Here is a 71,030-nt window from a genome sequence, read left to right as displayed (position 1 = left end):
GATCCAAATGGTTTAACCATTAAAATGTTTGACATGGTTAACGGTTCTCAAGTTGCTTTCAAACTAATTCCAAATATTTTTATTTATTTTAAAATAGAAATTGTAAAATTAAAAAAAAATGATAAGGGAAACTTTCATGTCTCAAAATCTTGGTTGATTATTCCCAATAGCCAAAATTTGTTAAGGTTTTAGTTATTCCACTTTGATTTTGAGTTTTCTTATTTATGTGATTCTTTTTAAGTTGTAACAACAAAAAAAATGCAAATCCAATGAAGAAATTAAAAAATCGATGCAAGAGGTGAAAGATTAAACATCGATCTTATATTAAGATTTGAGATACTCCAATGAAGCAAATGATCTAGGATTTGGGAGATATTTAGAAATATTAAGAAAAGGGCAAACGGTGTTGTAGCCGCAATGATAATAAACAAGGAGATAGCCTTGCCACCGATTCCTTCTTCTTTTTCTTAGGGCGAACAACTCTACAACAATGCTTGCTGAACATGGTGACAATCACCATTGGCAATGCTTCCTTATCTTTCTTTTTTTCTCACTTCTCAACTTTAACTAGGTGCCTCCTTAGGGTTGATCATTTTAGCTCATCCCACCCTGGAAAATTCTGTGTTTGGGCCAGGGTTTTGTTCAGCCCAGACCTGACCCACATATATGTAAACATACACATTTTGTGCATAATGTGTTTGTGTGTATATATATATATATACACACACATTATTTTATATTATAATATAACATGTATAATTTATATTATAATATTATATAATGTATAAAATAAGTTGATATGCATGTTACATGTCATTTAATATAAAATGTTATATATATGCAATATTTTATATATGAACCTGGCCCATGCCCATATATACTTGAGCTAGGGCTTTTGTTTCAGGCTTGGAACCCCAGGCCAACTCGGGCCTGGGCGTAGGCTATAGCCCTTATCATAAGTGCAAACCCAACCTAGCTCAACCCGACCCATGATCACCCCTACTCCTCAAAGTTTCACACTCCCCTCTCATAATAATGTATATATATGGTGGACTTTAACCTAATGGTCAAAATAAAAAATTACATTATATTTTACATATTACTATTTTGACCCACTCAAACCGGACGGTTGAACCATTGACTTGGAAACCAGAAACCAAAGTGGTTCTGTTTCTGGGTCAGTTTTTAAAATATTGTTTATTGCACTTATTTTTTTAATTTGATTAATAAAATATCATAATGTGTATATTTTTTCTACATTTTTTGTATTTTTCTATATTTATTTATATTTTAATTTTTTTTATCTAACTATGACTTCATAGGTTAACCAATTTGATTTAGATGGTTGAATTGCTTAGCCTCCACTTGAATAAAGAATGATTTTGTTTTTAAGTCCGTTTTAAAATATATGGGTTTATATTGTTGACATAGATCTAATTAGTAGCATTTATTAGTGAAAAATAACTTAAAATATAGGGTTTAATAATAGAAAATGGGATTTAATACTTTAAGTATAAGACTAAATGAGAGGGGATTAAATGAGGTGGAAAGTAATAATTGAAGTTACATTTTCAACCCTTATAATTAGAGATGGATTAAATACACAAATATAATCATTATATTAACCATTAAAGTTATAATAAAATAACTTTTATACCCTTTCTCAAACAAAGAATTAGAGGGTAATTTTAGCACAAAAAAAGTTTCACACTTTTATATATAGTATAGATAAGGCATGGAAATTATTTTCGAGTCATTTTATTCGGATGGTTTTTTTTTATCATATTTTGTTAATAAATTCAAACATTTTAATTATTTTAATTAAATTTAATATTGGCATTCAATATCCAAAATTGATTTGATTATGGCCTAAATCCGATGAATGAGATTCAATGCAAATTTAATTGTTGGAAATCAATTTTCATTTATTAAAAAAAGAATTAAATAAATTAAAATAAATAAATCCGATGAATCAGCTTGTTTCCCATGCTTCAAAAAAAATTACAATAAATAAAATAAGCTGATTCCACTGTTTCCCATTTTTAAAGCATTAAAAACGACCCATAATGGTAGAAAAAGGGTTGTTTTGGGAATTTCGTGGTGAAAATCGACCTCTCTAAAGCTTATGATCACAAGGGATGGCCTTTCTTTCTTACTTCAAGTGTTATACCTCCGAAGGTTCTCTTCCAATTTTTTGTCAGTTGGTTTATCATTGCATATTTGCATGGCAACTAAGTTGTACTTTATCCTTATAAATGGCCAACCATCACAACATTTTACACCCCAATGAAGGTTGCCCTTTGTCCCTTTATCTCTTCATCTTGGGGGTTGATGTTCTTTTTGTTGGAGAAGATGGGGTCACTGTAACTTTGGAGGAGAAGCTCTGAGGTGCGTCTGAAGACACTATTTTTAGAATATTATTTGCCCTCACTCAGTTTTACTGAGTTTGCTGTTGGGTTACAGGCAAATTCGTTCCCAGGGTACAACAGAGCCTTGGGCGAGAATCTGCAACCAGCAAAGTTGAAGAGTCTCCAAAGAAACCTTCTGTGAGACTGTAGCAGACCGGACTGAGAGAGAGAGAGAGAGAGTGTGTGTGAATTTCGAAATTGTGTGTTTTGGAGTCTGATTCATGCTCCTTAAATAATTTGTGAAGAGGTATAAAAAAAAGGTAGGTGCTGGTTTAGAGAAAACACCTTGAACAGTCACAATTTTGTGACTGTTTAAAAAGTAGTTAACAGTTGGTGACTATTAGCTTTGAATTGTGCCTCTTGATCACACCCGATTGAATTGTGACCGTTGTTGTCAACAACGCACCAACACATGCATGTGCGCGCGTTGCGCGGTATCAAATCCCCATACTCTCATCTACTAATTCTAAGGAATGTAAATCAGCTCCTATTGAAATATTGAAAACAAAACTTATAATTTTCCAATGTGGGACAAGTTCAAAACTGGGTTTTGTAAGAGAAAAACTGATTTTTTTCAATCAAGTGTGCAGATGCAATTTCTCATGTAATTGACCAATCAAACCCATTGGATTTAATCTCTTATGAGATTAAAATCCAACACTTTCTAGAATGCTTATGGAGATCGAGCCTACGACAGCATCAACTCAAGGGCATTAGACTGGGTGCAGGAGGTTTATCCACCGACCACACAATGTACGTTGATGACATTCTACCTTGCGATCAAAGCTCTACGTGAGAGATTCACAAAATTAAAAATATTCTTCATCAGTTTAATTTGTTTTGCTATATATATGGCCAACAAATCGGTTTTGAAAAGTCTTCCATATTTTTAGCAGAAATGTTCATCGTAGAGGGTTGTGCGCACGGATCCTAAATTTCTTGGGGATGAAACTAATGAAAGGTGATGAGATTTACCTGGGATGTCCTTTTCATGAATTCAGATCAAGCTGAGAGGACGCTAAGCTGGTCCAATCTAAGGTTCGTAGCATTGGATAGTTGGAAAGGCAGTCTTTTATCTCATGCTGGCCATTCGGTTTTGCTCTAGAGCGTGGTTCAGTCTCTACCAACTTACAGATGGTGTCTACTAAGTTATTTGCTCGTAGCCATTGTGACCAGCTTACTCAACTAACCAGAAAATTTTGGTGGGGTTTTCTAATGACCAACACCATCTGTACCTTAAAAAATTGGAGCTCTTTTTGTCAACATTAAGTCTTGGGATGGACTGGGGTTTAAAGACTTTCAAAAGTTAAACCGGGCCTTACTAATGAAATTATGCTAGAGGTTTATTCTAACAAATTAAATGGGAATAATCTATGGATTCAAGTCTTGTCTTCCAAATATCTAGGGACGAGAAACTCTTTCTGGACGGTCCCTTTTGGAGCTTCATCAACAAACACTTGGAATATCATGCTGAAGTGTCGAGACTTATTACGCAAAGGCTGTACGTAGACGGCTTGTTGGCAATAGCTGGTCCATTGACTGTCTAGTGAACCCTTGGCTTCCTAATGGCACAACACCAGAACTTTTACCAACAACCCCTCATCTTGATCTTCTCATTCTTCGAGTGGGTAACTTCATTGATCCCACCTCTCATCTTTGGATGCCATCTCGACTTTCTAAGTTTTTTGATGATTATCCTCAACCGCTGATTGCATCCATTCCTCTTCCTGAATACTCTCATGAGACTGAAGACCCTCTAGTTTGGACAGGGGCCCATAATGGATATGCTTAACATTAGTTGAAGCTTATAAATTCCTCTTATCTCAATTTACTCAGTCTTCTTCATAAAGTTTTGCCTTTGGAGAAGTGGCCTGGAGTTTATTTTGGAAGATCAAGCACCTTCCACCAAGTATTCATGTATTCTTATGGAGATCTTTAGTTGGAGCATTACCTATTGCATCATCCTTGGCGAGGCACTGTCAGCTCTAATTCATGCACAGGAATTACAAAGAAACCATGCACAAGAAAAAAAATAATTTTTTTTTTAAGAAAAGATGTCTAATAGAAGGTAGGGATGCAAGTTGGGCTGGGTTAGGTCGGGTTGAGGCCAACCCTAGCCCAACCCTAAGTTCTAAACTCCCAACCCTAACCCTAACCCAACCCGACCTTCAACTCGACTTACCCAACCCAACCTTCTTCCCATCCCTTATAATCTTGTAGAACTTCTGAATCTCATATCTTAACTCAACTTTCACTACATATATTAATCATATGTTTTATTAGTATTTGTTTGTTAATGTTTTTATTGGTTCTTTAAATACAAAATTCATAAAAAAAAAGTGTTTGAAATGACTATAGTTTATTATGAGTTATGACTTATAATAGATCTTTTATGGGCAACAAGCTATGGGTGGTAAAACAACAGAGAGGGGATAAAGAATAAAATATTCAAAAACATAAAATATATATTAAAGTTTTAGTATTTCTAATTAGGATTAAGTGAAGTGATTATCTTAAAAGAAATAAATGATAGTATGTGGTGGAGGCTATACAATTATCATGCTTACAAAAAATTCAATATATCATATATCATATATATAATATATTTATATATGATATGTACTATAGTCGGGTTCAGGTTGGGTCGGATTGCCCAAGGGGTTAACCCTAACCCAACCCGAAGTAAAGTTGGGTTCATAAATTTCAACCCTAACCCTAACCCTAACCCAAGCATCAACCCGACCCAACTCAACATGACTTTTTCGGGTTGGGTTTGGGCCAACCCAACCCAAGTTGTAGCCTTAATAGAATGGCAATAACAATCGTTAACTATTTGCACAAGTTACGACTCTAAAACATATTTAGAAACAGGTGGCATTGTTTTATTGTGTTAGTAGAGAAGATTGTAGAATTGAGTAAGTAGGAAATGCGGACTAGTTGTTCAGAGTTTGTTGCAACCTAACACTCGACTCATTGGAGGATCAGACATCTTATTGAAGATTGCAAACTCCTAATGTCAAGCATCCCTCACTGCTCGGTTCATTGGACCCCTCGTGGGTCTAACCATGCAGCGCACAAACGGGCCAAGCATGCACTCTCTATTTCTTCTCTTTTTACTTGGTTTTTTTCCTCCTGATTTTTCTCATTAATACTCTATCTTCAGATTGTAATACCGAGCAGGTTTCTCAGTGAAAGTAAGCTGTCATCTCTCTGATGACAAGCTTGTTTGCCATAAAAGAATACAGCCTAGAGGTTCAAAAAGATTGATATAGTGTGTCATACTAGCAAGCATGGATATGAATATGGATATATTTAAATACATTAGGGGAACTCTTACAAATGACATAAATAAATCAGTAACATTAAATATAACGTTGAAATAACTATGGATATATAAAATGAATAAGAAATGCATGCTTTAAATAGTTTTTATTAAGTGATATATTACAATCAACAGCACTAGGAAATAGAAAATGTCAATATCGTACAATAAATTTACTAATAATACACCAAACAGTGTGTGCACTTTCAATCTACTGAAAATTGAAAATTCTTTACAAGACACGTCAAATTATTGTTAGATCAATGAGTTTGATAAACACATTTTTTTTTTGTTTTCCTAAAATCTAAGAGAAAATTCATTTTTAACAAAAGTTATTTTTAGACCAATAAGTTTAATAGATCATAGATCCATATTATTGTTAGTTCCTGTTCGTGCAATAGATTTTTGGACTCTTAGTGGCGGTCATGACGAGAGAGAGATGAACAAAAAATTGGATAGTGGTCTTCACATGGGGCCAAGACTAGTGTTAGGGGTGATTATGGAGATTTGGATAGTGGTTTTGACTTTTGACATGAGGCCGAAGCTAATGCTTGGGGTGATTATGGGCTGGGCCTTGGCCGGGCTTTGCACTTGTGATAAAAAGGCTATATATCCTAGGCCTGGGCCAAGCCCTCCCTGAGTTCCGGGCCTGAATAGAAAGCCTGGACCGAGCTATCATATTATAATATTTACACAAAATAAAAAATATAACATAAAATAATTAACATATATTTATATAAATACATGTACTGATGAAAGCATGATCATATTTAAAATTATTATTGCATGTCGGTTTGAGTGGAGTTGAATTGGCAACCGCCTCAACCTGAAGTAAAATTGAGTTCATGTATCTGTTTAATTCTAATCTTAACTTAAACTTCAACCGGTCCATCCATCTCACCCCGATTTTTCAGTTATGTTTAAACCAACCCAGTTCAAGTTGTTTGTCACCATATCAAGGTTTTAAATATCGATATATTTGATATATCGGTTAAGGACATATTGAATATTAGCGATATTTCTTTTTTTACTTTTTTTTTTATTTTTGAAAATTGATTCAAGGAACGGTTTAAGGTTCCTCCACCTTCAGAACCAATCAGAACTCTGATACGCGATACTTCCAAAATGATATATATCAATTGATACGAGTATCCCATTTAACATAGTCTCAATCTCGACATAAACAACAGCGCTCACACAAACGATCTTGCCTCAACACTTCCCTTTCTAAAAATATTAAAATATTGGAGAACCATGCCCGCCATGGCCTATTCTCTGAAATTAAGACAAGATAATCGTAGAGGGGGCTGTACCCATCAGAGTCCTTATCCTCTCCACGTGAATTCAGCCATTTTGGGACTAACAACTGTTTTATTTTATCTATGATCCTGTTGCCACAAATCACTGCAACAAAGCTAATAGTATCCGATTGCCTTAAAAATAGAATATTCGCCTGATCGGATTGGAATTTTAATCTCATGAACAATACATGCATTTATGTCATATGGTTGAATTGTAGTCCCTACAACACAGTCTTCAAGATGTGTGGGCGTACACTATTAAGGAAACAAGATAACAGATTTCTTAGTTAAGACTACACCTCTCCTGAAGTATGGTTCTAAGTAGATTTCCTTTGTTAGAATTCTCTAGTAAGTGGTATTAAAATGTTTAAAATATTCATGTAATTATTATTGAAATTAATTTCTATAGAAAAAAAAATAAATTTTATGAGCAAGAAAATAAAAAAAAAATTGGAATTGCAACTTTACTTTTAAGTGATTGATATAAAGGGTAAATTGAAAAATAAATATTTTGATCGAAAGTAACTGCATAAGTATTTTGGACACTTTCATACCTCTTTTTATAAGATTCTAGCAGTGGGGGCCTACTTGCAATTATATTATAAAGTTAAGGAGAGATGATTATAATTACCAAATTTTAGGGGAGGTTTTAACAACAATTAAATTCTTAATAAGAGGTTCAGCACTTTACCCAAAAAATAAATATCAACCTTGATTGCAGGGATGCAAATGGATATGATCAAATTGAGGTATTTTTGAACCTGATCCGATAATATAGATATTACATCTGATTCGATCCGAAGACCCAAGTGAACCATAAAAAAGCAGATTCGAATCCGAATCTGATTTAATTTCTTTAAAATATAACAAATTGTTAACGAAAAAAAAGCATAGCAGTGTCTATAAACAAAAACAAAAAAAAATACAAAAATGTAGTATATATAGAGGGTGATCCGAGTTCGATTAATCGGATCCAATTATACGTCCCGATCCATCCCAAGAATTTGACTTGAAACATCCGAACCTGACAAAATAGAGTGGGATTCAAATTCGGATCGAATCATGATCCGGTCCATTTCGCATCACTTTGGACATGGCCATTCGTCAAGTCGTCGTCGTCAGTCGCTACCCGTCAAACAAAAAGAAAAGAATTGGAAAAAAAAACACCTATCAGCTTCCATTTTCTGAATCGCGAGTCGCGACGCTCGCCACCCAAAATACAGATGTGGAACCTGACAAATTGTACCAAGTGGAGACGACAGAGCCTAAATGGATTAACTGGCGTTGCTGAGCTGGCATCTTTATCCCCTAATTAAATAGCAAATATCCAATACAATATAACATTTTAGGTAGGACCCATTTATAAACAACATTCTCGGGTGAATAATGCAGATTTGGTCTTTGATGTATGCACCCCATCCGCCTACCATCCGTTATTTCGGATGGACCCTACACGACAACTGAAAAGTGAGAAAAGGTTCACACTATCACAGAACCTTTCAACTTCCATGCTGACCAGACTATTTATTGGATACATACGCGGCCATTGTAGTACGGTGTAATGTGTAATTTGAAAATGAGTTATTTCCCAATCTGGAGGAAAAAAGATCAAAATCCAAATTTAAAGGCCAGGAGCAGAGGAACCTAGTACTCCACAGTCTAACAGTGTTGCAGGCTTGAAGCAGAACTACTGGAACTGGATTGTCGTCGTCAGTTAGGATAATTTCGCAATTGCACTAAAAAGTTCGGTGGCGATAAGCCGATATAATGATTTCTTGCCCTTGCCACTTGTGTAAAGGTGACGGAAAAAGTGGATTCTTCGCTGGGAGAGCGTCGTCGACTCGTCGTGTCGGTGACGACCGTTGATGCGGAAAGTGACGCCGACGGTGCGATTACAGGCCTTGTCTCCAATGTGATTAAGACACGTGTCAACTGGTAAACCAACTACTATTTCGATCGAACCGGACTATGGTCTAGTGTATGTGGTTCCAGGTAGGCGTTTTTGGGGGAATGTTGAGCGACAACGACGTGATGGCACGAGATCCAACAAACTAATGTTTTTGACTGAAGACTCAGGTAGTACATTAGCCAACAGACTTGCGGAATAGCGGAAGGCCGCACCCACTATTTAATTCGATCTCACCAAACAATACATCTGGAAGGTGTAGTTGGGCTGTTGGGGTTGGGTGGGTCATGTTCATGGATGGGGAGATCGATACAAATGTTTTCTGAAGCCCATGCGCCACGACGCACGAAATGGGCCTGTGGTAGGGCTTCGTGGGCCTAGTGTCTTACCAATTTTTCTTGGGCTCAGCTGCATTCAGCGTCTTGAGAATTGAGATCCATGAAATCTGGGACAGCCGTCCCTTACAGCAGCTACAGCTATCTGTCATGAGCAATGCCAGAAGCTGTGCTATTATAACGTGCTAAAGACATATTCAGCCCTTTAATATTATCAAATCGTCTTATTTTATTAGTCTTCTCTTTGATGTGCCCGAATCAAAAATTGGATTTGCCCAATCACGTGCCTCAAAAAGGACAGGATCCAGCCTCCCTGAGTCCCTGACGATGACTTCCCCCTTCCTGTATCCTGTGCTTCGATTCTATGCAATTCACTTTCAGCATCACTTTCGCGCCACCGATTTTGGCGTCCTTCCGCCCTTCTCGTAGTCTAAAAAAGACAAAAGTACCCCAGTTATGCTCCGAAAAGCAGTTATCTAACAGGGGTACTTGTGGTCAGTACACTAGATATGTGATGACTTTATTGATCTTTTCATTGGGATGGGAAGGGCCGGAATGCCTCAATTTGATAAACTGGGACGATACAACAACTCACTTTTGACAAAGAGTAACAATGGGCCCATCACCATTTCATCCTTTAAAGGTAGCCCCATTAAACAACGGTAAATGAAAAAGCCCATACACGAGTTTGGTGGCACTGAGCATCCATAGCCGTCAGATCTGTTTCAACCCAGAGATACATGATCTCTAAATCCACATTACTAATGCTTAGAGGTTTACACGTGGCGAACCACCTACCTCGTGATGCGTACCAGCTAATCTACAGCAGCGCATCTGACGTATGTAATTAATAAGTATCTCGCGCTATGCAGATTCCGAGAGAAGATTTCTCCGTCCATCTGCTGGTGGATTGTGGCTCACACGAATTGGAATCTGTTCCTCACGGAGCGCGCTTCACAGCCTCAAATCACTCTGAAATCGGAGAACATCTCCTATCAATAATAAATACAAATACGAGAGATGTTTCCGATGTACGACCAAATCACTGTAAAGTCGGTGTGAAGTGCAGTTGGTAAGGAGCAGATCCGGACTCGGCCCAAACCTGGGTTAGCCAACATTTGAACGGTTGAACGAAGGATAGCATGTAATCTCGCAGAAATAGATATACAACGCAACGAGCGGAATAAATAGACTAGGAGAGGGTTATTTAGACAATTTAATGGGTTAAATTGAAGTTTTAGGTGAGGTGTCAAGTCTCTGATGATGTGTAAGGAAAGTAACCGGGAATTACCGGTCAGTTTCGGCCACCGACAGTTTTTCTAAGCTCAGCTGAAACCGAACGCACCAACATGTGGGTATTTTAAAGAGTAATCAAGCAGTCGAACTGGCCAAACGTCAGAGGTTCTCAGAGAAATAAATTCACTCGTCGCAGAAATAATTAGAGTGAGGCTGGCAGAGAGCTTCCGGCTTCCCTGCGACCTGCTCTAGTGCTCTAGACTCTAGTATATTCAGATTTCAAAAGCAGCAATTAAATTTGGTTTATAAAATTCTGCAACTTAAAACAGAGAAAAATGGCGGAGAATGAGGCTCGTATTTGAAGCTTCGAAGATTAAAGGAGCTTAAACAAAGATTTGGTGAGTTATATTTTTCTTCTTCTTCTTTTCTTCTTCTTCTGTTTTTATTATATTTTTTGATTAACAAGGCTGCAGCATTTTTTACTTGTCGGTAACTTTTTGTCGTCGTTAGGTGGCTTATCTTTCTTGATTCTACATTCGATAGAATTCAGATGAAGTGTGTTGGTTGTGCTATGAAATCTTCTGCTCGGAATCTCTGTAAAGCAGAACCATGGCGTTACTATAGAAATTCTTTTTGATGCTAATTTAGATATATAGATACCTGTGGTTATAATTTATACAGGTCTTTGTTGTTTTACTTCTGTTTCATAACTCTGCTTGTTCGATTCGAGTGGAGGAAGTCAGAACTTGCTGAGTTTCTCTCTCAAGAAATGCTTGGTTGGTGCGTTTACGATTAATTTAATATCTTGATGCCGATTTGCCGGTGATCCAAATGGCACATTTGTTATTATATACCGTTTAGTTAGAATTGGAGTTCTTTGTATTCGCACTAGGTGAAACTAGACTATAGTCTCTTTGCTAACAAATTTATATGATTCTATTTGGTTTGTTGGTTTCGTAATCTAAATTCACAGTTTTAGTTGCTTCGATCTTGCTTACTCTCGTTGAATTCAGTAAATTCCAATCAGATCCGTTTTGCGTTGCACTTCATTTGACATTAGGGAGAGTTTTGTTGTCAATGCTCCAGTCCATGAAGTTGATCTTCAAGATTGGATTAAGGGAGGTGGTCATAACTAGCAGTCTGGCCATTGACTGAACTCAGTCAGAGATTTGTAAATGCGGGATGACTATGATATTTGCTTAGTTCTTTCATCAGGTATTGCATGATTAAATGAACCTAAGGATTCCAATTGGTCAATAAGACTGTTAGATCTTGCAATTCTATGACTATCGATTGGTTTCTTTAACTGGCCACTCATTAAATGATTTTCTATGATTGTGATTTTCCATCTGAAGTTAAAGCTAATATTATGCATGCCCTCAGATTATTATTATTATTATTTGTGACAGAATCAATGCTAATTTACACTCTAGGTTTACCTCACTCAAATGAATTTGGCTAACAATGATATCTTTTTTCTCTCTCTTGCTGCAGAATTCATCAACATATTTCCAGAAACCAGGGGAAGGGTCTAGGAACTTGATTTTGAATGTTGATGTGTTTTTTTCCCATTAAGCAATTTAACAGCAGTTGAATTTTGTGAGTGCAACTGTCTGTTATTCCTCTCCTTCATCAATAGCATCTTATTTTAATTCTACAGTTGGAAATTAAGAAATCATGAGGGAAACAGATAAAAAGAAATCTATACCAAATAATAGCCACAGAAAACGCTCCAACAGAGGCAACAGGAAAGAACAAAAAGTGCAAGAGAATGAACGCAACAAGTTGAATGCAAAAGAAGCTGAATCTGGATCTTTGGATGATGGACCAGAATCCACTGTCTTAGCAAGTGATTCAAATGCAGGAACAGAGTCTACTGAAGTTTATGAAAACCTGGTTATACATTATGTGGATGACATGGACAGGCCCGAAGGGACAGCTGCAGATTTAAAATCTGGTCAAATGGCTGCTAGAGAGAATAAGGATGAGGTAGAAGATCATTCAAGTGATTTGGAGAAGGATTCTAAGCAAGGAAAGGAAGATGAATCTGATTGTGAGACGGCAAAAGATTCTGTATCATCTCAAGGGGAAGCACAGGCAATAGAAGATGACAAGATAGAAAGGGTATCAAGAGTTCCCAAGGTGCTTGCAAAAAAGGACTCTGCTGAAAGCAGTCCTCGTTCATCAAGAGTAAGAACAGATCGCCGGGAAGCAAGTAAACTGCAAAATAATGTGTCAAATAATGCTTCAAAGAGATCTGCTAAATCCAACCGAGAATCTTCTAAGGTGAACTCTAAAGGTATCTCTGAAAACAAATCTACTGGTATGAAAGTTCCTCCAAAACCTTCATCAGAAACATCTGAAGGAGTTGATGATAAGCCTATTGAAGAGATAAAGGAGATAGAGGTCTTGGATGAGGCACTCAATAGTGCCCATAGTCTTGGAAGTGATGATGAAATGGTTGATGCAGAAGAGAATGGTTTTGAAGAAGACAGGGAAATTTTTAACCAAAGGATGGAAGAAATGGAACAAAGAATTGAGAAACTTGAACAAGAACTAAGAGAAATTGCTGCTCTTGAGATTTCACTCTATTCTGTTGTACCAGAGCATGGGAGCTCAGCACATAAGGTGCATACACCTGCTCGACGCCTTTCTAGGCTATACATTCATGCTTGCAAGCATTGGACTCAAGACAAAAGAGCTACTGTTGCAAGGAACACTGCCTCAGGACTCGTCCTGATAGCCAAGTCCTGTGGTAATGATGTTCCAAGGTGACAACAACCATTGCATATATTAGTTGAATAACTTCAAATGTTTTATTCCCTATCTTGTAGAATAACCTCCCTTTTTCCTTTTGACCCTTCAGGTTAACATTCTGGTTGTCAAACACAATTGTCCTAAGAGAGATTATAGCACAAGCCTTTGGCAATTCACACCACTTGAGTCCGGTTGCAAAGGTTGTTGAATCAAATGGTGGGGTAAAGAAGAGTGAGGGGAAGTCTTTATCACTGAAGTGGAAGGGCAGTTCTGGTTCTAAGCAAGTAAAGAAACTTGGCTTCATGCAAGTTGTTGATGACTGGCAGGAGACAACCACATTTACAACTGCATTGGAGAAGATTGAATCCTGGATTTTCTCTCGCATTGTTGAATCTGTGTGGTGGCAGGTAAAAGGCTGCATTTAAGTACTTTATAACACTTTGTAAAATAGTACTAATACATTTATACATGATGGTTCTCACACAATTGAATTACTATGAACTTATTTATTGCAAAAATGAACTCTTGTTGCCTATGTAATAATGTTTCTGGTTTGTATCACTAGTCACTCTCTTAAGATTAATATTTATTTCCGTAATATCTGTTTGGTGTGATCTTCTCTTTGAGCTGACGCTAGCGATCCTGTTTCAGACCTTAACTCCACACATGCAATCTCCTCTTGATGATTTGTACACCAATAAAAGTTTTGGCAAACTATTGGGGCCTGCCCTAGGTGATCTGCAGCAAGGAAGTTTTTCAATCAACCTTTGGAAAAGTGCTTTCCAGGATGCCTTCCAAAGACTCTGTCCTGTTCGAGCAGGGGGACATGAGTGTGGTTGCTTGCCGGTGTTAGCAAGAATGGTATGCAGTTTTAACATCTATTGAGTTATTCCCAGCCTTCATCTCTCTAAAACTTCAACAGTATAAATCTCTTGTTCAATCTAGATTTGTGGTCGTACATGAATGTCTGGTATAAGTCTAATGATCCAAATGCATCTTCCTTCAGCAGACTCAAAAGGCCATTACCCTATATTGGTTATAACTTTCTGGGGTATTAGGAGGGGTAGACTGGATAATATCCTAAGCTTTGGCATTTTTTGCACCAAGTTTCCACTCTTAGATTCAAACCTGCATACTCACACTTGCCAACCCAATTTGTGTAGTTTGGATACACAAATTGACAGAAAAACTTGAATTGTGGTTTGCCTACTTTAAAAAGCAACTCTTTTTTTTTCCATTGTCAGGTAATGGAACAGTGTGTAGCCAGGCTAGATGTTGCAATGTTCAATGCCATCCTGCGAGAGTCAGCTCATGAGATCCCCACTGATCCTGTATCTGACCCAATTGTTGATTCAAAGGTTTTGCCAATTCCAGCTGGAGATTTGAGTTTCGGGTCTGGTGCACAACTCAAAAATTCTGTATGTATCAAATTCAGTTTCATGTTCTTTACTAAGCTCAGGTTTCTGATTTTTGTATTCCTCAAGTGTGAAAATTGCATGTTTTTCTTGCATGATTTGTTTTTTTAGTTGTTGGCATTTCCTTCTCCCTTACAAGTTAAGAACTATTCATACTTGATACTTGTACGCTTCCTGAAATGTTGATGGTTTGTGAAGCATTTTTTTTTATAAAATTTGTTTAATTGACCTTTTACATACATGCTGGTTGACATATTGGATCAAAAAAAAAAAAAAAAACAAATAATAATTGGGAAGACTATACATGCCAGGTTGGCAACTGGTCTAGATGGCTCACTGATCTGTTTGGCATGGACACTGATGACTCCCCGAAAGATGATCAGACGAGTACTGAGGATGATTTCAGAAGAGGTGGAAATGCTGAACCGAAATCCTTCCGTCTACTTAATGAATTGAGTGATCTATTAATGCTCCCAAAAGACATGCTTATGGAAAGATCCATCAGAGAAGAGGTCAAGCTTGCCATTAATCAAACTATTTATCATGATATGTTTTCTTGAATAACCTTACCATACAAGTACATTACTAAAACTCCTAATTTCATGTTTTAGGTATGCCCCTCGATTAGTCTTCCCTTGCTTAAGCGCATACTCTGCAATTTTACTCCGGACGAATTCTGCCCTGATCCTGTTCCGGGGGCAGTCCTTGAGGCCCTGAATGCTGAGGTATGGTTTTGACCATCTTTATATTTCAGTAATCCTAAGAAATTTCCATGTTGTTCATAGAAGTACCTAGAAGTGAAGTAAATATAAAGTTTACTTTTTGATGGTGATTTACCCAAATATTTCAATGCAGAGTATAGTGGAACGGAGGTTATCAAACGGGGACTCAAATAGCAGCTTCCCATTCCCTGCTGCCCCAGTTGTTTACACCCCTCCTAGCCATTCTGATGTAGCTGAGAAAGTTGCAGATGCCGGATGGAAATCTCAGTTGGAGAGGAATGTGTCGATTGTCCAGAGAAAAGGGTATACCAGCGATGAGGAATTGGATGAACTGGATTCTCCTCTGACATCCATCATCGACAAAATGCCACGCACTCCAACTTTTGCAAATGGTAAAGTAGGAAATGGTAATGGAAAGCACAAGGAAACCACGGGTTATGGTGGAGGGAATGCGAGGTATGAACTCCTTCGTGAAGTCTGGTCTATATGAATGCTACCATGCGCTGTATGCTATCTATTTCTTTTTGTTTGTACAAAAGAAGAGAGAACGAGAATGGAAAACAAAGGCAATATAGAATGCAGGCGATCGTGAATAACTGCTGAGAGGAAAATTTTACAGTCGGGAGCGCTCAGATCTGTCTCGCACCATTGGCTTTTCTTGTAAATTAAACAGCATGTTCATCATAAACGATGTTCTGAGCAATTTCCTTCCTTTCGATTAATGGCCAAGAGTTCATCATAAAAAGCGTGTTCTGGTGTTCATCATAATTACTGAAAATATGGTAATGCACCTAGAATTTCCTTTTTTACCCATTCCATCCGTTGCTGACTAAGATTTGATTTCATTGACAAACATCACCAGAATTTAATCAATCGGAAGTAGTTTCAGTGTAACTGGATGGAGTCATGGAGTAGCTTGTTAATACAAACTTTCTTGCCTAGCTTGTTAATTACTGAATGGAGTCGTGGGAAAAGAAGAGGAGTCGAGACTGAGATTCAATAAATAAATCAAATAAACAAAGCATGCAATTTTTCTCAACAATTAAGAGAGTCAATAAATAAACAAGGCATGGAACAAAACAAAGCAGGAAGGGGAAAAACAAATCATAGATGTTTTCTCCAAACAGGATTCAGTCAGAATAATGTCCATTCCAACAGCAATCATAGAAGTACAAAAATATTCCCGATGCAAAGTTATAAAGGCTGTTTGAACGGACTTTGCTCTTATTGAAGCCCATCTCTGTTTTCTCAACATTTAAGAGATTCAATAAACAAATCAAAAAATTTACAGTTTTTATATAATTATTAACAAACTTAAGAAATTCAATAGTTAAAGGTAAGCAAACCAAACAAATCAATCAACTGTAAATAGGAAAGAAGGAAGATACCTTTGCTAGGTGTCTGGCGTAACTATAACCCCGAAGAGAAATCCAACGTTTGACAAAGAAGCAAACATGAGAGAAAAGGTCTTGTGGCCATACCTAGAACAATCTTTACGAGTGGAGATTTCTTTCACATCTAAAACAAAAATGGGCTATGTTTTTTGGTTTGGGGACATCAGCGTGTCATTTTTAAATGTTAGGTGTAATTTCGACTTTTTATTAAATCTAAAATGCATCTGAATGCCTTAAAAGTTAGGCCACATGCTTTGAGTTTCAGATTTGAAAACAAAATTCAGATAATTTTTCAGATGCGTCATAAAACAGGTTTCAGACACCAAGTCATAAAACAGGACTGGTGTCTTAAAAGTGTATCAAACATGCCCCAAGTCATTTGACTTTTAACCAGTTAGAATGAGATTCTCATTTCCAAGGGGGAGGCCAGGATGACCATTCCCTAAACGGGGAATGCCATTCTGAAAAGAATAGGGATCAAAATCCCATCCCACCCAACCAAATAGTCGGATTCTGGTTCCAAACCTCTATTCCTACAAACCAAGCGTACCCTTAGTTTATTGACATTGCATTCCCCGGAAGAATTGATAACCAAATATCTTATCTTCAGACACACTTGAGGGACCAAAAGGAATAATAAATCATGATTTTAAACATCAGACCAAACTAGACGGTTTCACTGACTAACCTAGAAACTGATCATAGATCTGGATCCAGTTCTGGATGTCAAAACCATCCAACCTGGGTTTGGACCAGATAATTGGACCATTTGACCTAAGAACCGATGGTCAAAGTGATTCTGTTTCTAGTCTGGTTTTCAAAACCATGTAATAAAGCCCCATAAAGACTTAGGCCATGTATGAGAGTGTTTAAGTTGAAAATAAGTGCTTAAAAACAAGTGTTTATTCAAATATGCACTTATTTGCATTAGGCACCCAACTTTTAAAATAAGCGCTTATTTCATATTGGGTGTTTGATAGTCTTTTTTCTCTAATAAGAACTTAATAAGCATTTGTCACTATTTTGTCCTTCATTTTCTTTCAAATTTTTAAAATATATCATTTGAAAGCACTTTTAAGAAAGTACTTTTATGACAGCATTTTTACGAAAATACTTTTATGAAAATACTTTTTGTAAAAGTAATTTCATAAAGTGCTTTTATAAAAGTACTTTCATAAAAGTTTTTATTGTATAAGCACTTTAAAAAAACTAAAAATTTGGACTAAAAAAATAATCCCTTATTTTTAAAATAAACACTTATTTTAGACTCATTTCCCAAATATCAATAAGTGCTTAATGACCCAAAGAAGCACTTATTTTAAATAAGCACTCTCAAAGACATCTTTTATTATTTGCCTATGTCACTTGTGAGAAAACGGGAAGAGATACATTTACAGTACATTTTCTCCTCAATCTTTCGATCAGGCCTAAAATTAAAATGATCAAGATAAAGTGATCAACAACGAGACAACCCCTTCCTATTCTATTAGATTGATTGGGGCATCCAACAATCTCAGGTATTTTGTTAGGTTTCGTTTAGATCACTGCTGGAAATAGAGGCATCTGAAATGTAACCTCTATTTGGCATTACGAAAATGAATAATGTAAAACTTTGAAATGAGCTTTGCAGTAGGTTTCTGAATACAAGTTACATAGATGATAGATCTCGCAAAACTCGCTTCCCGTTTCTGGGTTCTGGTTTGTCAAATCTGGAGTAATACTGCAATTATAAAAGTATTTGGAATAAGGTCTTAAAGACTCTAAACAGTGCATTAATGGTGATCCTGTTTATGTTATGTGGAGCTGGTCAATAAGACATGTACAAGTTGGTTTTGAAAATTAAGTAATTTTTCAAATGTATAGGATACATACAAGTAATTAACCCCATAAAATATTACAAAAATGACAAGAAAACTAAGAAAATTTTAAATACAATCAAGTATATAATCAGTTTGGAACGGCAAGAACAAACCTCGACTCAATGACTATGTTAGGTTAATTTAGTTGTGTAGTAACTTCACACTTGTGAGAGATTTTTAATTTTTTTTCTACCTTGGCTCCATGGGGGCACACAAAAGGGGTAGACCATCTTCCAAACTCAAACCCCCCGCTCCCCAACCCTCATGCAGAAATCTCCTTTTCTATCAGCGTTCTGGGTCCCCCTCACGGATTTTTCTTGTGCAAGTGAAAGTAAGAAACAGATATCGTACCAAACACAACCTGGCTACACTTTGAAGCCAAAAGGTTATATAGGCCATTACTGGTCTAGCATCCAATCCAGGATTTTTGGAGGGGTGGGAAGGTACAGACCTAATTTTCACCATTTTTTCCAAATGTGGGCGCTCCCAGTCTTAAACATGATTTCATGGGCCGTCAGCCTGCCCATATTCCCAAGGCTTCCTTGTGTCCAAATTATTTATAACAAACAAGGATATAATTAGTAGAAACTTGGCAAAACCCTCGTTAAACCAAGATTGGGACCGGGAGTGAGACAAAGAGTGGCAGGGTTTGAATTCACAAGAAACTATTCCCCTTCTTTCGGGCAATATAATGATACTAGGCCCCATTTGTATCTCTTGGAAACTGTTCAGTTTTACAGGGAATATGAATGAACGATAAAGCAGAAGCTAATTACACTCCATAATCGATATTCAAATTGTTAAGTACCAAAGGTACAGATAAACAGTTCTCAATAAAGGGGAAAAACTAAACAAGATAGAGTTCTCACAATACTCCAAGTTACATTCATTTGGCGGCAGAAAACCCTAATGTATTAATAAACAAAACCAGAGTCCCTGAATTGAACAAAAATAAGATCAAAAATTTAATTTACCTAAAAAACCCTATAGTGCGGTAGTGCCAGCAAGTTCAATCTTCTCCTTCAATGACCTTGGTACACAAACCCTTGAGTCCTTCAGGTGGAACTTCTGCTACTGTTACCAATGAGTAGAGCTCCTCCTTGGCATCTTCTTCATCATTCCTCTTTCGAGCAATGCGCACCCTGACACGCCTTGGTACGCTCCGAATCCCACGACTCCATATTAACTTGTTCAGCTTCACATCCACTCTAACATCTGTTGTCCCCATTGCCTTCTGGGCAAACTTCCTGATTTCCTTTATGGCCTTGGGAGCCATCTTCTTGAAAGTGCTGTGGACAGAAACTAGTTCATTATCAACACTAATGTCATTGGGAAAGCACATGTCAAGTAAAGGGTATCTAACATGTGTCTGAATGTCCAGAAATTCAGGCCATACCATCAACACGTCCATAAGCAAAATACTACATATAGGAACTTAAAATGTTTAAGATGGATCAGAATGAATCAGATTATTATGCTTAAACAATAATGATCGGTAGGGGTGTCCAAGGTTCGGTTAACCAAACCATGGACAATTTTTGCAAACCAAACCAGTCCTGCCGGTTTTTCAATTTCTCCAAACTGAAACTGAACCGGTACCACTGGTTAACCGGTCCATCAGTTTTGGTTTTGACCGGTTTGGTTCTTCGATTTTTCAGTTTTTTATATTTATAATATATATTATATAAATATATGTATAATATTATATATTTATAAATATAATATATGTATATTATTTATATATAATGCATATATATTTATATATATAATATAAAAAATATGTGACATATATTTAAAATATATATAAAATATACATATAAATATATACATACTGATTGGTTTGGTTAACCGTCAGTTTTTTTCTAGGGTAACCAAAAACTGAACAGGTCCTTCGTTTTTTCAAAAATACTAAACTGAAACCAAACTGATCAGTTCGGTTAACCGCATTTTCTGGTTTGGTTCTTGGCTTAGTTCGGATTTTCAGTTTTTCATGGACACCCCTAATGAATGGTCAGTTCATAACACATCCACCTCATCATGACTCTTGCCAAGGGCCCGTTTGGTAAGTCTTTTTGGGAAGATCTTCTAGTAGCTCTGACAGTCAAAAGACGCAATGAGCTTTTGCATGAAGATCTGAGCAGCCCGAAGCTAGTTTGGTAAATACAAGTTTGTGTCTTTCCACACGAGAATAAAACGCGAAAGACATGAAAAGCTTCATTTGGAGCTTCTCTAAATCAGCCCAAAATGGCCTTCTTGTGTCTTTTCGGTGCTCCGGCTTTTGGCGGCTAGATCTTCCACGAATCAAATGGGAATAGACCAAAAATTAGTTTGCCTGACTTGTAAACAGCCGAAAGACCATGTGGAAAGGAACGCCAAACGGGCCCTAAGTTGCTGACTATACCCGTGGATAATGGAACAAAACACAAATACAGACAATGATTAAAATATCAATACAATAACCATATTGGGTGCACAAATAGGTCCAAAAAGTAAATCATTCTGAAAGAAGGAAACCAAATGGTTGCAGTCCACAAATAGCATTGCCACTCTACATATAACATATCTCAATGGGTCTCAGCATACCAAGGTAAAATGAATGATTTATTCATTCACTAAATGGAGTATAATACTTTCAGGAATGGAGACAGTGGACAATAGTTCATAATAGCATGTTTTCCAGAAACCTCTTGCATCTTTTTCAAGATATCCACATCTCATCAACTTTTAGTTACTTTTGTCAGTCTACATACCTCAATGGGTCTCAGAATATCAAGGTAAAATGAATTAATTATTCATTCACTAAATGGGGTATAATATCAGCAGGAATGGAGGCATTGGACAACTGTTTCCTAATAACACGTTCCCAGAAACCTCTTGTATAGTTCTATGTTTTTCAAGGGATCCACATCTCCTCAAACTTGTTACTTTACTCAGCTGCTAGCATACAGGGTATTTGAAGGGAAAGTTTAGCTAAAGGACAACAAATAAGTTTCAAAGAACTTGGGGTTGACAAAATCTCAACGAAAAACCTCCTTAGCTCCACCACACCACAACCCCCACGGCCCCACTCTAAAAAGAAGGGGAAAAAGAGAAGAAAACAAGTTCACGGGAAACAGGTCTCAGCAAGTGGGTAGAGACACAATCATCAAGTGTGATAGACTTTGTTGAATATATGATTCCATTAATTCACATAAATTGTATTATATTATTCCCAAAAATTGTCTAGCGAATATGAATTTCAAGATCAGATAGTACTACTCGCAGACAATGAAAAAAAAAAAAAAGCACTAAAGGTGCATGTTAACAAAATAGCCTTACAAATTAGTATAGAAACCAAACATTAACAGAATAATGTCATGAATCCCAATGCCTTTTAGTATAGAAACCAAACATTAACAAAGTAGCCTTACAAATTAGTACAGTTGGAACAAACCAATCATAACCAAAGCCCGTCGGGACAGTGGTAGGAGTAGCACTCTGAGTCAGTGAATGCAAAAGCTCTCCCCAACATGCTTATCGTTAAACTCAACTTTATTCAATTATAAGAACTTACAACAACCTATAAAGCTGGAACGAAAACAAATGAACTAGTAATAACAAACAACAAATGCTCGTCGTAAATGTTCCTAAGACCATTAAATAATTTACGTTCAAATAAACATTAACAGTAAACGAACAACAGTCCAATAGAAGAACAAAGTCTTATACAACTAATTCGGAAGACAATACAATTTCCTAAGTTCTTAGAACTACCAATTGACAACAAAGGATAACAGACTCAAAACATCGGGGAAAGAGCATTGTATAAACAAATATGAACAGAATCACCATCACTATGAGATTTCCGAGTTTTGGGGTAAAAAATTATATATCTAATCCAGTTATGACAGAAGAACGAGAAGAAAAAAAGGAATGGAAATGAAGATCTTCATTACCAGCCATGCAAGCGCTTGTGGAGATTAACGGTGTACTCCCTCGTAACCACCTCCTCCTTTCTTCCTTTGTTCGCCTTCTCCACCATTGTTGCAGCTCCCTTCAAGCCCAAACCCTGAATTCTTACGTCTTGGCCGCAGAAGAAACCCTAAATCTCGAGTGAAAAATATATATCAGCGAAATCAGATCATCCAAAGCAGACTGGCCTCGCTTTTCACAGGAAATGACGTAAATGCCCTTTTCTCTCTGCACGTGTCCTGATTTCTCTCCGGACTAGAACTGTTAATGGATCGGGTCTATCTTCCGAGCTTTCTGTGTAATTGTGTCCCAATTAGTAATTGGATCTAGTCCGCAATGTTTTAAAAACCGGGTGACCCGCTTTTCCTTCGCATGTGTGATTCATGACGTTTTCTATAGTTTTATTTTATTTTATGTTTATTTTATATCATGGTTTTTAAAACCGAACCGGTCAGGGGTCCGGTTATCAGGTCAAATGGTCGGCCCATTCTGACTAAAAAATAAAAAATGGTCAAAACCATTTAAACAATTAACCGCCCGAGTCAGCGATTTATTGACGAAAATCAACGGTTTTTGAAAAAAATTCAATTTTGGGGAAAATCGAAACCAGTTACCTGACTGCTTCCCACTTTTTCCGTCCGACCGGTTTTAAAAACCATGTTTTATGTTAAAATTTATTTTTTTTATAAATTCAGAAGATTAAAACTTGAAATTTGAAATTGGAATAACTTTTTCTTTGACAAAATTAACGGGTAAAAGCACCTTACTTTTGCATTGCATAATCACAAAAAGTTACCATCCCAATCTGACCATCGAGTGTGGGTTATGACCTCCAAAATTTTTCTTATAGTTATAACTTGAGACCATTAAATGGTTTAATGGTTCAACCGCTGGGGTCACCAAGTCAACGGTTTCAAATAAATTTTAGATCTTAAGTTAGGGTTGTTCATAAGAAGACCCAATCTGACCAACTTGGACCAACCCAACCCGAGTCAACCAGGTTTTCTTCAGCATCAGTCGGTTTTGGGTTATAAAACATGTGTGAAAACCGAAACCAACCTGAACCAAACTGACTTAGTAGTTAGTTCCTAGTTAGTAGTTACAACCTACTTAGTTCCTACTTAACTAAGTTGTCTCTATCCTAGTTACAACCTAATTTAATTTCTAGTCTTCTAGTTAGGAATGACATTAATGGCAAGCATTGTAAGACAACTAGACAAGGAATTTTTTTGGAAAAGTTTAAAGAAAAGAATCAAAGGATCCTATTTCTGTGGTCTTTTACACCAAATAGGCAACCAATTACAATTAGAATTAGGTGTCCTTTTTTACTTAGATTAGAAGGTTTCTTGAAATATACAAATTTCAGTATTCTTTCTCTAATACAGTTTGACTTTCTATTTTCTTGATACATAAACTCAATTTTTTATGTGCTTCACAAAGTTATTGGCCTGTTTTCTCTTAATTTATGTGCTTTCCTTGCTCGATGATGTTGCTAGCTACTTCTCTGACGTCCAATCTACCAATTTATTACCATGGTTGAACTTAGAGTCGAAACCGACCCAAACTGAACCAACCCGACTCAAATCGACCAGGTTGGTTTTGCTTAACACAGGGTCGGTTTCGATTTCAATTTCAGATAACCCGACCAGGTCGGATCGGTTGGAAAAATCTCAATAAACCGACCCAACCCGACCTGTGAACAACCCTATCTTAAGTTAATTTGATGGGTTGTTTATTAGTGTGGCTATTTATTTTAATAAACGTTATTTATTTATTTATTTTTTATCTTAAAAAACAAGAGAAGTTTCCACCAATGCCTATGTGATGCTGACCTAGCACTATTTTTTCAAATAAACAGTCACATGACCAAACACTATTTAGGTTGCAAGCTGAATGATCTTATTGACTGGATCGACAACATCGTAAAAACACTGGTTGGGTCAAGAATGGTTCTTGCCTGTTGGAACGGGTGGCCGTAGGCCCTTGATTTGGAATCCTCAATGTGTAGGAGAATCCACTAGCCATGTGAAAAGTCACATGTTGATGGAGTAGCTTAATAATATCATCCCTGTGAACACACTACAACACACACCTATTACAGTTTTTATTATATGTTATTATTTATTTTTTAGTAAAAATAAATTTATTTTCTATAAACTGTTTTTGATTTGTTCACACGGGTAGAACAATATTAATGTTGGTGAAGTTTATCATTGGTAACGGCTCTTATTTCCTCTTTCATAGGAGAGACATTGTGACAATTACCTATAAAAGGGAAAGAGTAGAAGTCTCAAATGCACCGACTGAATATCCTCTTTATTGGAAGGCTACCAAAACCTCCAAGAAGTTCAGAATTCTCTTTTTCAGACGCCAGAAGAAAGAAAAAGGCAGATTGGACAGTTCTCTATTTTCAGACGCCAAGGGAGAGAAAAAGTCAGGTTCAACATTGATTCTTCTCCAAACGTTTTTCTTCACCTACGTCATTACTTCACTTCATCACCCGGCATACAAAGTTTTTTTTCTCCTTTTAACATCTATTAGTGAGCCATTTTTGAATACGACGAAGAGCATAATACACTAGAAATTCAAGCTCTCGCATCTCCAAATTGCAGCATCAGAAAAGCATCTCCAAATCATTTTTCGGTTTCGTCTTTCATTCCTTACACTATCTTTGATTTGAGGAGCTACGGTGATCAAAACGCCCAAAGGTTTGAGATCTCTATTACAAAGATCTATCCGGGTATTTTCTAAACTTTTTTTTATTTAGGGTTCCAGCCCTTTGAGAAAACATTCAGGTAGTATTTAATAATTTTTTTAATTAATAACCTGAATTCTTGTTGCTTGGTATGATTGATATCTTTACCGAAGCCTATTATGTGCTATTGTATGCTAAGCATTTATTTTGTGCTTCTACAAATTTCTTTGCTTTATCTTGGGTAAAATATTAATATTGTTCTTATAGAGCAAAATTTAATAGAGCTGATTTCTTTTTAGGATTCTTAGTTAACTGTTAATCATAGTTACATTTCACCATTTTTTTTTTACTGAAAATAGCTTCTTGCTCATATCAGCTTGCCATTACACTATAAATTTCATTTTATTTTTGCTTGTAGCTTCCTTGTTTATTCATAGTCATAATGATTTGATCTGCAATAGCAAATGAATTAAGCAAAACCGAAAAACTTAACGGCAGTAACTTTCCTCTCTAGAAACGTTGGATCAGACTTATACTAGATCAAGAAGATGTTGAATACATATTAGAACAAGATGTTCCCTCTGTTCCTGGTGATGATGCATCATTGGCTGTTAGAAAAGCCTGTCAGAAATACCTAAAAGATAATAAAACAACCCATTCTTGCTTGTTAACTTTTATGGAACCAGACGTTGAAGTCTTGTTTGAAAAATATAGGAATGCTAAACAATTATTTGATGCAGTTAAGGAAACTTATGGAAAGGTAATTGAATCCTATGTTCAAGTGTTAATAGAAAAATATTATGCTTATAAGATGAAAGATGGAGATTCAGTGATAGATTATATTAATAAGATGAATGTTATTGCAAAAAAATTAACAGTAACTGAGAATCCTATCCCCAAAAAAATTCAGGTGTCTACTATATTGCATAGTCTTCCAGACTCTTGGGAAAATGTGGTTGTTGCCTTAAATCTTTTTAGAAGAGACATTAATATGAAAAACCTACTAACCTTGCTAGGCCTGGAAGCTGAACGAAAGAGCAAAAAGGCATAATCATCATCATTGATAGTTGCCACTAATCCAAATGAAACTAACAAAACTACTGAAAAAACTGAGAACCATAAAGGTAAAGGAAAGAATTATCATAATAAACCTAATTTTTCAAAGAAGTTCAAGAAACTAAAGGCAAATGTTTTATTTGTGGGAAAACATGCCATACCAAATATAATTGTTATCAAAACAAGAAGAATAAAGATAAGAATCATAATAAATCAGCAAAGAAAAATATCATTTGTGTGGTTTCTGAATCATTACTTACTGATATTGATTATGTTGATTGGTGCATCGATTCAGGTTCTTCTTGCCATGTATGCAAATCCAATGAACTATTTATGGAAATGAAGGACATGAAGCCTGACGAACATAGGATCTTCATGGGAAACAATACCTATTGTGATGTACTAGGTGTTGGGAAAGTGAAAATAGTCATCAATGAAAATACAAATATGATCTTAAATGATGTAATGTATGTGCCTAGTGTTAGGTAGAATCTTTTGTCTGTACCCCTCTTGGATGAAAAGGGTTTTAAGGTTCGTTTTAGAGGAGGAAAAGTGTCAATTGAAAAATATGGGAGAGTTCTATTGTTTGGAACTAAATCTGATGGTTTGTATCATTTATCTATTAATAAAGTGAATGTCTCTTCTGCTTATTTTGATTGTGTGTATAATGTGGATGAAAATGTCTATATATGCCACATGAGACTTTGTCATATTAATAAAGACAAAATGATGAGGAAGTATTCAAGTGGCTTAATACCTAAGATGGAAATTAACTTTAAATACTGTAAACCATGTCTTGGTGGAAAAATTATCTAGATTATCATTTAGTAAAGGAAGAAAATAAGAAGAATTGTTAGATATTGTGCAGTTAGATGTTTGTGGTCCACTAAATGTCAAGACACACAAGGGAATGAAATACTTTGTGACCTTTATTGATGATAGCTTTAAATTTGGATATGTTTATTTGATTAAAAGAACATCTGAGGCATTAGAAAAATTTAAAGAATACAAGTTAGAAGTAAAAAACTAATTAAAAAGAAAAATGAAGATATTAAGAAGTGATAGAGGTGGTGAGTATATATCTAATCTATTTAATGATTTTTGTATACAAAATGGAACAAAACATCAATTAACCATGAGTTATACTCCACAACAAAATGGAGTTGTCGAACGTAAGAATAAAACTCTACTTGACATGGTAAGGTCAATGTTGTCACACTCCAATCTAGGAACACTTTTATGGGGTGAAGCATTAACTACAACAATTTATATTCTTAACAAAATACCAACTAAAGTGAGTAAATTGACACATCATGAAATTTGGACTGATAGAAAACCAGACCCATATAATAATAAAATTTGGAGTTCTAGTGCCTATGTTAGAATTCCTAGTCAACTAAGAAACAAACTAGATAACAAAAGCATAAGATACACTTTTATAGGATATTCAGAAAACAACAAAGGTTACAAATTCATAAATCATAAATCTGATGGATCTATTGAATTCATAAAAAGTTGGGATGTTGTGTTCTTAGAGAACCAAATAAAAGATGAAAACGATAGTGTCTTGACTCAATTATTTGAAATAGAAAAGGAAGACGTACAAAAAGAAACATATACAACAAATAAATCACCTAAGAATGATACATTAGGAAAAAATCAAAGAGAAAGGTTTCCCTCTTCCAAATTGAAAGATTATTATACCTTTTTAAATGAAGAACCATTAGATGATCCAATAAGCTATTCGGAGGCTATGGATGCACCCGATAAAGAAAAATGGAAAGAAGCCATAAATGAAGAACTAAATTCAATAAATAAAAATCAAGTGTGGGAATTGGTAGATTTGTCTAGTAATAGAAGACCAATTGGAAGCAAATGGATCTTCAAAAAGAAATTAAAAGCAGATGGTTCTATAGAAAAATACAAGACTAGGCTTGTAGCAAAGGGATATACACAAGTTGAAGGTATAGATTATGAAGAAACTTACCCACCAGTAGCAAGGTTTACTTCCATTCGAATTTTAATGTCCTTAGTTGCACATTTTGATCTAGAATTATGTTAGATGGATGTAAAAACCGCTGTCTTAAATGGAAAGCTAAATGAAGAAATTTACATGACACTCATAGAAGGATACATAAGAGAAGGGCAGGAAAACAAAGTATATAAATTGAACAATCCTCTATATAGACTAAAGCAATCGTCTGGGATGTGGTATTATACATTTCATAATTCCATCACAAAACTTGGGTTTATCCCAAATCCATTCGATCACTATGTTTACTCTATGAATAGTGGGAGTTCATTTATTATACTCTCCTTATATGTTGATGATATTCTAATAGCTAGTAATAATATATCTATGATAAATGAAACAAAACATTGGTTGAGTATTAATTTTGAAATGAAAGACATGGAAGATGTTAGCTATGTACTTGGAATAAAAATATGAAATATAAAACATTATCTCTTTCACAAGAAAATTATTTACAGACGCTACTTAAAATGTTTAACATGACAAATTGTAATGGAATCGATACTCTATTACAAAGGAACTAAAATGTCTAAGGACATGTCACCTAGAAATGAAAGAGAAGTAAGTTATATGAATAATGTTCCTCAAGACCTGATTTGTTTTATGTTGTTAGTCTTGTTAGTAGATTCCAAAGTAATCTAAGAACTGCACATTGGTCAGCCATTTAAAGAATTTTAAGATATTTACAACAAACCAAGGATTATAGACTAACATACTCTTGTAATCAATTAGAATTGATGGGTTACTATGATGCTGATTTTGCAGGAGACTCGAATGATAGAAAATCTTCCTTCTAGGAGGAGGAGCCATTTCTTGGGCAAGCAAAAAGCAAGGTTGTGTAGCCAAATATATTATAGAAGCTAAGTTCATATCTTGCAGCACAACAACATTGGAAGGAATTTGGATAAAAATATTCTTGGAAAAATTAAAAATACCAGGTGCAACTGAAGGAGCTATCGGAATGTTCAATGATAATGAAGCGGCCATCAAGACGATAAAGAATGGAGAAATTGGTCCAAAAGGAAAGCACATTGACTTGCAATACCGGTATCTCCATAATATCTACCAATGGAATGAGATCCTGGTAGAGCATGGGCCGACAAATGAGATGGTTGTTGATCCATTGACAAAGCACATTGGAGTTAGTGATTTTAAAAGGCACGTGGTGTCAATGGGATTGAGAAGCAACCAAACATCTCGGGCCTAACTGGCCAAGTGGGAGATGTTGGAATGGGTGGTCATAGGCCCTCAATTTGGAATCCTCAACGTATAGGAGAATCCATTGGCCATGTGAAAAGCCACACGTTGATGGAGTAGCTTAATAATATCATCCCTGTGAACACACTACAACGCACACCAATTACAGTTTTTATTATATGTTATTATTTATTTTCTAGTAAAAATAAATTTGTTTTCTATAAACTGTTTTTGACTTGTTCACAAGGTGGTTGTTGGGTCTAAGTTGGATCCATTTCAGCCTTTGACTAAGTCAGCAAGAGAATGTTTGGCTTAAAATGGGCTGAGTGTTCATGTGGTTTAAAACCATGATTGAGACACTTGTCTCAATCCAAAGGGTTAGAACAAGATTAATGTTGGTGAAGTTTATTCTTAGTAACGGATCTTATGTCCTTTTCCATAGGAGAGACGTTGTGGCAATTACCTATAAAAGGGAAAGAGTAGAAGTCTCAAATGCACCACTGAATATTATTTGCATTTTATTTTGTCACTATTCTATTATTGTTTTTCATTGCCAAGGTTCAATATATCGATACACCCTGCCAAGGTTCAAACCTACTGATTATATAACATAAAATCCCAAAAAATAAAGATTATATAGTAATGATATATGAAGATCTTTCTTTTTTCTCTTGTAATTTATTGGAATTCGGATTTCCACCTCTCAGGATTGATCCTCGCAGCCTTACAGCCGCACATTGATAGCATTTGTAGTTGTATGTTTTTATCATTCACGAGAGATGTTCCTAATGCACGTCTGCAAGTGCTGAGTTTTTTAACAGCAGCATTTGATCTCAGGTCTCTGTTACAACGAGTCAAAGATCCTACCTACCAACTGAGCCATCCGTTGGTGAGCAATGATATCCATCAATCCGTTGTGAGATTTTATTCCCGAGTAAATTGTTTAGCCTTTGCATTTGGAAAGGTATTGCATTAAGCTCGTCTATGGGCTTAGATAATTTTGCTTTGTTATTTGTTTTATTTAGGATTGACAAAGCTTTGTTGATTCTGTTAATGATAAAAACAAAACATTATAGGAGTTTCAAGATCAAGGCTTCCTAAGCTCCTAGTGCTATGCATACCACTGAGTATATACAAGAAATAAACAAAACCCTTGCCTAGTTCAAGCATGAATGTTGAAATAAACAGTATAAGATTCATCTCTTAAGCTCACCAATGGTGTCAGCAAGAAATTTCTCCTTTCCCCCTTTGCCATAAAGCTGATGGGATGATACTCAGCCATGCCTCTTTTCGATATAAAGCTTGCTGCTTGCTTGAATCCAACATCGGTAGACTCTGACTGGCAGATAAGTTTAATGCTTGTACTGGCATTATAGTTCACTCCACCATACAAGAAACACCCCTTGTGGCTTTCTGATTCCAACGAAATGGTGTTGGTCTTCCCATCTAATCCTGCAACCACCCGGAACACAGATGACCCCCAGTCATTGTCATCATTTGCCACACCAAGTTTGTTATTTGGTCCTTGGTGCACCACCACCATTCCTGGGAGATCAAATGGTTCTAGCATGACTGACTTGCCAACAGCATCCATTGGTGATGAGAAATCAGAGGAATTCATGTCTTTGGGTACAAGTCTGAAGGTGGCATGAACAGCAGAATCCGTGCCAGACTCTGGCAAATTCCCCATTGTAATTGAATGATTGGAATTTGTGAAGACAAAGGTGGTATCATTGGCTTCCTGGGAAAGAGAGATCAGCTGGGAATTGTATGTGGCTGGAATTGCAGTTATCCAGTCGGAGAGAGAACTTTCTGTTCCTGTTTTGATGTCCCAGTCCCCATGGGTAAGGCCAGCTAGAAGGTAGGGGCCAAAAAGGATTGCCTGAATAGAAGCATACTCAGGTCGGTCATCTGAATTTCATAGAAAAAGGAATGTCAGTTGTATTCAAATACAGAACATGCACCTTCATCTTCTCCTAGCCTTGCATCTAGATAAATGAAAATAGTGGTTAATATAAATGTACAGCAAGAAAGTATGATAGATACACTAGTAAAGAAGGAAATATGGACATAAAGAGTCTACAGTGTGCTACCTTTTATGGCCTCTGTTCTTAAGCCAATGGGAAGTTGCAGAGTCAATTTATCACCATCACTCCATTTCCTATTAACTGACAGAAAATTACCTGCTTGTGGTTGTGGAACATTAGATGATTAAAACATTGCTTTTCTAATATGATAATGAGATCCAAATAAAATATCAGAATTAACATATCAAGGATTAAATAGGAAAATGAATGCAATGTATTATGAGAGAAAAGGAAAGAAAAGATAGTCCCTGCCTGGTACTGGTAGAGGCAAATCCTGTGCATTTAATGTTGCCTTGGCACCGTCCAAATACGTCCAAAGTGGGATCCGCAAATTTAAGATTGAGGATAGGTCTGGCCCCTACATGAAAAAGATGCAAAACGAAACTCAGTTAATGATTGCATAAGCCAACTAAATACTGGAATACTTGTGCAGAGAGAGAGAGAGAGGCAGAACCAATAAAGAAGAATAACAGCTAAATTACAGAAGAAAGAATGTGAAGAAAAATATTAAGTTCCCTTGGTGTTCTTTGTAAGAACAGTTAACCCAATAGCGTCTCAAATCTCAATTGCAATAATTAAAAGGAATAAAAGGAGAAAACTACATCAAATTCCATTGGAGTTCTTCATAGTTGAACACAAATAATTTCTCTTACTGACCCCTTTTTTAGAAACTGCAAATGTCACTCGAAGGTAAGGATCCCACGAAACAACAGGTTCTACTTTTTGATTTAGCACAATTTGTCCAGATTTCCAATCAAGAGAGCTTGATATGAATTGGATGACATATAATACTGCAGTTTTCCCCTCCTCCTCAAAGTATATGGAATCTCCCAACTTTGAGAATGACTCGGTTCCTGGAGAATAAAGGGCAAAGTAGCATCAGTAACCCTTGAAGTCCACTTACATATCAGCAGGTAAGGTGTAGTGATAGCAATCTACTCAAACTTCCTCTGTCAAAACTGAGAAGGCGAAATGGACATTGGAATTCCTTCCTTCTATTTAATAATATGTAATGTCCTAAAAGTTTAGTCCAAGGGATCCAAAATCATTTAGTTCCCTAGAAAGCAAAGTGCACCATCTCTGACCCTGTGTGGAGTAGGTGGAGCATCAGATCTGAAACTTAGGCAATCTACAGGGAATCTTCAACAACGAGCTTTAATGAAAACAAAAGCATGTAGGATGCAGATTATGAACCTGTCCCATAACAACACCAAAAAGTGTCAAACTTTGTTCCCCAACCATGATAAGTTCGGGCTTTGGAAGCCCCAGGTTCCTGAGGTAGCATGTAGATCATCACTCCAGGCTCCCTTCCTCTCTGGATGCTAAGCACACCATTTGTCAAAGCCCTTTCATAATAATCTGCATATGCCATTTCCTTTGTCCATCTAAACAGGTTGCGAGAAATCTACACAAAGAAGCAGAAATGTGCTTACTTTTATACATAAGTTAATGAGACCATGGAGAGATAAATGTAAATGTTACAATATAAGTCAAGATTGAAGACAGAATAGAGGCACCCTGAAGCAACCAATGCAGTTCTCTTGATTCGACTATTAAATTGTAGAGGATTCAAGAGGAAGTTTCACATGCTGTGTGGAACTGTGGATGCATGTTTTTCGATGTTGCAACATCAAAGCAAACTGATCAGACCAAAGTAACATTGTCACAGGGTGCTTATAAGCCAGCCCTGGCTTATAGGACAGACTGTTGGGTTATCAAGAAATAATGTAATATAATGAGCATAACCTATATTGACGATGTTGAAAAGAACAAGTGGCAAAATTAGGAAGAATAAAGTTAGAGATGAATGCATCTGGGGAAACCTTAGATGTATCCCCAATAGGTAACAGAAAGGAAAGTTGTCTCAGTGTAGTCATCTGCAGGAAAGATCAGTGTCTGCACTATCGGAAACTAGTGGCCAGATGCAAGTTAGGAAACCCTAAAAGAATAAGAAGTCTCAAAAGGATGCCAGTTAGCTCAAAAGAATAAGATGCAAGTTACAATGACCAAAAGAATTTTGCATGTGGGAAAGAAAATAGAAAGATAACGTGAATTCATATGTTTCATTTAACAGAGTTAGTATAATGAAGACAAGAGGTAATCCACCATGCAACCTATACTCTTTAGACCTCTGGCATTTCTTAATATCCCAATGGCTCATACCAAGAAACTGCGAGGTGAACACGACATCCTGACTTTCATGCTCTGAGTTCAATGTATGTCTGGTAATATCACATTGTTTACGCTTATGCAAAATAGATCAAATATATATTATGCTTTCAATCAGAAAAATTAAAATAAAATGAATTAGCACACCTTAAGCATGTTGTAGGTCGTGCAGGTCTCTTCATTTTCTTTGCCTAAAGTGGTTGCTAACCGTTTTGGGTCTCTCCTGCACGTAGTAGTGGGAATGATTCATTAAATTGAAAGCACATCTAAATGTTACAACTAATGGTTGCCACTCAATTTCCATCAGAGAACTTAATAGTAGTGCAGGTGGCAGGGAAAATTGTTTAATGAAGGAATTTGTGCTTAAGTGTGCCAACCAGAATTCACTAGCAGATGTCCCCCCTGTTGCGTAAGCATGAGAAGAATTCACAATTTCCATAAAAAATGTACCTATTGCCTGTCACAACAAATTACATAGAACATAAAAATTCAAATGCCATAACAAAAAATGGCCACGAAACTAAAAGGTTGAAAAAGAAAAAAGGAACTTCCATCAGATTCTAACTTTTGGGGAAAAAATACAGTCATAAGTTGAAAATGACTAAAGAAGATGCAGTTAAGTCCCAGTACCAGAAGGAATGAGAAAAACCTCATGGAAGCTCACATGCTTCTCATATGAAAAGACGAGTTAGGAAAGCTAAAACAAGTAAATAGGTCTGTATTACCGAAGTTAATGATATTAAAAGTAGTTAAATGAATGGCAATACCATAGTAATGATGGAACCAAGGATAGCAGTGAGGAATATGTGAATTGATAGCTACCATATAACAGCCTTAAGTACATGGTAACAAATAACAGACTAATGCTGATTATATGGTCTGTATCCAGCAGCTAAGGAAGGATTTAGTGTATATTTGTCTTTTGGTTGCCAGAGAGGCCTCTAACCGCTTGACATCACTCTAGAGACGTCCAGCATTCTCTGAACTGCAAGACTTACTGAACGAAATAAGAAATTTCACATGCAAGATCAACAAATGTTTCTATAGCATGGTCTTAGAACTACCAACTAAGGCTGCATTTGGCATTCCTTATTTTATGGACTTGTCTCCTTTTTGCAGTTAAAATGCTCCATAACACTGAGTTTTTAATTGCAAAAAGGAGATAAATCCTTATTATAAGGAATGCCAATGTAGCCCAAATCATGTTCTGTTGTGGATTGAAAGAGAACTAGCAAAATGGAACCTGTATGACAACGAAAGAGGTATTCAAAAAACATTTAGACAACAAAAAGATAATATGTAAACTACTCTAAGGTCATGTACCTTATAAAGTGGATCGCCAGTCACTTCGTATCGCATCTGAGATCCAATAACAACTGGAATATGTGTATTGGCATGAAAACCAGAAATGCTATCAACCTACAAGAAGCAATGCAGAGTTTCATAAGGTAACAAAATTAAGAAGAAAAACATTGATGGCACAGTAAATAAAAACAGGGCAGACAGCTCCTGGACTGGAAGTGGTTATATTGAAGAAAAAATCCTAATAAACACGATTATATATTGAAAAAATATATTGCATGTTTATCTTTTTAAATTGATTTATTTATTTGCCTTTCCTGTCATTAGGATCAGTTTTTTTGGTTTCTTTTTTTGTTTCGTGTTTTGTTTTTGGCCCCGGGGGGGGGTGAATGTCACATACCACGAAATTTAGTTACTTAAAAGACTAAAAATGCTGCATTGTTGACATCATTTTAAGTGGGAAAAAAACATTGGTACAGGATAGCCCTTCCTATTTGCTAAAAAGGATAAAATAACAACAGGAAACAAGAAAGGCAACAATTATAGTTTTCCTTTATGTGTTCCTCATGAACAGATTATATGGCAAGTCTGTAACACCAAGAAAATATGGTTAATGATCAAATAATTACCTCTACTGCAAGCAGACCTAGAAAGCATGGTTTGTCAAAAAGGTGAGCTAATACTAAATGCTTCTGATCTCCCTGCAGATATTACAAATAAAAAGTTACATTCAAACCCTGGAGCCTACAAGACATTGGGAACAAAGGAAAATATCAGAAAGATAAGTAAACCTACAGTACCAATAAGCCAATAAGAATACTGAATACAATAATATCAATACCTCCCTTATTGTGTCATTTAAGAACCTCGGGTGCAGCATAACATTCCTGAACTATACACTTTCCTCTAAATAGAATTGTCTCTAGTACAAGCTAGTAGAGGTTATTTTTCTAGCAAGCTACTGCAATATGAAAAAGTGACTATGCAATCTTATAACTTTTTACTTGATGATAAATCCTATTAAATCTATAGGTGGAAGAATCCAGCTGTCCGGTGGTTCCCTTATATGATGTAAAAGGCACAAAGCTAGTTAGGAGTCTACAAAACAAGAGAATAATCAAAATGAGACTTCAATGTCAGCATTATATCTATGAAGTTTTCACATGATAAAGTTTCACACAACGAACCTTCAATAACATAATATCCAACTTAATTAATTCATGTAAATTATAATCCCTTCTTCTCCTGTTAATGGTTAAGTCAAAACAGCACAGCTGATAAACTAGTAATGTTGGAAAAAGTGAAAACTCGATACAATTTCCACAGGACTAAGATGCATAAGTTTTACCGTAATGCTGTACAGTTTATAAAGGACATCATTCATGCCACCAGTTTCATCATTCATTGACCTCCAGTGCTGTTCAATAGAGTATTTTGATATGACATTTTGCACACGGTGATAGAAATACTCAGCCATCCAAACCACCATATGTAAAGCTTGATGGTTTTCCCCCAGTGAATATTGATCCAAAAGGCCCGCCATTATCTATGAAAACAAACAAGGCTAAAGCTAAACTTAAAATAATTATGGAAGTCTTCCAAATCATTGACAAAAAACTCAAATAATAATATTACATCAAGCAAAGTTGGCTCTACCTTGTGAATGGTGTAGTATGGTGCCCACACTGGTTGCAGAGATTCAAGACGATCAAATAGCTCAGTTGGAAAAGCCGAAAGGTAGCCAGTGCCCATTTTCTTCTGACAAGCATCAAGTGCAGAAACCACCATAGACATTTTCTTGTAGAGAGTATCATTGTGAGTACTAGCCCACATTTGCGCTGAAGCACTCATGTAATGTCCTTCAAGGTTAAGAAAGTAAATTATATACACCATGTACAATGACCTTCAAAAAACACAAAGGAAGCATAAAATTTTTTCCATTAAGTTGATAGCTGTGTCAAAGCTCATGCCTAAGTCTCAAATAGCAACAGTTTAGGCCAGTCCAACCAATTTTATATCCTATTCTGCTTTTAGGTGATTTCCGGAAATCTACTTAAGGACTCAATAGAAGAATGAAAGAGAAAAAAGAAGGGGGTCATAAAGAACCCCTAAGTAAGCCAATTCAAAACCTCACCACTTCAAATTTCAAAAGGTTAGAAATAAGTCTTAACCTACCCAATCCACCTCCCCCCCCCCTGCTTAACCATACACAACCCATTTGATACTCATATCAATTTTGTTTGGTTATTTGCTTGCTCCAAACCTGTTTAAATGACTTGGATTCTCTAAAGTTAAAGCCTATAATACCTAACCCAAATAATAATAAGATAAGATTTTAGTTAGGCCACTCTCTTTCCTTCCCCTTTTTATGTATTGAAGTTGAATGCTTTCCTCCCCCCCGCCTTCATCCCATTTTGCCAGACTAGTTAAGGCTTACAGTTAGATATACTATACTGGAGGTGCAATGAGAATAGTTCCTTTGCATCTAAGAAAAGCATTTGCAGTCATTTGATAACATCCGAAATGGCTGATTCCTTTAGTTAAGAAGTTTTTAAGGAGGTTATGAGCTTCTTAATGACCGAAGCTGAAGTTTGGTTGATTACTATACCCTCAAATATTGTATCCACTTAAAAGCAAAACAATAAGTCAATCAGTTCGGCCAGTTCATCCATTATCAAACAGCCCCTATGATGAAGAAAGCTAATAGAGTAGAAATTAAGGAAATTCCAGTTGTTAATAATGATCATATGAAGTTATAGTAGTACTTCAATCTATCTTATAGGATCATAATTCCACTGATTGTGGGTAGAACATTTAAAGAAATCCAGCTAGCATAATAAAACAATAAATTGATGGTAAACAATGTGGACCCATAATTGATGGGAGCAGAAACGTCAGTATGGAAATCCAAGGCTTTTGCTTTGGGAAAAGAAAAGAGTTTATTGGAGATCAAGAGTAACCAATTTAAGTAAGAGTAGTCGGTGAATTAAGAAAAATTCATTATACAATTGCACTGAACTCTGTTGGGGAAAAAACAGCTGGCATGTTCAAGACAAACGATGAAACTTAGAGGTTAGAATTGGATATGGCCTGGCTTGTCAATGGAAAGATTTCCAGGGATAAGCATTTTCTTCTCCCCTTGGAAAATGGGATTGATTTCTTTATCTTGGACTAAGATGAGCAGTTGAAAACAGTCAAGATGTTCTTGTCTTGGACTAAGATGAGCACTCTGCAGCCAAATGCAGGTTAATGCGATAAAGATGGATGAGGATTAGTAACACCCAGAATTCGAATTATTCACAAGTAAAAGGGGGTGGCAGGTACATGTGGCAATGTAAGCATCCTGGTTTGTGATAAAACGTTAGATGAATGCATCAACGATCATGGAAGCTTACTTCACCATTCTACTACCATTGTCACAATCTATTAGGCTCAAAAAGATCTACATCAAACAATAGAAACCATGAAGCAATCAGTTGTAGAAAATGAAGCAGAAAGTAAGAAAGGCTAAAGGACTAAACCAACCTACAAAATGACCCCGAAGCTCTACGTCTGCAGCCTCCCATCCTCCGTAGGGTGTCCCTGGTGTCGCCAAGCCTGCTGTCTTTCTGAAGCTCCAAACTAATCTATCAACGTCCAACATCAACAAGTACTCCAAGTTCGTCTGCTGTGCCTGCCCATGCATTGAATCTGGGTCCAATGTCACGTCGTGCAATGATAATTCCTTGAGGAAATTCCGTCCCCTATGGCCAATTTTACCCTCCGCCGTGTGCTTTCTCCGATACATCATCGCCCATCTTAACTCCTCCTCCGCTCTCAACATCTTCCGAGGAAGCAGATTCATCCATGCAGAATCATCAGTTGGGGTCAAATGGTAGTGGGAGTGGGAATACACCTCATTTTTCCATGTTTCGTTCTTCGACGATAAGAGTTCATACCGTAAAGTGTGGGACGAGAGTTCATTCAGAGTGTTCGTGCAGTACTTCCCAGCAACAGAACCAGGAATAAAGAACCCAGAAGCCATTAGCATGAAAAACACAGAGAACACCGAGCTCTCCATTTCTTTATCCAGAAACCCAATAGAACAACCCCTAATTTCCACTAAATTCAGCACCTACAATGTAAAAATCACTCACCCACCAAAAAAACACACATTTTTCTCTAGAACTCAACTGACACAAAGAAGCAAAAGCTTAGCTTGTTGTTCAATTACAACAAGAACTGCTCAGTGTCCTATTTATAGAATCTAATCAAGTAAGAACTAAGAATCACGAAAGTGAAGTTAAACTAAGCAATCTCGTGAAAGTTAAGAATGACGTCGTGTAAAATAAAAGCAAAAGAACTCAGAGAAAGGTTAACATAGAAACCCGAGTTAGAGACAAATTTGGAGTCAGGGAGGGTGGATTTATAGAGTGACTGATACAGGTTAAGGACTAAGAACGTCAGATAGAATTCACGTATTCCTCATTTCCATGTCGTTTTCTTCGTTTTGACCGAGTCCAGAACTTTTTCGCCTATTTTCGCTCCTTTAAAGAGGAAACGGTTCTGCTCACGGTGGATGCTAAAGCCACCTCTTATCCGAAAGTAGAAAAAAATTTCAGAAACAAGGAAGCATGGCCTTGTCATCCACTAGTCACCATTGACCAACAACTTAGGTCAGCTTTTCTGGTGTTTTTCAAACTCAATGGAATCCTTTTCCGTTACTGACTGCACGGCGAAACGTCGGATCGCCGTTTGGATTTTTTATCCATGAAGATCATTGGAACTGTTTTCCCCCCCCTCAAAATTCGTCCTACGAAAGCGAAATTGATTCTTTGGAGCTCAAATAGAAAATTTATTTTTTCAAGTATTGATTGTTTGATCTTCAAATTTTTTTTTAAAAAAGCCTTTAAAGAGTACAATCACATATAGTGATCTAGTCCATGATTTGTCTATTTGGATAAACATCAAAAAACATGTAGGCGTTTTCTTCGGCATTCAGCTTATGCTAGACGGGAGACTCTGACCGAATCCGTTTGGGAAAGTTCAAATTCTGGTTAACGGCCCAATTTATTGAAATGCAATATTGAAAGGTGAGGTGAAAGATAGTTTATGGAATCTTATCTTATATATATATATGTATGGAAGCTTACCGTAGCTCCACTGTATCTTGAATGATGTTGCATGATATATAACACGTGTTCATACTATTTAAATGCATGACGGACACTTATCATTCTCCATGCTTCTTTGTCTGGCTCTTACCATCTCGGCTTCAGTTTTGTTCTTTATTGGTCTCGTCTTGTTCCTGTTTTATCTCTGGTACTCCCTCGTTGACCTCTCCCGCACCAGCCCATTCGTTTCCAGCGATCCGCTGGAGTTGCAGAGGTTCTCTTATAGGGAGCTGAAGTCGGTCACGAAGGATTTCGGTGAGGCTAATTCGATCGGGAAAGGTGGGTCCGGGTCGGTGTTTCGGGGTATTCTCCGTGATGGGAAGTCCGTCGCTGTTAAGAAGCTCGATGTGTCTTCATTGCAGGCGGAGAGGGAGTTTCAGAATGAGTTGCAGATTCTCTGCGGGCTGCGGTCGCCGTTTGTTGTTTCTCTTTTGGGGTATTGTGTTGAGAAGAAGAGGAGGTTTCTTTTGTATGAGTATATGCCCAACAGGAGCTTGCAGGAATCCCTGTTTGGCGAAGGCTCTGCTCGCCCAACTTGAATTGGGATCGAGCGCTTACCTTTTTGCATCTGGAGTGTGATCCTCCGGTCATTCATGGTGATATAAAGCCGAGCAATGTTCTGCTGGGTTCAGATTACCAGGCGAAGATTTCAGATTTCGGGCTTTCGAGGATTAAGACGGAAGGTGGGGTCGAATTGTTCAGTCAGGAATTGGGTCGGAGTCAGGAGCTCTAGAAAAGCCAAGAACTCTGGAAAAGCCAAGAGCTTTCTGGGAATCCAACTTCCGTTCCTGCACAGACTCCAACAGTTTCTTCGTGATCATCAAAGACTATGACTTTTGCGTGTCTTCTCTTTCCTTCCTTCCTTCCTCTGTTTCTTTTTCCCATTTTCAAGGCTCCAAATATTTCTTCATTGCTGAATGAACAGAGCCTGCGTCACTGCATTTCGATGCTTTATTTTTCTTTTGCTTCGTTGGGATTCCGCTTCTCAATCATTTTCAACTAGAGTTCATCTCTTTGTATTACAGATGCTGCTGTTTTTCTGTCTTCTTTGAAGTCTAAAGCTTCCATTTTGCATTACATTTCCTCGAGCTAAGATTTCAATTTCCAGCTGCATGATTTTCTGGTTTCTAGCGGAATATTCGATGATCTGAACGTCAAATTCAGACTCCCATATAGTCATCTGTTGGGTCATCCACTATGTTTCATTTGAGCCTCATGTAATGGATTGCTCTACTTTGTAGTAATCACCATTTTCTAGCTTTTATGTTTTTGACGAGTATAACATTGTTCTTATTTGATCCACTGAAAAATGGTTCCCAGTTTTTTTCTCAATACTGTTTCTTGTCTGATCCCAGAAGAGAAGGATCCATTGTACTTGGACCTGTGGCATGCATGCACGGGCCCCCTCACCGCTGTTCCTCGAGTCGGTGAGAAGGTCTTCTACCTCCCACATGGACAAATCGATCAGGTTCTGTTTTCTCCTGTATCTCTTTCACTGTTTCATTCCTGTGATCTGAGAATTTAGTGCTGTACAATAATCATTTGTTTTTTCTTCAGTTTGTATTGACTATCTAAATCTTTGTAGGTTGAGGCCTTCTCAAAGCTTGATAATGATCTGAAAATGCTCATCTAACATATACCTTCCAACATTTTGTGCACAGTTGTAAATGTTGAGTTAAAGGTCTGTCTCACTGTCTGTCTGTCTGTGTATCTTTCTCTCTCTGCTCCCCACCTTCAGTTCGAGTGGGAGGCGATCGTTATTTCGTTTTCTAATAACGTTCTTGGCCGGTTTTTTCTTGGTTTACTGGCGGAAAAGGAAACAGATAGGTGTTCGCTCAAATAACACTGCTTCCTGAAACGAAGGTTGTTGGGAAAAATAACAGAAAACAAAGCCACTTGAATTCAATTTTTTTCATATCAAAAAACAGTAGAGGTCCAAATATATAGATTTACAGCTGAACCAACTTTAGCTAAAAATAAGCAACTAAATTAGAAAGTGGATAACATGGCTCACTAACTCAAAATTAGGGCTGTTCACGGGTCGGGTCGGTTTACTGGGGTTTTCCCAACCGACCCGACCTGGTCGGGTTACCTAAGGTGGAAACCGAAATCAATCTATTGATAGGCAAAATCGACTTGATTGGTTTGAGTCAGGTTGGGTTGGTTTTGGTTTGCTCCTGTACAAAAAGGATAGAGAAGCCTAGAACTAGAAGGAAATTTATTTGAGAAGATGGGAGAGTTGGGAGAGCCAAGTTCAAAAATCATATGATGTCTTGAATTGAGGACTTGAGGGGGGCGGAGCAAGTTAGAGAATAGAAGAGAAGACAAAAGTTATCAATAAAATAGAAAGTCAAACTATTTTATAGAAAGAAGGCTGAAATATTTATATTTCAAGAAACTTTCTAAATTCTAATCCATGTAAAAAAGGACACCTAATTTTAGTTGTAATTGCCTAATGGGCTGTCTATTTGGGGTAAAAGATTATAGAAACTAGGATAGATATAATTTAGGTAAAAAATGATACCTAATTCTAATAGAAGACAAAAGTTATTAATAATGGTTGCCTTGTTGTCACAAAACACTTGAGTTGCACCTTTTTGAACTTGGCAAAAATCAGTTAACAATCTCCTTAGCCAAACTGCTTGACAAACTGATGTTGTTGCAGCAACATATTCCGCTTTTGATGATGACAAGGCCACGATCTCTTGCTTCTTTGAACTCCATGAACCTGATTCTTTTGAGTACCAAATTCCAAAATTAACAGTTCCAGCAACATAACGAATGATCATCTTTGTTGCTCCGAGGTGATGCATTGTTGGGGTATGCATAAACCTAGAGACAACGCTGATAGGGAATGCTATATCAGGCCTTGTGTGAGACAAGTAATTCAAATCGCCAACCATACTTCTGAAATACTTTGCACTCGCCATTCCGGTGCCATCATTAGCTATGAGTGTCTCATTCACATTCATGGGAGTTGGAACTGTTTTGCAGTTTAACATATTGAACATTTTCAACAAATCATTAGCATATTTCCTTTGGAAAATAAAAATCCCATCTGCACTTTGGTTCACCTCCAAACCAAGAAAATAATGCAACAAACCCAAATCTGACATCTCAAATTTTTTCATCATGCAAGACATAAATTCTTCAACAAGAGACTCACAAGATTCCATATAAATTATGTCATCAACATAAAGACACACCACCAAAAAATCAGATTTACCTTGCTTCTTCACATAAAGCGTTGGCTCATTTTTACTCTTTTCAAATCCATTCTCTTGAAAGTAGGAGTCTATCTTGTTGTATCATGCTCGCGGGACTTGCTTTAGGCCATATAAAACCTTCTTTAACCTGTAAACTTTGCTGTCATCGCCACTAACAAAACCTTCAAGTTGAGAAACATACACCTCTTCATCAAGTTATCCATTCAAAAAGGCAAATTTAACATCAAACTGGTACACAATCCGATTTAATTGTGTAGCCAAGGTTAGAAAGGTTCTCACCGTTTCAAAGCAAGCAATCGGAGAAAAGGTTTCTTCGAAGTCAACACCTTGTTGCTGAGAGTACCCTTTTGTCATCAACCGAGCTTTGTGTTTCTGTATAATACCGTTAGCATAATACTTTGTTCTGTACACCCACTTGAGCCCAATAACATTCTTGCCTTCCGGTAGATTGATCAACTCCCAAGTTTCATTTCTTTCAATAGCCAACATCTCTTCTTTCATTGCATCCTGCCAAACTTTACTTTCTGCAGCTTCATCATAACAAGTGGGGTCAGAAACATACAAAGCAAAGCTACATGAAGCATAAATATCTCTCAATGATCTGAATTTCTTGGAGGTGTTTCACTAGAGGAACTTGAAGATGAGGATTGCAAGCTTTGTTGGAGTAGATGTACTACTGTTGTTGGGGGGAGATGAGTAAATGGTTGAGTTGTTGCTACCAGCATATGGACTAGCTGGTTCTGGAGGTTCTGTAACAAGAGTTATACTAGCATCTTCTGTAACTTGTGGTGTTGTTGCATTGTCGTTGTTCCAGGCCCATGTTTCTTCTTCATTGAACTTAACATCCCTACTAATAATTACTTTGCCACTCACAGGGTTATACAACCTATATGCTTTGGATAGAGGACTATAGCCAACAAAAATGTATTTTTTTTTATTTTTCATCAAGTTTGTTGCGGGTTGGAGAAGTAACCAAGGCATAGGCTATACAACCAAAAATTTTTAAGTGGCTTACCCATGGCTTCCTGCCCTTCCAAGTTTCATATGGAGTCCGGTTCATGACAGCCTTTGTAGGTGAAATATTGAGAAGATAAACTGTTGTTGCCACTGCTTCTACCCAGAATTGATTTGGAACACCACTTGCTTTCTTCATGCTTCTTGCCATTTCAACCACCGTTCGATTCTTTCGCTCAGACACACCATTTTGCTCTGGTGTATACGGTGCCGTCAACTCCCTATGAATGTCATTTTTCTCACAGAAAACATTAAATTCATTAGAGGTAAATTCACCACCCCTATCGGAGCGGAGTGCCTTTATACAACGCCCACTTTGCTTCTCTGCTAATGCTTTGAATTTTTTGAAAGTTTCAAAAGTTTCTGATTTGAATTTCAAGAAATACACCCAACTCATGTAGCTGTAATCATCAATAAATAACAAAAAATATTTGCTTCCACCAAATGATTCAATACTCATTGGTCCACACACATCATGTACCAATTCAAGACAATCAGAAGCCCTCCATGACTTGTCTACAGGAAATGAATTTTTACTTTGTTTCCCATAGACACAGCCTTCACAAAAATCAAGACCATCAATTTTTGGCAACCCAACAACCATATTTTTTTGAGCCAACAATTTCAGCCCTTTCACATTTAAATGCCCATAACGCAAATGCCATATTTTTGCTTCACTAGCTCTAGCAATCAAGGCACAATTTCTTACTTCAGAAACTTCTAAGGGAAACATTTTATTTTGTGCCATAGGAATGCTAGCTATTATATGTCCTGATTTCTTATCTTGAACAAAACAACAACCATCATCAAACAAAATAGAGTATTCCCCATCTATCAATTGCCCAACACTCAACAAATTATGAGTTAAATTAGGAACATATTACACATCATGTAGAAGTTTGACATTACCTTGTGAGGTTTTGATGGCAATTGTACATTTCCCTTCAACTTGCATTTGCTTGTTGACTCCAAGTCGAACTTCACTTTTCTGTGACTCGTCAAGTTTTTTAAAAAGAGACTTTGTTCCGGACATATGGTTGGAGCATCCACTGCCCAGAAACCAAACTCCATTGGAAGCATTATCAATAGGAGAATGAGCCATGAATAGCTTGCTCTCCTCTTCAACTTTCTCTATAAAATTGGCTTGTTTCTGCTCATCTTTCTGCTTGGTCCAACAATCTACTTCTTTGTGACCCAATTTCTTGCAATATCGGCATTGGATGGTGCTTTTGTGTTGGCGTTGATCACCAAATTGGAGTGTAGGAATGAGAAAACTCACCTCCTGTCGGTATGATCGTCGGCATCGACTAGTGGGTAACCGAAGGGGTTGTAAAGCGGTGTCAGGGGGCTCCCACTCCGGTAGGTTTAGATATGTGAATATTAGAAAACGAATGAGAAAAAACAAAAAAAAAAAGAAATGAGAAAAACTTACATTACAAACTACTTACCTCCTACCGGTATGGTCGTCGACCGACAAAACTCGACCAGTGGGTGGATGGAGAAGAATGGGGACGCCAAGGGTTTCAGGGTTAGGGTTCGAAGTGAATGGAGAAGGAAGGGAGAAGAAATCCCCCTTTAGGCGCGCATGTTTCATTAATGGGGATGCTGGAAACGGTGTCAACCTCCCCTCGCACACGTCTCGCCTAGTGCGTGTGTTTCATGACACGCATCGAATTCCGATTGCGTGGGACGTATTTGGGGGGCAAATGCAAACCCTAATTCTAGATGATTCCATTTTTTTTAGGATGACATGGCATTGAATAATAACTCTAACACAAAAAAATAATCGGCCCTTGAAAATCAATATTAAAGAGACTGAAAGCAAATTTCTCAAAAATTAGCTTACATGGCATAAATGATACCAAACAACATTTTTTCTAATTCCAAAAAATCACATTTCTGCATAGTTGGCAAGGAGGAAGCATCATCGATGCCAAACATCACCTACAACTTTTAAATAGTAATTCTCCCTACTCTTAAGGTAAAAAGGCTAAAGTTAGCTAAGGGTAAATTTTGTATTTAAAAATTAATGCATTACATTGTTATTTTTTATTTGGAATGCTAATGAAAGGAGTGCATTTTCAGGGGAGGTTTTTGTTAAGGTCAAAACATAGGGGAGTTTCATAAGATTGTTAAAAACCCAATGAGGTTCTTATATTTTTCCCTATTTTTTCAAGGAAACTTATGTTGGTTTTAAATTATTAAAAATTAATTATAATACTAGTAATTGTTAGATTGTTTTATACTACTTCTACATTACTTTAAATTGATATTGGTTTTAAATTTATTTTATCCCTTCTTATTAATTGAATTATTGTTATTATATCAATAAAAATATTTTTATCAATAACAATAATTAATAATTATTTTTTATTTTATTTAAGTAACTTACTATGTTATATTTACTATGGTTAATTAATTTTATTATTTCCAAACATAAAATATATGGATGATATTTTTTATGATGTTTTGTTCAATGTTTTCAACTAGATGTTGATTTAAACAATTAAAACATTCAAACCATCACTTGACCTTATTTCTAATAATGGGTTTCCTATAACTTGCCCTATTTGACTTTTGTGGTTGAACCATTTCACCTCTTTTACCTAGCCATTGAGTTACATGTTACAATATACAATGTATTAGAAATTTTTAGAGGATTTAATTTTGTGCTTGGTTGTTTGATCAAGGATGATCTTTTTTATTTGGACAACTTTGTGCGATCTTTGCAGCACCACCATATACAATAAAAAAAAAAAGAAAAACCTCAATTATTAGCCTCAATTTTCAATTTTTGGTTCTCATATGTATAAAGAATTAAAAGCAAAATAAACATTGTGTTCTACATATATAGATGGATGATGTGTCACGATTTGACTCGTCTAACCTGGACCATTGAACTGTGACCTATGGCCTATGACCTAAAGGCAAAAATTATTTAGCCTCCAAGTTGGTTTTTAAAACACCGATTTTATTTGTTGGGTGAAGTAATATTTATTCTGAAATGCAAATTACTTGATTAATTAACTATTTTTTAGATGGAAGTAGATTATTTAGCCTAATAATGTGTCATCAGATATCTTCATTTCAATATAATTAATCTTTATGAATAATTACAATTTAATGTATATAAAATTACAATTAAATTGAAATAGATATAGGTATAGATAAAGTTAATGAATTTTGGACAATTTAATGGAGTAACGGAGAGGAGAGAGAATTAGTGGCATGCGTAATTTAAGGAGAGAGGTAATGACATAATTAATGAGGAGAGATAATGAAATAAAGTTAATGGTGAATTAATGAAGAGAGTTAAAAGTCTTAAAGGTGATTTTGAGAAGAAACCAAAAAGCATGAAAGTGCCAATTTGGCACATTCCGTTTTAATATATATAGATATAGATGGCGCCTAATGGCATCTAATGGCCATTGGTTGTCAAAAAATGCTAAAAAATTAAATGTTTTTCAACCACATTCTCATTTTTTTCAAGAAAAAATGTCATGAAAAACATTCATTTAAATGGCAGTGGAACTAAACAGCCCCTAAGTATGACCAATTAACTAATTGGGGGGGGTTGCTTAGTTGTGTATCAAATGAAGTGTGATGTGTTTAATTCCATTAATCTTCAGTCTCCACTATGCAATCACACCATATTTAAACCACACTTTCTTAATGCATCTTGTAATACATTTTTCACGAAGTTTTACAATAAAAAAATCTCGGTCATTTATTGTAAAAGTTTATAAAAATAATTGAATGTACCATAATGTGGATTGATCCATGTAATTTAACTCTAGACGATAAATTGCAAGATAGTGTGGTTTTACACGTTATATTGTCAAATTAATGCTATTGAAGATATGATATGAATAGAAATAAGTCATCCGCAATCTAATCCATAGGTTAAAGTCTTAATTTCTTGGGCAAACAAAAAATTAAGAAATGGAATCCACTTAGGAGTAGGAGAATTATCGGACCAAGTTTCATTAGCCAAAAAAGGAGTGAACATGAACCAAGTTTTTCACAAGCTATTTGAGCTCAGCTTGTCAAAAGCTCAATTCAACTTGGTATAAAGCGAGTTTCAAACAGATCTCAAATTCAATATATAGCCTCATTTGCTAATTGAGCAAGACTTAGTTCATGAAAAACTTGATTTAACTCGGTATACAGTGATCTTCGGGTTGAGCTCAAGACCAATATATAGTCTCATTTGTTAATTGAGCTGAGTTCAAGTCCAATAAAACTTGTAAACTTAATTGAGCTCATATTATATATAATATGTTTTTTCTTTTTTTATATAATTTTTATATTTATAATTTATAATTTTTTATTTGTATTATGAATTTCGGTTCATTGTTGACCTTGGGTCAAGCTGAGCTCGAATATCAAAACTTTTAAGTCAAGTCAATTTCAAGTTTTGCTTGTGAAAAGCTTGATTCAACTCAATATAAAGCAAACTTCGAGTTGAGCTCAAGCCCAATGAAACTTGTGAGCCTAATCGAGGTTGTATTATATATTACATTTTTATATTTATAATTTTAATTTTTATATCAATTTTGGTTCATTGTTGAGCTTGGGCCAAATTTAACTCGAATATATGAGCTTTTTAGTCAAATCAAATTCGCTCAAGTTGAGCTCTGGAACTCAAATAGCCAAATATATAATATATTTCTTCTGTGACAACAAAGTAGTTTGCCTGTTTCAAAGGGGGAGGGGGCCGTTCGACGACTGTTGGTGTTGTTGATATTTGTACATTTACAATGATTTTTTTATCTTAAAAATAAAAGAAAAACATTTATTTCTGTAATGTTGATGTCAATACATTTACACTCCAACTTAATGCGCTTGGATTTTATATAAGAACAGTTACCAATTCTGGGAAAAAAATGATTAAAATATCAATATAATACATTCGTATTGGGGTGTATCAAATCGTAGATATACTTGAATACACCGATATTTTTTTTTTTTTTTTTTAACGTTTAAAAGATCTCAGATGACTTTCTTCCCAATCACCCGATCATTATAAAATAAAAAATAAATAAAATAGGAAAGGTAAAATGGTGGCTATCTCAATCATACTGATACACACGGATATTCATGTTTGGGTATTAGACATATTGATATACATTAAATGCTTTTTTCCCTCTTTTTCACCGAGTATGAAATTTCTTGTATGGAGATTTATATAGAGAGTTTTGATATGTTCTGCACGGTCTGATCTGATTAAAAGCTGTTAAACGTTGAAGACAAAAAGCAATGCTTTTGTACGCTTTAAGCACAGAAACATGTCACAAGAGATTTCCCATTCACAGCTAAGAATACATGCCACACTGTGCATAAATAATTCTCTGGGCATTAACAACTACAATATTTGGTTTGAACTTGCTTACTTCCAAAGGTACTTAGACATGTCACATGGTTCACTGAAAAATAATTTCTTGAAAGCTATAGCTTTCTTTGTCAACTTTTCATGTAATTTTCTCTCTTAAATCCTTCCATATTCCATTTAGTCATTTTTTTTACCACATTTGATTGTATACATGCATCCTTCTCATGTAAAGCACTTGGTTATGATATCATTCAGAGAAGAAAGTAGCTGATCTACAGTATGTTAAGTTGAGCTTCATGTGAATCTACCTAATGGTTTAATAACCTGGCAATGAGAACTGACTTAAAGCTGGCATTGTCTTATTGTCTTTGTTTTGTTATCTCTTGACTGAAACTTTTATACACTACCACTTTTTTATTATGAAAATTTTCATATATTTAGGATTCTCTTGGGATTTGAAATTCTTAGGATAGTTTGTTTTTAGTTAAGTTTTGTCTTGATTAACCCAAATTATGAGACTTAAGTTGCTAATTAAAAAAAAAAGTTTTCATTACTTGGTTAACATGGGATATTTTAGAAAATGGGAACCAAATGACTTATTGCTTTGTCATTTATGGGAATAAGTCATTAAGCCCCTGTTTGATTTCACTTTTAAGAAGTAGTTATTTCAACAAGTACTTCTTTTAAAACATGGAAACACACATTAAGTGGTTTTTAAGTACTTTTGGGTGTTTGGTAAAAAAGGGGGTAAGAAGTACTTATTGTTTAAAAAATTACTTAAAAAAGTGACATGGATGTAGTTTTTTTTTCAGCACTTTTTGAAGAAGTAATTCTTCATTCAAATGGGACAAACCTGTCCCTATTTTTTTCTTTAATGACAAAACTACCCTCACTCGAATTTATCATCTTCTTCCATTTGAAACCCTACAACAACAGGCTGCAGCGGCGTTTGGTTGCAGGTCCACCGGCGACGCTCGACGGTGAGCAAAAAACAGCCGGCGGACCTACCGTTTTGTTCTTACCTTTATGTTTCTTTAGTATTCCATCGATTTGTGAATTTTTTTTTGTGTTTTTCTGAAGTCTAAAACTCTCTTTTTCTCTCTGGTCACAGATCTATGTTTGGGCGATTTCAACAGCATATCCCACCGTCTAGCCACCGGCGACCAGAAAGTGAGGTCGCCCAAACTCCTTCCCTCCATGTTTGGCTTTTTTTTTTTGGATGGTTATTTCTCTGGTTCGATTTTTTTGTTGACAAATCCAATATTCTTTTCGGTGTTTTTTTTTGTTAGAAATCATGCAAACAATTTGCATGAGTTGGATGAATATTTGTGTGAAAATTTTCTGAAGTTGAATGAATATTTGTGTGAATATATTACATTCAATTATGATTGATTTTTTTTCTTTATTTGATATGAATATTTGTGTGAATATATTCTTCAAGTGTGAATATTTGTGATTTTTTCATGAATTATTGTTGGTGTTATTTTTAATATTATCTAGCCTGTTTTATTTTCTTATAATCCAAATTTAGTCATCCTATTTTTTTTTTAATTTGATATTGGTGGTGTTTTTCTTTTTTCTTGAATAATCTGAATTTCCTATTATTGATTTATATGTATAGGTAAAATTATCATATTTTAATTTTTTTTGTTGATTTATATGCATAGTTAATATTATCCTATTTTATTTTTTTTGAAAAATCTGAATTTAGTCATCCTATTTTATTTTTTTAATTTGATATTGGTGGTGTTTTTTTAATTTTCTTGAATAATCTGAATTTCCTATTATTATTATTATTATTATTATTATTTGGGCCCACATGGCAATTCACGTGTGGGTCCATGTGGACTCTCAGTTGTCATGATGTAGCATTTTTTCATTGAAATGTATAGTATAACATGTGAAAAGTATTGTATATATGTATGAGTGAAATGAGGGTTAAAATTGTCATTTGTGTCAATATAAGCACTTATGGGGAAAGTATCTTACCAAACATCCCCACCCCAATAAGTGCTTGAAAACATAATAAGTGATTTTGCAAGTAGGTCACCAAACAACCTTAAGTGATTGTTAAAATAAGTACTTCTAAAAGCTTAAAAACATAATAAGTGATTTTGCAAATAGGTCACCAAACAGCCTTAAGTGATTGTTAAAATAAGTAGTTCTAAAAAGTACTTATTTTAACAACCACTTAATCATCAAACAGGGCCTAAGTAGTTCGAGAGTCCTTAATGACTAAATAACACATAGGATAACTATTATAATCATATAATATATAGGAAAATTAGTGTGCAATGTACTATTTTCTCTTTGTATTTTTTTCCTGTTTTTCCCCAAAACTTCTAATTATGGCAGATTTGTAAATTAAAATAAAAGCAAAATCCTCTAATTTTTTTATACTGAAATGTCAATTTTGCCCTCCCAAATCCCAACTATTAGTCACATCATAAATAAATAAATAAATAAAATTGATTAGGTGGGACTCACAATAAAAGCATGCTTGGGAAAGGAAAAGGAATCATGAGAAGAATTCAGATGACCCAGCTCATCAGGAAAAAAATGGGTTAGGGTTTGGATAGAGGGGGATATTTAATAAAATCTCTCATTGTTGTACTTACCCCTAAAAGTGAACAACCAGTGGTAGTGGGTTTGTCATTCATATGTTTGTGTTGTAATGAATACTAGTACTAGCAAAACTGCAATAAAGGAAAAGCACTTCCACAATCCACATCCTATGGCTATGAACATACCATACTTACTGGTTTGTAAATGGGACCCTCAACCAGAAACGAAAAGTCCTTTTGGATCATATCTCAATTATTGTTTTTGTTTTTTTTTTCCCTTCTGTTTTGGGGTTGGGGAATTGGCCCACTTATCCCAAATGAGTCGATGAGGGCCCATGAGACGTTATTTTTTGTTTTTTTGTTTTTTGTAATATTTGATATAACTTTTAGGGATGTTAGTGGGTCGGATTAAATGGTAAACCCGGCTGAACCTGGTCTTTTAGGCTTGGGTTTTGATTATTCAACTGAGTCAGGTTTGGGTTTTGGTTGACCCAGCCACCGGGTCATGGTACCCTGCATATATACAAAATATTCTTGTAACTTTTTGACTTGTAACTCTATAGTTTTAAAGTTTAAGATTTATTTACATGATGGTTTTGATTTTTTTTTAATGGGAAGAGTGACATCTTAGATTCTATAAAATAATTTCCTAACTTAAATTAATGAATTTTATCATTTTAGGTCTTCAAAGCGTGTTAAAAAATACAATTAAAATGCTACGGGTCAGGTAGGGTTGGTATTGGATTAGGCCCTATAGGGTCGGGTCGGGTCAGGTTTGAAAAATCATGCATTTTGACACGGGTCGGGTCATGTTCGGGTTGGTGCACTATAGGGTTGGGTTAGGGTTGAGGCAACCCCGTGCCAAACCCAACCCAAAATTTTTGAACCGTTGTTGACCTGGACGGTCGGACCGTTCGGCTCGGGAACCAGCCAGGCAACCGGTTCCGTTTTACCCCAAACCCGGAATCTGGTAAAAAACTGTTGAAAAAGTCGACAAACCATTGACCTGAGCGGTCGAACCATCGACCCGTCGACCCGTTCAACGGTTTTTGACCGTTTTTTATTTTTTTAAATTATTTTTTATTTTGCTGTTAGAATGGGTTGTCGTTCAAACTGGACGGTCGGACCATTGACCCGGAAACCAGTGACCAAAACAGTTTCGTTTCTGAGTCGTTTTTTAAAACGTTGACCCAACCTGGCTTCCGTGGGCCCAAAACCCAATAATCTTCCAAAATGAAAGAAAAACTCATAGTTTTTTAATGGATTAAATATAAACATTCATTACATGAAAATGAGGATTTATATCCCAAGGCCTCAATCCAGTGTTTTCAAACCCGAACTGGACCGGATGGTCAGGTTGGAAAAATCGGGAATCGGTCACTTGATTGGTTTTGTTTTACCCCAAAATCATTTTTTGGCAATAAATTGTTGATTTCTTCAGTAAACTACAGTTTTTTTGTCATTTTTTTATTATTTTATTATTTTTTGTCAGAAGTGAGCCATCCATTCGGACTGGACGATCGGACCATTCAACCTGGAAAAAACTTAGAATGGTACCCTGTCCAATCTAGTTTTAAAAACCTTGCCTCAACCTTACCTCTTAACTTTTTTCTTGCTTTTATATTATATAATTTGCATTATAGGCTTAATTTTGAAAAGAATATAAATACAAATATATATAGTATAAATGAAAACAAAATAATACAAAATACAAGATTTTGCGTGCTCTACGTATTTATAATTTTACTCATTCTAAACTGAGTACGACTTTGAGATGAGGACAAAGCAAGGTGCATGTAAGGCCTGCTGACTAGGGGTGGATTCGAGCCGAGCCAAGCCGAATAGTACTAGGCTCGAGCTCGAGTTCAATTCGAGCCAGAACCTTGAACTTGAGCTCGGCTCGAGTAAAAAATTTATAAGCTCAAGCTCGATTTTGAGAAAAAAATATTTTATAAAAGTAAAAATTATATATAAAAATATTTTTTATTTGATATTAAAAAAATTAAGAATTATAATATTTTTATTATATATATATATTATTTTTTATTATATATTATTATATTTTATATAATATATATATATATATCTCGAGCCGGCTCGCGAGTCTCACAAGTCGAGCTCTAGTAGGCTTGAGCTCGGCTTGTTTAATAATCGAGCCAGTGAATTAGGCTCGAGCTTGAGCTCGAGCTCGATTGAAACTGAGCTGAGCTGAGCTCGAGCAGCTCATGAAAAGCTTGGTTCGTTGCCACCCCTACTGCTGACCATTTCAACTGCTAAACATCGACACCTTAACTAAATTTTCAATCAAACTCGATCCAATCCTACTTTTTTGAAATGTGTTTGGGCAAACCTAGTCCATATTGTGCCTCCTGTTTACAAGTAGATGTGTTCATGGGTTAGGCTCGGCCCTATTTTTTGCCAAAATTCTAATAGGCCAATATGAAGCCTGAGCCTAAAACAGTGTAAAGTTGAGCCAAAGCCTAGCCTGTGAACATGTTTATTCACAAGTTGTATGTTTGGTACCATTGCTATGTATCATAATAAATGTGCCACGCTGCTGCTAGAGGTGTAAATCGGGTCATGCCGCCCGTGACCTGGCACGATGGTCCATGCTGTGCTGGGCCTAGGGTTTTAGGTCCGCAGGCCGGGCTGGCACAACACGACCAAAATTCTATATATAAGCAATTGTATACATCAAAATTCATATAAAATTAAAATTTGAAGTTTTTTCAATTTTTTTTAAATAAATAGGCAAAAATAGCTTTGACTCGGTTTATGGCCCCACTTGGGTCAAAGCTTGGCCCATGGGCCAGCCCGGCCCACGACACAACACGACATGATACGGCATGGGTCGTGGGCCTTGCTAGCCTGACCCCCAAACTTTTCATTGAGGAGAGCGGCACGGCCCGTGACGGCCCATGGGCCAGTACGGCACGACCCACACTTTGCATGGACCGCCCGCAGGCCATGCCATGCCGGCCCACTTTACACCTCTAGTTGGTGCCATGTAAGTGTGGTATTACTTTTTTTTTTTTGGTTTGGTTGAACTATTTCAAGTAACATTAAACATCACAGGTTATGTGGAAAAGGAAACACCAATTTGACACTTCTTGCAATGGGAAAACGTTTTCACTTTTTGGTTGTTCGTGGTGCTTACCTTGAGTTTGCATACGCCCCACGTTACATCTCATTGTGAACATCTTTCCATTTGAATTGCCTCCCCATAGAACGTGCCCACAACACATTCCAATCATGCATTAAAAATATCTCCCGCTTATTTGAATAATAATAACAAAAAAAGGGTTATGGCCCCATCTTCATAGTCTCATACTCCTCTATTTTCGTGGATTTTCCATATGAGCATTTCAAAGTATTGAAGAAGGAAACACTTCTGACAGTTAAAAAAAAACCTCTGTTTCCACAAGACCTGAAGACGATGATGAGAAATGGGTTGAAATATGAACAGTCCAAAATGAAATTTTATTCTCTTTACCCCGTTCTTGGAAACCAACTTGTTGTCACTTTACCACCTAGAATCTAACATAGGCAACTCGTCGGAGGGAGAACTCCCAAGATCGATTTGTGAGATTCTCCCAAAAATGTATTTTACACGGGACAAAAATGATAAAGAGGGATTAATTGAGATACCTCTAGCATGGTTTTCAAAACCAGATCGGATCGAACCAGATGGTTGGACCGGAAAACTAGGAACCAGTCAGGTGATCGGTTTCGGTTTTTCTCAAAATTGGAAATTTGCCCAAAACCGTTGATTTTGGTCAGAAAACCACTGACCCGGGCATTTAATCGTTCGAATGGTTTTAATCATTTTTTATTTTTTTAATTTTTAAACTTTTTAATTTTTTTTGGTCAAACTGTTTGGTTCGAACGATCGGCCTGTTTGACCCAGTAACCAAACCCCTTACCAGTTTGGTCTCTGAATCGTTTTTAAAAACCATGACCTCTAGTTGCTAAGTGTTGTCCAATTTTTCACGTTGAAGTGGACAATCTGATTGAAAATCGACATTTCTCCTATTGAAGCTTGAAAGGAAACGCATTTTTTTTTTATCTTTTTTTTTTTAATTTTGGAAAAGTATGGATAGGCGACAGGCCCCATGTAGATTTCTGAATTCCTATGCAGATTTATAAACATTTAAAATGTCAAATATTCACACTATGCATCAATGCTCGCCCATGAATTAGCATCAATTCCAAGCTGACATCTACCCCATCAGTACTTTGAGCCTACAAATTCTGACCCTGGGCTGAACCGTCATTTTCCCTTTTTTTTCCTAGTTAATGTCAAATTCAATTAACATAGGTTAATTAAATATAGAAATCTCCCTTTTTAAATAATAAATGATAAATAATATATTATAAATATATAATGTATATTTATTAATTTATAATATATAAAATATATATAATATACATTAATATATAAAATATACAAAAATATATGTATACTGATCGGTTTGATTAACCGTCGATTTTTTTATGTTGGTTAATCAAAACCGAACCGATACCTTCAGTTTTATAAAAACATCGAATCGAAACCGAACCGACCGATTCGATTAACCGATTTTTCGATTCGGTTTCGACCGATTTTTTCGGTCGGTTCGATTTTTGTGTTTTTTTTTTTGCTCCCCCTAGCCTCGGATTGTAAATTACCGCCTCAAAGGCTCAGTGTTAAGGTTAGCGTCGTCTTAACGTTACCCGTCACAGACGAAGCGGGAAAGAGAAGACGAAGCCTGCCGCTCGTGCTTCTCTCACTATAACGGAACACAGAAGTAAATCTCCAACTCTTTTTCCATCATCCGCCATTTGATCCCGTTTGATGAAATCTGCTCTGTCTATTTATTTATTTTTTTGTTACTAAGTTTCCTGAATTTCATCCAAGTAATAAGTTGATTATCAGTTCTTCTTTGTTCATCTTCACGAGATTATCACTCGTATAAACGTTGATTTTTCTTCATTTAGCATATTCTGTTTGCTTGTTATTGTTGGTTTTAAGTCTTCCATACATATATCATTCTTTTCTATGCGCCGTTGGTTTGTAAGGGTTTAGGGTTTATTGGTTTATGTCCAAAACAGGGAGGGGCGGTCGCATTACGGGCAACCCTTTGTTGGTATTTTCTGAAGGCTCGAGGGGCAACTGCGAGTGTGCAAAAATATGGTACGTATATGTGTATGTGTATGCTTGTTTTTTAATATAATTTGGTCTATCTAGAACAGTAGAATTTTTCAGGTATTCCTGTTGCCAATTTATGTTTCTACTCGTACTGTTGTTTCAGTCAGGCCGTAAAGAAACTGTTTTAGATCTGGCAAAGTTTGTTGACAAGGGTGTCCAAGTCAAACTAACTGGTGGAAGACAAGGTCAGTTGTGTTTTTCTGGTTTTCCGTTTCTATATTTTGTTTCCTCTGTAGACATGCGGGCTAGTTTGTTCTGTTTCGTGAAAACTTAAGCTCTGCCACCTTTTGTTTTACTCTCAGTTATTAAACAGGAAATCAGATGCCCTTTTTTCGACAATCAACAGTAATAGATTAAAGGAAAATTAAAGCTCAATATAATTCTACTGTCCTGAATGGGGATAACAGAAAACAACAAAAACGGTATTATATAGGGAGCAGGACAAAACTTTTGTATCATACTCATAGTCCCATAGTTAAATAGTAAGTTTAAGTTCTTATTTTGCCTAAAAAAACAATAAAAATGGTATGCATCTTACTATAGAAACTTGATAAGTTTAGTCCTTGCAGTAGGGCCAACAGCTCTGCTCTTAAAGATGAACCAGTCCCAGCAGGGCCAAGGAAACTTAATAATATATTATCACCATCATTTCCTACTGCTTGGCTTATATTTTTTTCATACTCTCATTGTTAGACTTTTAACTACTCTTTAGACCTTTTGCATGTGGCAGGAATTATGATATTATCTGTGTTTGTAACTCGTAGAAAATAACTACAGCAATGCTTGCAGTTTTCAATTAGTTTCTCTCTCTCTCTCCTCCTCCTCCTCCCTCTCTTATTTTATCCCTTGAGAACAATAAGGTCTCATTGTGAATTTCTAAACTTAAGAAGATGATTTTGCAAATATGTGGCTAAAGCATAATAACCATCCAAACATTGTCTTCAATGTGGTTAAAAAAGGGTAGGTCTTCTAGAGAAGAAGTCTAGTGGACTTGTTTTGATGGGGTTAACATTCCATGTACATTGTGCTACCTTGCAAGCATGGTTTTGAAAACTGGACCAGTCGGACTGTTTGACCCAGGAACCAGTCATCGCTCTGGGTCCGGTTTTGAACCCCAAAACCGTTTGAGCAGGGTTGACCAGATGGTTGGACCGTTCGACCTGAGAACCAGTGGTCAAAGCGGTTCTGTTTCTGGGTTGTTTTTTAAAACCATGCTTGCAAGAGTTATCTTTGAATTTCTTGGTTGTATTACTGTAGTTTATCATGTTTATGCACTATTTAGTAATTTGAATATTCCCAACTTAGTTTTGGTCATGACATGTTATATTTTCTTGTGGATTTGACATTGCTTACTTCAGTATTTTTGTTCATTAATATTTCTCATGATGTTTGAAACATCTACGTCATGTCCTTCCAAATTTCAACTCTTGAGTTGACTCCCAAGGATGGGGGCCAAATCATGGTGGTGACTCCTTTTGTGTATGTTTTCTTTGAGCCAAGTGATACATTCCAGTGACTCCTTTGATTCCCAGGCAAGTCAACTTTCATTGATTCCTAGAAGTGACTTATTTCACTAGTTAGATGTACACTATGCAATTTAAAATGAATAAATTGGTGTTTGAGGATTTAAAAGCTCAATATAGGTTTTTTTGATAGGTAATAAAGATTTATTCCATTTTCTGTTCAAATAAATTAATGAAAAAAATCCTAATTAGATTAGTCATTAAAACCATAGATGATCCACCTGTTTTTGCCACATGGAAAACTGCCCATCAGATAGGGAATCCTCTAAATTGACCAGATGCACAATTTCACTGTCTACATTATCTATATACTTAGCCTTGTATTGGAGATTCTTTTTTTTTTGAAAAGGTAAGGTAAAGTATTGTATTAAGTATCAAAAGTATAAAGATCTGTACAAGAGGCTGTACACACAGTATTAGAGCCCCCCAAAAAAATTAACCCTCAAAAAAGAACCGGAGCTAAACACATCAGAAGTAGACAACCAGCTCCTCAGCTCTTCCACTACAAAGTTGATCACCCAGCCTCAGATTTGACTTTCTGTTCAAATAACCTGTTATTCCTTTCTAACCAGATTGCCCACATAACTGCAGCTGGAATTACAGATCACACAAGCTTCCCTTCTGTGGACAAACCATCCAATAAATCTATGATTTCTGATTTTGAGAACTTTAAACCTATTATGAAATATGAATATAAAATGTAATGCCACATAAGCATAACTTAATAAAATGGCTCCCTGAGTCAACTCTACGACTCCTAGGTTGCCTCGGCTATGATACATCTGTTCTTTTGTTTTTGTTTTTTTGTTTTGTTTTGTTTTGTTTTGTTTTGTTTTATGGTGCTACACGACCGCGGGGGAGTAGCCCGATCCCGAACCTATAATCCCCTGAACCCTGGTTGCAGTGGGATTTGATCCTAAGTCTCCACTACAATAAGCAACAACCTCACCAACTGAGCCAGTTGGCACCATCATCTATGATACATCTTACATCCTTATGCATGTGCCTAAGTATATAATATTAACTATTTTATCTTTTTGTCCAGTATGTGGTATCTGATTGAGTACTATTTTCTCTTGCAGTGACAGGGACATTGAAAGGATATGACCAGTTACTGAACCTTGTACTGGATGAAGCTATAGAATTTCTAAGAGGTATTCACTTAATGCATATAAAAATTATTTGGCAACTTTTTTTTTTGCAATTTTCTTGATCTTTTCTTTATCTATCTATGTATCTATATTTATTCATTTATTTGAAAAGGAAGGCACTTGATTGATTGCATTGAGATGCATCAAAAAAGATCTTTATGCACACATTTAAGAGCACATGTACCAATATACATCAACTTCATGTTATAAACAAAGGGTTGAAATAAAAAAGGAGTGAGAATGAGGGAAGTTTTTCAACCACAAAAGGAAGAGGTAAAGGGTGTTGGGCTGAAGGCCTCTTGGCAACATGTTTGTTTGCTTGTGTTGGAGTGAAGGTTTCAAATTTTGAAAAATTCATCCATTTAAGGCTCTATTATCAAAGATGGAACTTTTTGATGGTTTAAAATTTCGAGGGAAACATTGGGGTTTCAGTTTTGATCGTTTTATTTCAAAACTTTCTAGAGGTTACTGCAATTTATTTCACTTCTAGCAGCCCTTGTTGCAACATTGCATACTTGTACTTTTATATTCCAACATGGTGGTCGCTTCTGATAGAGTGAGTAAAAGGTTAAGCAGTTTTGCTTGTTAACCTTGCGCTGCAGATCCGGATGATCCACTGAAGACAACTGATCAGACACGTCGTCTTGGTTTAATAGTATGTTTTCTTCCACTATTTCTAATTTTTATTCACGTAGAATCTCTTTTTTTCTTGTTATGAGGAATCATTTTATAGAAAGTTCTTAATGATTGTAAGCACTTTAACCTTCCCAGTTTATTGCTGAAGCTATTTCATTGCACTCATAAGAAGAAGTGATTTGTTGCAAGTTGAAGGGATCTAGAAGGGCTAGGGGTAGACCAAAGAGGACTTGGGTAGAAGTAGTAAAAGATGATTTTAACTTCCAGGAGAGTTGATTCGGCCTAGAAAGGAGTTGGAAAGAAAGAAAATAGGCTCGGGTGAGGAGAAAGCCGAAACAGGGAGAAAGGGGGATTCAATCTTTTGTAAAGACCAGGGAATGGGTGCTTGTACGGTGTGTGTTGGTAATCTGGTTCCTCCAAGCAGAGCTATAAACTGCCCGTTTCCCACTGCAATCAATCCAGATCTTGATTTCAAGGGTCCTATTCCCAACAAAAGTCAAACAAAAGGGGTTCAGGCTATTCCAGCAATTCATATTGCATCTTCTTCCTCCCAAGGTTTGGATTGTTTTCAGGTTCAGTTTTTGGTTACTAACTCTTTTTCCCCAAGTCCTGTGTGTGTCTGGCCTACAGGTGATTCCAGCCCAGTTATAAAGTCTGCCAATTTGTTTGATTCAGGACAAGTGACAGAGGTAGTGGGGGAGATAAATTCAGAAGCAGAAGAGAGAGAACTAGGGGACAAAATTTGGGAGTTGATCTTGGAACTATTTAGAATCAGAATGGAAGAGGAGCTGAATGTGAAAGAGGGTAGGGTTTGAGGAGGAGATTATTCAATTTCTCAATATAGTGAAGAAAAGTGGATATAGTGGAAAATCAAAAGGACAATGGAAAAAGAAGAAGGGGTCAGGTGAGAAACTAGAAGGAAATGAGAAGGTGGAAGAGTCTAGTAAGAAGGTAGGAGAGCTTTGTAAGAAGAGGAAAAAAAAGCTGAGTGAGGTGGAGAGGTTGAAGAGTTGGGTGGTTTATGATAAAGCGAGTACGGGTAGGAAGGATAGAAAAAAGGAGTAAAGAGGGTGGTTTGGTTGGGGCTACCTGAAATGTTTGTCAATGAAGTTAATAAGCTGGAACGTAAGAGGTTTGGGGAGTTCAAAGAAAAGGTGAGTGATCAAAGACTTCTTGAGAAGAGAAAAGCTGGATGTGGTCTTAATACAAAAATCAAAATTGACTGAGGTGGACAAGAAATGGGTGAGGAGCATCTGGTCAACAAGAAATTTGAGTTGGGCCTTTGTACAATCGTGGGGAGCTTCAAGGGGAATTATTACTTTGTGGAGAAATGAAGACTGGGAGTGTGAAGAAGAATTAATTGGGAACTTCTCGGTGTCAATAAAATTGAAGAGAAATGTAGATGGATGGGTTTGGGTGCTAACTAATGTCTATGGTCCCACCTCTTACAGGGAAAGGGAAGGTTTCTGTAAGTACTAGCAGCCGTTAGGGGTTTGTGGGATGGCCCTTGGTGTTTGGGTGGGGATTTCAACGTAATAAGATTCTTGAATGAGTCCAATAACCCTAGTCGTAGGATTACATCTAGCATGAGGAACTTTAACCTCTTTGTGGAGAATTTTGCATTGCGGGACCTCCCTCTTCAGCAAGCAAATTTTACCTGGTCAAACTTCCAAGAAAACTCTACCTGTTGTCGATTGGATAGGTTCCTCTTTACAGTGGATTGGGAAGGTGAATGGGGGATTTTAGGTGTTACAGCATTGCCGAGACCTATTTCAGATCATTGCCCAATCAGGTTGTCTTAAGAAAGACTAGATGGAGGCTTGTGCCCTTTTAGGTTTGAAAACATGTGGTTACTTCATCCAGAGTTTCTAGCTAAGGTAAAAGAATGGTGGGAAGTGGACCAAGTGGAATTCTGATGGAAGGGGTATAGGTTTTACAAGAAACTACAACTCTTGAAAGCTAGACTCAAGATTTGGAATAAAGGGGTTTTTGGTAGATTAGAGAAAAGGAAAGTGGAAATCAATCAGAGAGTGTAGGAGCTAGATGGACTAGAAACTGAAAGAAGGTTGGGGGAAGAGGGTAGGGTGGAAAGATGGAATTTGAAACAGGAATTGGAAGATCTTCTTAGGAAGGAGGAGATAAGTTGGAGGCAAAAATCCAGGTGCAAATGGCTAAAGGAAGGGGACATCAATACAAGGTTTTTTCATTCGTTGGTAAATGGGAGGAGAAGGAAGAATTTTGTTTCAAAATTGGAGTGGGATGGGTAATTGCTGACAAAGGAAACTGATATAGCTCAAGCTTTGGTTAATCACTTCAAATTAGTGTATGACAACCCAGGGAGACCTAGTGAGAGCTTAGAGGACTTGGAGTGGAGGGTGGAAGATAGTGTCTTATTGGAATCTTTGGAAAAAAGATTTGAGGCCCAAGAAGTGAGAAATGCAATCTTCTCCATGGATCGAGCTAAAGCTCCTGGACTTGATGGTTTTTCAATGGCCTTCTATCAAGATTGTTGGGAGATAATTAGAGAGGATTTGTTGGAGTTTTTGAAGAGTCTTATGAGAGGCAAATTTAACTCGGGAGCAAATGCAACTTTTATTGCCTTGGTTCCTAAGAAGAAGGATGCTCTCCAACCAAAGGATTTCAGACCTATAAGTTTGGCGGGAAGCATGTATAAGATCATCTCTAAGGTCCTAGCGCTAAGATTAAAAAAGATCTTCCCGTCTCTAATCTCACCGTATCAAGGGGCCTTTGTAGAAGGAAGACAAATTGTAGATCAAATACTTATTGCCAATGAATGTGTTGAGGTGAAGAGGAGGAGAAAGGAAAAGGGGTTGGTTTGCAAATTAGATCTTGAAAGGGCATATGACATGGTGGACTGGGATTTTTTACTAGAGGTTCTCAAGCGGAGAGGGTTTGGGGAGAGATGGTGTAGTTGGGTAAAGGGATGCATTTTTTCATGTCATTTCTCAATATTGTTGAATGGTGTAGCTAGGGGTTTCTTTCCTGCAAAGAGGAGTATTAGGCAAGGAAATCCATTGTCCCCATTCCTCTTTACTCTAGTAGCTGATGTGTTGAGTGCCATGATTTCGAGGACCGATGCTAACAATTTGATAAGAGGTTGGAGAATTGGTAGGGAGGAGGTGGTGGTCACACACTTACAATTTGCAGATGACTTCATCTTGTTTTGTGACGGGGAGGAAGGGGAATTATGGAACTTAAAGTGTCTAGTGCTTCAATTTGAAAGGAAGTCCAATCTTAAAGTGAAGTGGGGAAAAAGTTGTGTGGTAGGGCTTAATTTAGGGGGAGAGGAGGTGGATTCCCTAGCTAGGATTTTGGGGTGTGAAGTGGGGGGCTGGCCTTTACAATATTTGGGGCTACCATTGGGAGGGAACTCAATGGTTGAGAGTTTTTGGTACCCTGTAATTGAAAGATTCTCCAAGAGGTTAGCAAATTGGAAGAGGAATTACATCTCTTTAGGGGGTAGGATAACCTTAATCAAGTCAACCTTAGCCAAACTGCCAGTTTATTTCCTGTCTGCCTTTAGAGTACCAATGAAAGTAGCTAACCAATTAGAGAAGATAACGGGGGATTTCTTGTGGGAACCAGGGGATACTTAGAAGGATCACTAAGTGAAGTGGGAGGTGGTTTCTAGGAGTAGGGATGATGGAGGCCTTGGGTTAGGAAATATAAGATTAAGAAACACGGCTTGGCTGGGGAAATCGATTTGGAGACTACCGATGGAACAGGACAAACTTTGGTCTAGAGTGATTGTTAGTATTCATGGATTGGCAGATAACGACTGGGATGTAGGACTCGACCCTAGGGCTTCTCAGTGTTCTCCTTTGAAGCTATTCAAGGTATTTTGCTTCTTATGCTTCCTTATTTCAAATATGATGTCTGCGCTGGAAATAAAGTCTTGTTTTGGGAAGATGTTTGGGTTGGTGAAAACTTCCTTAGAGATAGATTTCCTTCTATTTACTCCTTGTCTGAAAACAAAAGAAAAGTGATATCTTCAGTGTTTGTTGATAACTCCTGGGATTTGGGCTTGAGAAGAGGTCTAAGGGATTCTGAAATGGGGATGGTTGATGATTTGATCACTCAGTTAGGGGAAGTTTTTCTTGATCAGTCCTGTAGAGATAGCAGAATTTGGAAACCTTCCCCTTCTGGTTTCTTCAATTGCTCTTCTCTCTATAACGTTTTGCTTCAGACCTCTAACCTTGTAGGGAACTTTCCTTCAAAGGAGGTGTGGGGTAGCCCTGTACCCCCTAAAATTCAGGCCTTTTGTTGGGAAGTGGTACTCCAAAAAATCAACACCTTGGATTTATTGCGGAAAAAGAGGCCAAATATGTGCCTCTCCCCCCATGTTTGTTGCCTCTGTTTGGGCTCTGGTGGGACAATTTCACATTTACTAATCTCATGTCCCTTTGTGTTCTTTATTTGGTCTTTGTTTTCTTCTCTCTTTGGCTGCAAGTGGACTCCCTCCTTGAGCATGGTGAACCTCTTTGATCCAGCTTTTTATAGGCAACCAACGGTTCGTGGAAGGATTATGTGGAGAGCCACTAGAGCTGCTGTATTGTGGTCAGTGTGGGAGGAAAGAAACAATAGGATCTTCAAGGCAGTTGTAGATCGAAGGAAGATGTTGTGGAAGGAATAACTAAGGTTATTCATTGGTTGAAATCTTGTGATCTTTTTAAGGAATTCTCAGTTGAAGACATTTATAGAAGTTGGGGTATTGTGGCATCTACTACTACTTCCAAAGCTATGATACAGGAAGTTTGGTCCCCACCGACACAACAAAGGGTGAAATTGAACTTTGATGGAAGCTCTATAGGTAATCTAGGCCCATCTGGTATAGGAGGTGTTTTCAGAGATAATAAAGGCAAGATAATGGCTTTGTTTTCAGGTCCAATAGGAGTTGGAGATTTCCTTAAGAACGAAAATCTTGGCACTACATCAAGGTGTAAAACTGGCCAAACAATTGGGACTACAACAGATTGAGATAGAGGGAGACTCCAAGTTGGTAATTGGGTGGATGCAATCAGGGCAGCTGGGAATTTGGCAATATAGATAACTGATAAGGGAAATTCTTAGCATAACAAGGGAGGTGGGTGTTTGGTTCAAGTGGGTAAGGAGATCAGCAAATGGTTTTGCTGACGCCCTAGCAAAACAAGGGACTGTAAGGGAGAGTCTTTATTGGGAGAGTCTTTATTGGGCAGTGCTGTAATGTTTGATGTTTATTGGATCAACCTTTTCTGATAAGGGTTTAATTCTGTATTTCATTTTAATTTATCTCTAGTGAAAGTTATCGTTTCTGATAAAAAAAATAATTTAAGAATGGATATGGCTTTGAAGAGAACAAAATGGCAAAATAGGATTCATGTAGTTGACCCCATATAGTTGGAGTAAGGCTTGGATGACGATGATGGTGATGATGACCCGCATTCAAGTATCTATACATTCTCAACCATCTTTTGGACTATTTGGGATTTTAGTTTTAGAAGGGGCTTTTGGGAATGGAAGTGAGGAGGTGATGAAGCTCATCAATACCCCTAGAGTTGTTTTATGTGGCAAAAACATCTCTAGAGAATATCTGATTACTTATTTATGCTTTTCATCACCGAGTAGCATGACATTTTATTTAAAGCAAAGTTTGGGGAATCCCTTGGTAATCTAGATCAGTTTGGAGCACATGGGGGTCAGACAGTGACAAGTAGAGGAAATTGGTTGGATGCCATTATAAGAATGACACAGATCTTCATCATTTGGGAGAGAAAGAGAGAGCTGGATACAAAGAAATTGGGAAAGGTGCTCTGCGGTCAAAGAAATATAAGCATTTTCTAAAACAAAGTTTGTTTGGAAGAGATGGTGGCAAAAAAGATGTGTTGTATGCTATATTCTTGGTTGGTAGTCTACAAATAGTTCAGGAGAAAACATCCTACAATTATTTTCTTCTGAAAATTATTTGTGACTAACTAAAGCCTTGCTGTGAAAGTTCTTTTTCTACACTCACATTGTACATTACCTTTTCAGAAAAAAAGGTGTTAGGGGCTTTGGGTCTCTATTTCTGGTGTTGGGGTTGGCAAATAATTTGGAATTGAACAATTGCTATGTTGAGCAGTGGCAGATGATTTTCTTTTGGTGCTGAGTGGTGTACAAGTGTCCAAATGTCCAAATGTCCAGCCTGGCAGAAGCCCACTTTGGAGGTTTTGTGAAATTTTATAAACAAAGGTGGGAAAAGACTTGTCAAGGGTTTCAGGAATTTTAGTTTAGGTTTGGAGATAGATACAACCTAGACCTGTTCATGGACCGGGTCAGGCCAGGTTTGGGCTGGGCTTTGTCTCTATATTAACAAAATATACTCAAGCCCGAGTCCGGCCCGACTATCGGGCCTAGGTCTCGAGACCAAGCCCGAAGTCCAGGCCCAACTAGAAAATTGGAAAAAGATTTTTTTTCTTTTTTATTCTATAAAAACTGTTATTTATATTAGAAGACCTCAAAACCTAAAAAATAATGAAAGATCTCACTATTTACTTGAAAAAAGAGAAGAATAATAACGAAAAAATATTATATATATGAATATTTACTATATAAAATATATTTTTATTATATACTACATTATCAAGTCGGGCTCTGGCTCGGCTTTTTTGAGAAAGCCTGAGCCTGGCTTAAAAAAAGGTCGGGCCCGGTGTTTTAGGCCTGAGCCTGAGCCCGAGCCCGGGGGCCTGAAATCCTGTCCAAGCCCAACTTAGATCGTGCTAGGCCAGGCTGGCCATCGGGCTACCCGGCCCATGAACAACTCTAATACAACCCAAACACATTTTTCTCCAGAATGCACACTCTACAAGGTCAGACTAGGAACAAGAAAGATAAAAACCTGGTTTGTTGTAAGCTTGATAGGTTTCTTACAATGTTGTAAGACTCATATTGGACACAAAACTAGAATGTATGCAGGGCCATGGGTCAAACGGTTTGAATGCCTGTGGGTCAAACAGTCTGACCATAATGGTTGGGTTGCTCCATTGCAACCTGGGTGACCAGGGTTCAAATCTTGGAAATAGCCTCTCTTATGTGCAGGGGGTAAGGTTGCGTACATCTGTCCCTCCCCCAACTCCAGGGGGAGTTTTGAGGAATTAGGAAGGACATATCATTGCCACTTTCTAGGCCCGATGGGGGTGGGAGACTCTAATAGATCTGAGTTGTTTGCAATATTACAGGGAATGCAAATTGCAAGTGAATCGAACTTGGAGAAGTTGGTAATTGAATGTGATTCTAAGGTGGTAGTGGTGGGATGGTTAAAGGAACCGAAAGCTGTAATTTGGGGTTACAGAAATGAGATGAAGAAATTTAAATGGCTTACGAGAAAGGAGAAACGTGGCCTTGAGAATTCAGTGGGTGAGGAGAGCCAATGCTTTTGCCAATACTCTAGCTAAGCAAGGGGTTACTAGGGCATAAATGTATTGGGTGCGGACGTAATTGTTTTTGCTTTTTTTGCTGATTGAGAGAATTTGCACCTCACCTCTCTTTGGGAAGCCTGTATTGGTAATACCTGTACTATATATTGTATTTTATAACATATGTAAGCAGTGGTTAGATGGTCTATTTCTTAACTTTTGATACTAAGTGACTAGGGTTCAAGTCTTCTAATTTACATTTTATTCAAAAATATATGTATCTAATCAATATAAATATTAATGAGACAGAATAAACACAAACAATGTAATAGATCAATGGTAGCATATCATCATATATTCATATCTAAGAAATAGGTCACAGGTCCAAGTCACCTTAATGTTGTTTTAAAGTTCATGCCAATTTAATGTCATTGTTCAGCACAAGGTTTTAAAAAGGCTAAAGGTGTAGTTGTGGCGTAATGGCCCAAAAAGGTGAGGCATAAGCCTCAAGGCGTAAGCCACAAAGTTTAAGGAAAAAAATAATTAAAGTTTGTAAATTGATGAAAATAACATATAATATGCCAAATTAAAATGATATAAAGTACACAAATCCATAAACTAGAAGTTTATAAGCAATAATTTTCAGCATTTAAGAATTAAATAAAATAATAACTAATAAACTAACAATTATAAACATTTTACATTTCATGTAAAAAACCAATTTAGAAGAATGGAAACAACTTAGTTGATTTGATAAAATGAGAAAAATAACAAAATTGGGACATTACACTAAGTAATCATTGATACTTGAGCCTTATGCCTTTTTTATGCCTCAGGATACACCTCACGCCTTGAGGCTTGAGGCTTACACCTCATTCTAACAAAGGCTTAAGCCTCACATCAAAATTGTGAGGCTTAAGCCTTGAGGCAGAATCTGTGCGCCTTGCTTCTTGGCATACGGCTCACACTTCAAGGCTTAAGCCTTTTAGAACAATGGTTCAGCATGTACTGAAATCCAATCAAAGATTTGATCGAGAGAATTAAATCCATATTGTGTGGGTCCATTTGAATTGATATCTAACCTATTGGGCTTTTAGAAATTAGCCCATTTTTTTGGAACTTAGCTCCAATCATTGACTTGTTATTAGGCTTAAGGCTTGGTGGAGCAACTTTGTGGGCCCAGTGAATAGGCCTAGGTTCATATGGATTTGTGAATACCTAATTGCTGGCTGGTCTTGATTCATGAGAGCTACAGGAAGGACCATGTTGGCCTAGAAAAAGGTATGTGATTGGCTTCCCTTAGCCTCTAGCACCACATAATTCATCCCTGGATGGTAAGAATTCATCCTCAAGTTTTAAAGAACTTTTAAGGATGAAAGCGAGTTTGGATCTGCTACCAACACAGGGTGCCAACAATGTCCCAGCCAGCCATTGCAGCTGTACATCGGGAACATCTTCCCATGAATGACAAGGGAGATGTTCCCAAAGTGGGGCTACAGTGGATTGTTGGGACGGGTTGGTAGAGTTTTGTTGGTATCTGATCCCTGCCTGATGAAAACTGGCTTGCTTCCTGAGTTTGGTTGAAGAATGATGCTAGGAGTTTCAAAAATGGTTCATAGGAAAGTTCAATATAAACTGTGGCTGTAACATAACCAGGAAAAGATATTCAAAACAATGCACTCCTAAATGACAATGTACACCATATCCATTATTTTGTTGATTTGAGTCTTTTTCCTTGTAGATCTAAAACTTCTTTTTCCTTTTTAATTGATTCATCACCTTTTTTAGGTTAATATCGATTGTTCCATTACTTGGTAAATCTTCATAGTGGTTATCGACATATTCACATCTTGGTTTGAAGCCTTGTCTGCAACTTTAACTAGTTTCATTGCTCCACTACATTATGCCATCTTGTAGAACATCAATCATAGACTGGTCAAGAACTGGGAAACACTCTTGGAAAACAACTTCAGCCCCTTTCTTGTAGTACCATGCTGAAGGTTTTGGATTCCTTAATGTTAGATCAAACCAAATTTCCTTTTGTAGAACCATTGGCTCTTCAATGTTTTCCCTTGTAGGAAATGTTGGCAGTTGTTTTTTCCCCTCCATTGGATATTTTAGCTTTGACAGAAAGTGCTTTAGAAAACCCCTTCCTTTTTCCAATTATTCACACGGTGGTTCAAATTACCCACATGTTTAGTGTGTGATTCTGTTTGCTGTTAGTGAATCGGGACCCATGGGATTGCCAATTATCAATGAACCAAAGCCCCATAGAATCAACAACCAGACAGACCCACAAGTTAAAAATGATGGTAAACCACAAAGACTTTTGCTTGGCTTAAACTTAGCCATCAAAAGTGCTGCATAAAACTTAGGCTTTGTTTGGTTTGTGGGATGGGAAGAGAACAAGGATTACTCTTGAATATTCTTCCCTTCCCATGTTTGGTTTGTGTTATGCCATGAGATGACATGGGAAAAAGCTAGGATTACATTTCTCAATTCTTTAGTGGAATCACACCATTTTGGTGTTAAAAAGTGGGAAAGGAGGGGGAGACTTGTATCACATGAAAAAAAACCCTTCCTAGCAGTATTTTTAAGACCAATCTGGAATGGGACCATATTTCTGTCTAGGTGTTGCCGTGTTGGGTTAGTGGTTCAACCATTTGGGTCAAATAGATCAACCTATGGATGTCATTAAATAATAAAT

General features: G+C 36.7%; 4 protein-coding genes, 1 long non-coding RNA gene and 1 pseudogene across 6 annotated transcripts in view; 4 read left to right on the top strand and 2 right to left on the bottom strand.

Moving 5' to 3' along the window:
* Positions 1-10,639: 10,639 nt before the first annotated feature.
* On the top strand, positions 10,640-16,147 carry LOC104597431 (uncharacterized). 2 transcript variants are annotated; one of them, XM_010258953.3, is made up of 8 exons: positions 10,640-10,906; positions 12,003-13,279; positions 13,375-13,672; positions 13,917-14,126; positions 14,510-14,683; positions 14,992-15,192; positions 15,292-15,405; positions 15,536-16,147. In XM_010258953.3, the coding sequence occupies exons 2-8, from the start codon at positions 12,186-12,188 to the stop codon at positions 15,890-15,892; spliced, it is 2,448 nt and encodes an 815-aa protein (XP_010257255.1). In that variant the 5' UTR covers positions 10,640-10,906; positions 12,003-12,185; the 3' UTR covers positions 15,893-16,147. The 2 variants fall into 2 exon arrangements, with proteins under 2 accessions (XP_010257255.1, XP_088747231.1); XM_088891105.1 differs by lacking the exon at positions 10,640-10,906 and adding an exon at positions 10,968-11,288.
* Positions 16,148-19,405: 3,258 nt separating this feature from the next.
* On the bottom strand, positions 19,406-22,749 carry LOC104597432 (large ribosomal subunit protein eL31). Its single transcript, XM_010258955.3, has 2 exons — positions 22,591-22,749; positions 19,406-19,944 (listed from the first exon to the last, which is right to left on the bottom strand). The coding sequence occupies exons 1-2, from the start codon at positions 22,674-22,676 to the stop codon at positions 19,665-19,667; spliced, it is 366 nt and encodes a 121-aa protein (XP_010257257.1). The 5' UTR covers positions 22,677-22,749; the 3' UTR covers positions 19,406-19,664.
* A 7,822-nt stretch (positions 22,750-30,571) lies between these two features.
* LOC104597433 (uncharacterized) lies at positions 30,572-39,400 on the bottom strand. The gene is made up of 12 exons (XM_010258956.3): positions 38,670-39,400; positions 36,801-37,003; positions 36,493-36,690; positions 35,774-35,845; positions 35,166-35,261; positions 34,220-34,299; positions 33,990-34,065; positions 32,868-33,078; positions 32,331-32,527; positions 31,926-32,031; positions 31,680-31,769; positions 30,572-31,497 (listed from the first exon to the last, which is right to left on the bottom strand). Exons 1-12 carry the CDS (start codon positions 39,202-39,204, stop codon positions 30,749-30,751), a joined length of 2,613 nt encoding a protein of 870 aa, XP_010257258.1. The 5' UTR covers positions 39,205-39,400; the 3' UTR covers positions 30,572-30,748.
* A 923-nt stretch (positions 39,401-40,323) lies between these two features.
* LOC148790114 (putative receptor-like protein kinase At1g80870 pseudogene) lies at positions 40,324-41,254 on the top strand (annotated as a pseudogene).
* Positions 41,255-41,375: 121 nt separating this feature from the next.
* LOC148790113 (uncharacterized) lies at positions 41,376-42,021 on the top strand. The gene is made up of 3 exons (XR_016078476.1): positions 41,376-41,514; positions 41,653-41,765; positions 41,883-42,021. It is a non-coding gene; the product is annotated as an uncharacterized LOC148790113 (long non-coding RNA).
* Positions 42,022-57,080: 15,059 nt separating this feature from the next.
* The window catches only part of LOC104597434 (sm-like protein LSM7), a 14,687-nt gene continuing 737 nt past the window's right edge, over positions 57,081-71,030 (top strand). Inside the window, exons 1-5 of the mRNA XM_010258957.3 lie at positions 57,081-57,221; positions 57,526-57,607; positions 57,726-57,807; positions 60,228-60,299; positions 60,899-60,951. Coding sequence (XP_010257259.1) covers positions 57,605-57,607; positions 57,726-57,807; positions 60,228-60,299; positions 60,899-60,951 — 210 coding nt within the window. The 5' untranslated portion in view covers positions 57,081-57,221; positions 57,526-57,604. The remainder of the gene's footprint in view (positions 57,222-57,525; positions 57,608-57,725; positions 57,808-60,227; positions 60,300-60,898; positions 60,952-71,030) is intronic.

The sequence above is a fragment of the Nelumbo nucifera genome, chromosome 7 (genome assembly GCF_055504915.1).
Source record: "Nelumbo nucifera cultivar China Antique chromosome 7, China Antique-T2T, whole genome shotgun sequence".
Taxonomy (NCBI): Eukaryota; Viridiplantae; Streptophyta; class Magnoliopsida; order Proteales; family Nelumbonaceae; genus Nelumbo; species Nelumbo nucifera.
This window is presented reverse-complemented; position numbering and strand designations above follow the sequence as displayed.

Bases quoted from the DNA above. Each gene is read 5' to 3' on its own strand.
- LOC104597431 (XM_010258953.3), top strand. From the start codon at position 12,186: ATGAGGGAAACAGATAAAAAGAAATCTATACCAAATAATAGCCACAGA. The intron at 14,127-14,509 runs GTATGCAGTTTT...TTCCATTGTCAG, and splicing joins TGCCGGTGTTAGCAAGAATG to GTAATGGAACAGTGTGTAGC. The intron at 15,193-15,291 runs GTCAAGCTTGCC...TTCATGTTTTAG, and splicing joins AAAGATCCATCAGAGAAGAG to GTATGCCCCTCGATTAGTCT.
- LOC104597432 (XM_010258955.3), bottom strand. From the start codon at position 22,676: ATGGTGGAGAAGGCGAACAAAGGAAGAAAGGAGGAGGTGGTTACGAGG. The intron at 19,945-22,590 runs GTAATGAAGATC...TTCTGTCCACAG, and splicing joins CACAAGCGCTTGCATGGCTG to CACTTTCAAGAAGATGGCTC.
- LOC104597433 (XM_010258956.3), bottom strand. From the start codon at position 39,204: ATGGAGAGCTCGGTGTTCTCTGTGTTTTTCATGCTAATGGCTTCTGGG. The intron at 35,846-36,492 runs GTAAAACTTATG...TAATATCTGCAG, and splicing joins ATAAACTGTACAGCATTACG to GGAGATCAGAAGCATTTAGT. The intron at 34,300-35,165 runs GTACATGACCTT...TTGTTGTGACAG, and splicing joins CTGGCGATCCACTTTATAAG to GCAATAGGTACATTTTTTAT.